The 72,089-nt window shown below is 41.1% G+C and overlaps 2 protein-coding genes and 1 pseudogene across 3 annotated transcripts in view; all 3 read right to left on the minus strand.

The window, feature by feature from the left end:
* Positions 1-1,821: 1,821 nt before the first annotated feature.
* On the minus strand, positions 1,822-2,690 carry LOC106577979 (fucolectin-1-like; annotated as a pseudogene).
* An 11,441-nt stretch (positions 2,691-14,131) lies between these two features.
* LOC106577945 (sterile alpha motif domain-containing protein 9-like) lies at positions 14,132-47,731 on the minus strand. 2 transcript variants are annotated; one of them, XM_014156422.2, is made up of 5 exons: positions 47,514-47,731; positions 47,314-47,364; positions 17,939-20,930; positions 17,499-17,534; positions 14,132-14,985 (listed from the first exon to the last, which is right to left on the minus strand). In XM_014156422.2, exons 3-4 carry the CDS (start codon positions 20,856-20,858, stop codon positions 17,518-17,520), a joined length of 2,937 nt encoding a protein of 978 aa, XP_014011897.1. In that variant the 5' UTR covers positions 20,859-20,930; positions 47,314-47,364; positions 47,514-47,731; the 3' UTR covers positions 14,132-14,985; positions 17,499-17,517. The 2 variants fall into 2 exon arrangements, with proteins under 2 accessions (XP_014011897.1, XP_045557443.1); XM_045701487.1 differs by having other exon boundaries at positions 17,871-20,930.
* Positions 47,732-66,907: 19,176 nt separating this feature from the next.
* The window catches only part of LOC106577978 (uncharacterized), an 8,829-nt gene continuing 3,647 nt past the window's right edge, over positions 66,908-72,089 (minus strand). The window contains exons 5-10 of the mRNA XM_014156482.2: positions 69,903-70,048; positions 69,173-69,452; positions 68,522-68,670; positions 68,038-68,129; positions 67,613-67,733; positions 66,908-67,275 (exon numbers count right to left, since the gene is read on the minus strand). Coding sequence (XP_014011957.1) covers positions 67,250-67,275; positions 67,613-67,733; positions 68,038-68,129; positions 68,522-68,670; positions 69,173-69,452; positions 69,903-70,048 — 814 coding nt within the window. The 3' untranslated portion in view covers positions 66,908-67,249. The remainder of the gene's footprint in view (positions 67,276-67,612; positions 67,734-68,037; positions 68,130-68,521; positions 68,671-69,172; positions 69,453-69,902; positions 70,049-72,089) is intronic.

A 72,089-nucleotide genomic window follows, 5' to 3' on the forward strand; every position in this document is an offset into this window, starting at 1 on the left:
ATTTATGGTAACATCATAAACAATTAATTTGGGAGAGGGACGGACCAGAAGTGCAGTCCTATGAGCACTTCACCCAACTCTTCCGTGCCGTCTTCGACCGCCCTATAGAGGTCCGACAGGGAGGTGAGCGTCTCCTCCGTCTATGTCAGGGGTCCAGGACAGCATTGGAGTACGCTCTGGATATCCAGACGGTGGCTGTATCCACTGGCTGGAACGACCAGGCCCCGTTGACGGTTTTCCCCAATAGGGCTACAGGTGGATGTCCAGATCGAGCTGGCCTGTCGCAATGAGGACCTCACGCTGGACCAGCTCACCTCCATGGCCATCTGCCTGGATAATCTCCTGCGTGCCTGTCGTCGCACATCCCGGGCGTTCGGGTCTCTCCCAGGAACCTCCATCGAGACTGAGCCCAAGGAGGTGGGCACAACTCACCTTCCCCCTGAGGAATGTCAACACCGCCGTCAGCAGGGTCTCTGCTCCTACTGTGGGGAGTCGGACCACACCTGGAACACCTGTCCCAGAAGGAGAACCAGGCGAGGAAGCGACAGGCAGAGGAGCGCTCCTGCACCTTCCCATTTAGGCGTCGACGTGCCTTGCTCCTCTCTGTCCACCAAGCCCATCCTCCTCCCTGTCACCTTCCCTGACTATCCTGGCCCCCAACTGAGGCCTGCCCTAGTGGACTCAGGTGCTGCAGGCAATTTCCTAGACCGGTCAGTGGCCTTATCATTACGCATTCCTCTAGTCCCTATCCCAGTCCTTGCCCTAGACAACCATCCCCTAGGAACAGGACTGGTGCGCCAGACCACGATTCCCATTTCCCTGACTGTTACTCACAACCACCATGAACGCATCACTTTCCTCATCTTCGACTCTCCTGCACACCCTGTAGTTTTAGGTTTCCCCTGGCTACAGTTGCATAACCCCAGTATATCGTGGACAGAGAAGATGTTGTTAGGAGTGTCAGGGGAGGTGTCGCTCTGTGTCACTCTGTGCCACCTCCGTGGAAAGTCCAGACCAGGCCACCCACGTCCCTATCCCGGAGGACTACCGGGACCTACAGGTGGCCTTTTCGAAGACTCAGAGACCGAAGCCATGGAGGCCTACGTCCAGGAGGCGCTGGCCCAAGGAATCATCCATCCGTCCACCTCTCCGGCCGCCTTCAGCTTCTTTTCCGTGAAGAAGGAGGGAGGTCTCTGCCCCTGTATCGATTACCGGACACTGAAAAAGGCTGCTGTTAAATTCAGTTATCCCCTGCCTCTCATACCCACTGTGATCGAACAGATGCACGGTGCTAAGTACTTTAATAAATTGGATTGACGCAGTGCCTACATCCTGGTGCACATCAGAGAGGGGGATGAATGGAAGACCGCCTTCAGCACCGGGCACTACAACTACAGGGTGATGCCCTACGGTCAACTATTTCAGGCGCTACAATAGGGGTTTCAGCACAGTGGTGGCCACTCTCACCTGAAGGGAGGTCATCGACAGCTGCGATGGACTGGGGAAGCCAACGAAAGCCTTCTGTGTGTTCAAGGAATGTTTTACTAACCTGTTCTGGTTCATCCTGACCCATCCCTGCCCTTCATCGTGGAGGTGGATGCCTCCGAGGTGTTTTTTGAGCACAACAGTGTTTGGGTTTTGTCCCGCTTTGATCTATGGTGCTTAAATACATTCAGTAGTTCTAAACCTGTGACTGCCTCCTGCATACTCCTCTCTACACCAGTGACAATCTAGCGTGATCTTGTTGTCAGCATGCACATTAATTATACTTCCAGAACATTGATGTTCTGCTATATAAAAGTAATGTAAACTTGACTTGGTGATGAATGTGAACAGTGATGACAGTTACAGATGATTACCTGCAGTAGTGCCATATACTTCCAACTCACACAGAGTGAGAGTCTTGTTCTGTCCAGGGATGACCACAACAACATAGCGACCCTCCATCTCATTACATTGGAAGGTGTGGGTCTCTCCTGCTGGGATGTGGGAGATGACAACACATCTGAAAGAGAGTCAGAGAGAGAGTGTGTGTGTGTGTGTGTGTGTGTGTGTGAGAGAGAGCACATTAGAGGGAATGAGGACGCTCTACAATGCACCATAGAGAATACAATCATTCTGTTAAACATATAGCCACAGAAGCATGGATGAAGACCAATGTATCGAAACACCTTCAAGACAGGACATAAAAATGTACAAAGTTGTTGATGCCATTGTAATATAGCCACAGAATAGCTCCAGAAGCATGAAGACCATATCTGAACACCTACAAGAGAATAAATATGTACAAATGTCTACAGTATGTGTCACCTGGGGTTGTTGATGCCGTTGTTCTCCAGTGAGTTACCGATGCGGATCTCAGCACCATCAAGTCTCTCAGGAACAACATCTCCTCTGTTGGTGATGGTGACAGCTGTCACTCTACACATCCAGCAGGTCCACTCTCCACCAGAGGTTGGTGTTAAACACAGTGCTGCTGCAGGATCCACCACTGTTAAAGTTAGAGTTGCGGTTTCCATCGATGACTTTGCTTGGACTACACCATAAATCCCAAAGGGAAGACTGAGAGGCCACTCCTCTCAAAGCCACGTTGTCTGTTTGAGTGACAGATACAGATTTAATAGACATGTTTATTTATTAGTGAACACCGTAGCAATATGTTTTGCAACTGAAAATGTTTTGCAGGTTAGTTCAGATGAGTCTCTCCCTATTTGGTCCATTTTGTTCCGTTTGGTTCCTAGTGAATATACCTCAGATAAACCCATCCCCATCCCCCTGTACACACACCTGCACCAACTTGTATTAAATGTAAGTAGTTACCGTTAATTGGGCACTTTAAATCAATGAAAGTTATTACTAGGCCTAGCTTCTGTCACAGCGGCCAATGCTTGTACTTCATGCAGTGAATCATTGATTTATTAATTTATTTGTTTACTTATTCATTAATATTTAAAAAAAAAAACGTAATGCATTTACCTATTTGCACGGTAACCCTCAGAAAGTAGGTTAGTCATAATTAATAATATGTGAATGATTAGTCATAATTAATCATATGAATGTGAATGATTAGTCATAATTAATCATATTAATGTGAATGATTAGTCATAATTAATCATATTAATGTGAATGATTAGTCATAATTAATCATATTAATGTGAATGCACTATATGACAAGTTGTGTAATGTGCTGGAGGGTAATGCTGATCATCAGAGATCTCTGACTTAGAGATGGAAGGGTTGGGGTCAATTCAATTTCAATACATTCAGGAAGTTCACTGAAATTCCAATTTCTCCGTTAAACTCTGAGTGGTGGTTTTGGTCCCTGCCCGGTGAGTTAATCAGAAAATAGAAAGTGACACATCATTTGAAAGCTACAGGCCTTGTCATTTTGGAAATGGAACTAAAATCTTACTGCTGACAATGTCATAATAATCTCTCAGAGTTTAACAGGTTAATTGGATTTTGGTTTACTTTCTAAATTGACAGGAATTGAAATAGAATTGACCCTAACCCTTGTAGGTATTTAGTTCTCACCAGAGACAGGGATAGCTCTCCTACTCCACTCCATGGATCTGGGGTGTAGCAACATATTCATCAGTCAATATGAATTAATAACATAAAACATTTCCCCCTTTTAATTATCAGTTAATATGATCTATTTCTGGATATCCAACACCTGCCATGTATAGGATGTGGATGTACTATTCTTGTCCTTTTCAGCATTAAACATTACCACACATACCACAACAACAATAACCTTTCACTAATGTGATAATAACCCATTTTCTTTACTTATATATTATCATCATTCTTTATTATAGTATTAGCCAAGGTTTTGAATAATAAAACAGTATATCCAAACATAAAATTAACATACCTGTATTGACAGGGCTATCTTGTCCTCCTCTGAATCCCTCGCTCCTCTCCTCTGTCTCAGTGTGCGTGATGGATTCTTCTTACTCTCTTTTCTCTCTGTCTGGACAACATGCAAACCTGAGTCATGTCGTGTCAAATCAGCATCACTACTCTGGACGGCTCTGACTTAGAATACGTGACCAACTACAAATACCTAGGTGTCTGGTTAGACTGTAAACTCTCCTTCCAGACTCACATTAAGCATCTCCAATTCAAAATTAAATCTAGAATCGGCTTCCTATATCGCAACAAAGCATCCTTCACTCATGCTGCCAAACATACCCTCGTAAAACTGACCATCCTACCGATCCTCGACTTCGGCGATGTCATCTATAAAATAGCCTCCAACACTCTACTCAACAAATTGGATGCAGTTTATCACAGTGCCATCCGTTTTGTCACCAAAGCCTCATACACTACCCACCACTGCGACCTGTACGCTCTCGTTGGTTGGCCTTCGCTTCATACTCATCACAAAACCCACTGGCTACAGGTTATATAGAAGTCTCTGCTAGGTAAAGCCCCGCCTTATCTCCGCTCACTGGTCACCATGGCAGCACCCACTCGTAGCACGCGCTCCAACAGGTATATCACACGGGTCACCCCCAAAGCCAATTCCTCCTTTGGTCGTCTTTCCTTCCAGTTCTCTGCTGCCAATGACTGGAACGAACTGCAAAAATCACTGAAGCTGGAGACTCATATCTCCCTCACTAGCTTTAAGCACCAGCTGTCAGAGCAGCTCGTAGATCACTGCACCTGTACATAGCCCATCTGTAAACAGTCCATCTATCTACCTCATCCCCATAGTGTATTTATTTATTTGCACACCAGTATCTCTACTTGCACATTCATCTTCTGCATATCTACCATTCCAATGTTTAATTGCTATATTGTAATTACTTCGCCACCATGGCCTATTTATTGCCTTAACTCCCTTATCTTACCTCATTTGCACTCACTGTATATAGACTTTTTGTTTTCTTTTTTGTACTTTATTATTGACTCTGTTTTGTTTATTCGATTTGTAACGCTGTGTTGTTGTATGTGTCGAATTGCTATGCTTTATCTTGGCCAGGTCGCAGTTGCAAATGAGAACTTGTTCTCAAGCAGTCTACCTGGTTAAATAAAGTTGAAATAAAAATAAATAAATAAATGTTCATTAGGGCACACAAACAGAAATAAATTGGAAACTTTTTACAGCGGAAAACAAACGTTTGTGTTTGTAAATTGGATAAGATAAGGTAGTCCCTCACTCCTGTTTTCAATCTGTTTTCTTCCGATTGGTGCCTTATAAACACAACCCTCTATTAGCCAAACATGGGGAAGGTAAGGTGAAGTGTATTTGGTTGGCAGTGAGCTGTAGCTCAGCACCGTGTGTGTGTGTGTGTGTGTGTGTGTGTGTGTGTGTGTGTGTGTGTGTGTGTGTGTGTGTGTGTGTGTGTGTGTGTGTGTGTGTGTGTGTGTGTGTGCATGTGTGTTTGTGTGCATGTGTGTTTGTGTATGTGTTTGCATGTGTGTTTGCATGTGTGTGTGTGTGTATGTGTCTGTGTGGTGTTGTTTGTCGGGAAACTTATTGGAGGAGGGGTCTATACTCAAGACAATTATTAGCTAATTATGCTCTTTTAGTATTTCATAAATTTGAGGATTCCATTGATCATTTTTTGTGTCTAAATCCAGTGTAATTTGTTGTTACTGTAACTAATTGAAGGGAAATAACATTGTGAGCATAATTATTCATAATTTCACTTTAGTAAATAATAGTTTTATGATTGATTTCAGAAAAACCTTCTTTACCTGAAATGTCTCATTGGTGTTACTACTCCTACTGGTGGCACAATGTTATAATGGTAAGAAATATTTAATGTCATTAAGCTATGATTTAGAATGGGGGGAAAAGTAAAATGTTTCGCAAGAATATTACATTTTTTTTTATTTAACTTGGCAAGCCAGTTAACCCCTTTGGAAACTGTGAATCTGATGGAAACTTTGTGAAGCTGTTGGAAATTCAATATTTCATTGTAAATATTCAAAAAACCATGAGGAAGGCCAATAGCCAAAACAAGTTGGTTCCACTTTTAACAATAATTAAGCTTTTTTATTTGTTTCCGTTCTCCTCCAAGTTGCTGAATCTGCTCTCTTCTTCAGTTTCCTCCTTACCTCCTAACCAATTGTCTTTACTTATACTGTATCTTATCAACATTATTATTTATAATATTAGCCAAGGTTATGAACAATCAAATAGTATATCCAGACATAAAATAAACATACCTGTATTGAGAGTCACTCAGTCCCTGTTTCAATCTGTTTGAAGTGTTGCTACCTGGGTGTATTTCATTTAGTGATGGGTCATTCGCGAACAAAAGCCGGCTCTTGTAGGTAAACGTTGGGAGATGGCTCGCATGTCAGAAGAGCCGAATCTATTTATAAAAATATAAAAAATGAAGATATGAATAATCAAAAGATTTAAATAATAGAATTAACTAATTCAAAGAATGAAAAAATAAATAAAATAATATAGGCCTAAATGCTCAAGCGCACACACATTCATTCTGACTGTCTGCTCAGACTAACAGCCTCACTTGTTGTTCCTGTCAATCAGACACGCAGTGTCAACCAATGAACCAAAGATGTGTGAGGGAGGTCCGAGCCAACTCACTCACAGTCACACACTTAGCAGCGAGGAGAGAGAGGAAGGACAGCTGTGAAAACAACAGCTGGAAAATGAGTCGGGAGCACAGGAGCATTTGGATGCATTTTAATAATGTAGACAATGTTAGAGCAGTGTAGTGTAGAATTTGCCAAAACAAAATCTCATATAAAGCTGGTTCTACGCGCAACCTACACCGGCATATGCGAACTGAGCACCCAACTGTGAAGCTAGCTGTAGCGGAGGTTCGAGAAACTAGCGGGCCTGCTAGTGATAGTGGTGGAGCCAGCACCTCCACACATGGAGATGTTTCCACTCAGTCAAGTAGACCTACTCCGCAACCCACAGCAACGCAGTCTTCTATGGACCAGTTTATGCCAAAGTCTATGTCGGTAGCAAAACAAGGCCAAATTGATATTGCATTGGCTAAAATGATTGCCACAGATTTCCAGCCATTTTTGATCGTAGAGGACAGAGGTTTTAGAAATTATAGCAATAGTCTAAATCCAATGTACACAATTCGAAGCAGGAAAACTCATTTAAAATCGCTTATTCCACAACTGTATGAGAGCGCACAGGCTATAGTGCGGGAAAGAGTCCAAAAAGCTACTGCAGTTTGCCTTACCTCTGACTGCTGGACATCAAGGGTAACCACTTCTTACATGTCGGTTACATGTCACTTCATCGAAGATTTTTTTTGTCTTCTGGACTGCTTTGAGTTCAGTGACAGACACACCTCAGAGAACTTGGCAGAGGAACTGTTGAGAGCAGCCAGAGATTGGCAAGTAGATGGAAAAGTGGTCTGTTGTGTTAGCGACAATGCAGCTAACATAACCAAAGCCATGAAAATGTTAAAATGGACCCATCATCCATGTCTTGCCCACACAATCAACCTGATTGTAAGAGATGCTCTGAAGGTGATGAAGCCCACTGTGGACAAAGTGAAAGCAGCTGTGGAATACTTCCACAGGAGCACAGTAGGTGCTGAAAAACTAAAGTCTACACAACGCCAGATGGGGATGCCTGAGCTAAGGCCTAAACAAGACTGCACAACAAGGTGGAATTCAACATTTTATATGTTGAAGCGGTTTCTTGAGTCAAAGGATGCCATCATATCTACCCTGGCCATTGTCAACGCACCTGTTGATTCTCTGACCCAAGAGGAATGGGAGGTGGAGGAGGAGGTGTGTAGAGTCCTGGAACCCTTTCAGCAGGTCACTGTAGAGATCAGTGGAGAGAGGTACAGTATGCAGTTATTACTACATCCTATTTAAGCCAGCAGCATACCACCCTGCATCCCATTGCTGGCTTGCTTCTTAAGCTAAGCAGTGTTGGTCTGAGTCAGTCCCTCGATGGGAGACCAGATGCTGCTGGAAATGGTGTTGGAGGGCCAGTAGGAGGCACTCTTTCCTCTGGTCTAAAAAGAAATATCCCAATTCCCCAGGGCAGTCCACTGTGTAGGGTGCTGTCTTTTGGATGGGATGTTAAACGCGTGTCCTTACTCTCTGAGGTCATTAAAGATCCCATTGCACTTATCGTAAAAGTAGGGGTGTTAACTCTGGTGTCCTGGCTAAATTCCCAATCTGGCCCTAATACCATCATGGCCAACTAATCATCCCCAGCTTACAATTGGCTCATTCATCCCCCTCCTCTCCCCTGTAACTATTCCCCAGGTTGTTGCTGTAAATGAGAATGTGTTCTCAGTCAACTTACCTGGTAAAATAATGGTAAAAAATGTAATCCAGTATTATATATGTATATGAGAATGTAGTATCAATAGTCAAAACCTGAATTAATATGTTACTGTTCTCTCTTTTCAGCTATGTGACAGCCTCACAAATGACACTCCTGTGTAAGGGTCTGCAGTGAATCACAGCCAGCCGCCAGAGAGAAGCAAATGTAACCACAGGACATGTGACAGAGTTGATGGACGCCCTATGTTCATCAATGGACAGAAAGTTCCACAGAATGGAATATAATCATGTGCTATCAGAAACCGCTGCACTTGACCCCAGGTTTAAGAAGTTAGCCTTCAGTGATGCCAGAGCGATTGATGAGGCTCTTCAAAGAATAACCCTGTTCCCTCTGAGAGGGTCTTCTCGAAAATGGGACAAATAATTAATGAGAGAAGAAACCGCATCAGCCCCTTGAAAGTGAGGCAGTTTGCATTTCTGAAAGCAAATCTCTAATGAAAGCAAAATATGGTCAGCATTGCTGTGTGCTGCTGGTTATAACATGGTAATAAAGAGAGAGAAAAGAGGGACCAGTTTAATGTTTTAAGTGGGATGCTGCAGTTTTGCACATTGTTATTTATTTTTCTTTGATATGGTGCAATATTCTATTATGCTGTTCAGATTGTATTACTTTTGAATTGTTAGATTTATATGCACTTTGTTTATATACATTAAAAAGTTATACTTTAAATGCAAATGTTTAATAGCATTCTTTTTCATAACAAACCAATGTATTTTTAAATACATTGTGGTTAAGGTAGAGTAAGATTTCATTTAATAATTTAATTAGAATTGTTTTAACACCAATCATAGTCAAACTATCGCAAACTGTTTGACTTGAAAAAATACACAACATATTTTTTTTTAAAGAGCCGTTTGGGAGCCAAAAGATTTTATATAGGAGAGGTCGCAATTTACGCGATAAATTGGTTCATACCAACTGCCGGCCACAAAAGAAAATCAGCCAGGCTCTTTTACGCCCTCTTCCAAATGGTAGCTATAAATGCAGAGGATGCGCAAAGTGCAACAATATGATGAAGTGTGAATATTTCTGCCACCCACATACAGGAAAACGGTTCCAAATAAATGACATTATTACGTGCTCCACCACCCATGTTATCGACATTAATAAATGTCCACGTGGGCTGTGTTAAGTAGGTAAAACCTCTCGTTCTCTCAAACAGAATTAGTGAACATAAAAGTTCAATCAGGAGAAACGACAGGGATTATCCAGTCACAGTACATTTTAATGATTTAAAGCATGACATGTCTACCTTTAGATTTTGTGGCATAGAGAAAGTTAAGATATCAGACAGGGGAGGTGATAATAATAATACTCTGAGTAAAAGAGAATGTTTTGGGATTTTCACCCTCCAGACATTGTTTCCTAAAGGTCTTAATGATGAAATGCCTATGTATGTTATGTTGTGATTTTGAACATGAGTTATGCCCCTATTTCAGATTACTCTTCTTACACTGTAGCCAATGATTTATGAAAACTTGCTCAGTAGCTCGATGTCCTCATTGTGGTTTTACAGACGTGTTTAATACGTCTTTACACACTTTATTCGAATAATAATGAAATGCATATTGTTATATTTGGTAGCACTTATTTGTTTTTCATTCGCCTCCAACCCCTTTCGATGTGTGGAACGGATGTGGGTGGGGCTTGGTCTACATAAGGGTGCTAATTTTGAAAAACTCACAAAAGCTCTGACGAAGGCCTTGAGGCCGATACGTAAGCTTATTAAAGATCAGTGATACTATCAAGAGCAGTGTGCGGTTTCCTTTTTCCCTCATCTTGTAACTCTTATTTAATAAGAAAACATATATAAGTCCTTTATACTGCAAAACATATATTTTTATGCGCTGTAGAAACAACAGGGGACTAGCAAATCAGCTTGATCCACTGGTGATGTGTAGAGGTGTAGTGACATTCTTCTGGGATATAGAGATATTTATCTATTATTTTGAATGATTGAAAGTGAACAAAAGTATTTATTATATTGTTTAGATCAATAAAAACATAGGAAGATATTAAAATGCATGTTGTATTTGTTACATTTCTGAATCGTATTCCACACTGCCCTTTCCCACCTGGACAAAAGGAACACCTATGTGAGAAAGCTGTTCATTGACTACAGCTCAGCGTTCAACACCATAGTGCCCACGAAGCTCATCACTAAGCTAAGGACCCTGGGACTAAACACCTCCCTCTGCAACTGGATCCAGGACTTCCTGACGGGAGAACCCCAGGTGGTAAGGATAGGCAACAACGTCTGCCACGCTGATACTCAACACTGGGGCCCCTCAGGGGTGTGTACTTAGTCCCCTCCTGTACTCGCTGTTCACCCACGACTGCGTGGCCAAACATGACACCAACACCATCATTAAGTTTGATGATGACACATCAGTGGTAGGCCTGATCACTGACAATGAGGAGACGGCCTATATGGAGGAGGTCAGAGACCTTGCAGTGTGGTGCCAGGACAACAACCTCTCCCTCAATGTGAGCAAGACAAAGGAGCTGATCGGGGACTACAGGAAAAGGAGGGCCGAACAGGCCCCCATTAACATTGACGGGGCTCTAGTGGAGCGGGTTTCAAGTTCCTTGGTGTCCACATTACCAACAAATTATCATGGTCCAAACACACCAAGACAGTCGTGAAGAGGGCACGACAACACCTTTTCCCCCTCAGGAGACTGAAAAGATTTGGCATGGGTCCCCAGATCCTCAAAATGTTCTACAGTTGCATCATTGAAAGCATGCCATCACCGCCTGGTATGGCAACTGCTCGGCATCTGACCGTAAGGCTCTACAGAGGGTAGTGCGAACGGCCCAGTACATCACTGGAGCCAAGATTCCTGCCATCCAGTACCTATATAATAGGCGGTGTCAGAGGAAAGCCCAAAAAATTGTCAGAGACTCCAGTCACCCAAGTCATAGACTGTTTTCTCTGCTACCGCACGGCAAGCGGTACCGGAGCGCCAAGTCTAGGACCAAAAGGCTCCTTAACAGTTTCTACACCCAAGCCATAAGACTGCTGAATAATTTATAAAATGGCCACCGGACTCTTTACATTGACCCCCCCCCCCTCCATTTATTTTGTACACTGCTGCTACTCGCTGTTATTATCTATGCATCGTCACTTCACCACTACCTACATGTACCTTGACTAACCTGTACCCAAGCACATTGACTCGGTACCAGTACCCCCTGTATATAACCTCGTTATTGTTATTTTGTTGTGTTACTTTTTATTACTTTTGACTTTGGTTTAGTTGGTAAATATTTTTTAACTCTTCTTGAACTGAACTGTTGGTTAAGGGCTTGTAAGTAAGCATTTCGCGTTAAGGTCTACACTTGGTGTATTCGGCGCATGTGACAAATAAAGTTTGGTTTTATTTTAAATCTCTCAAGAGCACCTTGAGACTCTGGGTGATAGGCACTAGTGGGGCAATGGGTTACACCCAAGTGTTGTCGTAGCACTTGCTGGAAGACCTTTGACATGAATTTTGAACCTTGGTCCGACTGCACTACCCGCGGAAGTCCAAATGTTGAAGATCATTTCACCAGGGCCTTAACAATAATGAGAGCCGTGATTTTCCTCAGTGGAATGGCCTCAGGGAAACGAGAGTCAGCACAAATTATGGTTAAGAGAAACTGGTTACCACTCTTGGCTTTGGGCAAAGGACCAAAACAATTCACCAGAACCCTATTGAAAGGTTCATCAAAAGCATGAATAGGCTGCAAAGGTGCCATCAGTACAGCTTGGTTCGGTTTACCCATCCGCTGGCAAATGTGACAAGATTTACAGTAAGCCACAACATCCTGTTTCAGACCAGGCCAGAAGAAGTTACGCAAAATACGGACATACGTCTTGTTGACCCCAAGATGGCCTGCCATGGTAACATCATTAGCCAACCTCAGTATCTCTTGTCGAAGTGTAACTGGAACGACAACGAGCTGTCGACTCATGGGCATTGTAGAATTTGGCTTGTCATTTTTCTTTACTGTCCAAATACATACTGAGGGGAGTGTATTTGTTTTTTATATATATTTCTATTATATATTTTGTTGTCTGTAAATCCAGGGCATCTAGGTGACATGGTTGAGCATTTATCTTTTCAGAGGACTTCCTTGCTGGAAATTCCAAGCCAACTCCTACATTCTTACATATCCTATATTTGAGATTCTTCAAACTAACCACCCTTTGCCTTGATGACAGCTTTGCACACTCTTGGCATTCTCTCAACCAGCTTCATGAGGTAGTCACCTGGAATGCATTTCAATTAACAGGTGTCCCTTGTTAAAAGTTATTTTGTGGAATTTCTTTCCTTTTTAATGCGTTTGAGCCAATCAGTTGTGTTTTGACAAGGTAGGGATGGTATACAGAAGATAGCCCTATTTGGTAAAAGTTCATATTACATATGGCAAGAACAGCTCAAATAAGCGAAGAGAAACGGCAGTCCATCATTACTTTAAGACATGAAGGTCAGTCAATCTGGAAAATGTCAAGAACTTTAAACTTTTCTTCAAGTGCAGTCGCAAAAACCATAAAGCACTATGATGAAACTGGCTCTCATGAGGACCTGCCACAGGAAAGGAAGACCCAGAGTTACCTCTGCTGCATAGGATAAGTTCATTAGAGTTAACTGCACCTCAGATTGCAGCCCAAATAAATGCTTCACAGAGTTCAACAGACACATCTCAACATCAACTTTTCAGAGGAGACTGTGTGAATCAGGCCTTCATGGTCGAAGTGCTGCAAAGAAAGTACTACTAAAGGATACCAATAATAAGAAGAGACTTGCTGGGGCCAAGAAACACGAACAATGGACATTAGACCTGTGGAAATCTGTCTTTGTGAGATCCAGAGTAGGTGAACGGATGATCTCTGCATGTGTGTTTCCCACTGTGAAGCATGGAGGAGGTGTGATGGTGTGGGGGTGCTTTGCTGGTGACACTGTCAGTGATTTATTTAGAATTCCAGGCACACTTCACCAGCCTGGCTACCACAGTATTCTGCAGCAATACGCCATCCCATCTGGTTTGCGCTTAGTGGGACTATCATTTGTTTTTCAACAGGACAATGACAAACACACCTCCAGTCTGTGTAAGGGATTTTTGACCAAGAAGGAGAGTGATGGAGTGCTGCATCAGATGACCTGGCCTCCACAATCAGCCGACCTCAACCCAATCAATTGAGATGGTTTGGGATGAGTTGGACTGCAGAGTGAAGAAAAAGCAGCCAACTAGTGCTCAGCATATCTGAGAACTCCTTCAAGACTTTTGGAAAAGCATTCATTAAGCTGGTTGAGAGAATGCCAAGAGTGTGCAAAGCTGTCATCATGGCAAAGGGTGACCACTTTGAAGAATCTAAAATCTAAAATATATTTTGATTTGTTGAAAACATTTTGGTTACTACAATGTAGAAAATAGTAAAAATATAGAAAGCCCTTGAATGAGTAGGAGTATCCAAACTTTTGACTGGTACTATATATTTACTTTTGAGTTTGTCAGTATTGGGTATTGAATAAGGCTGTAACGTAACAAAATGTGGAAAAAGTGAAGGGGTCTGAATACTTTCCAAAAGCACTGTATGTATACATTTCAGTCATTTAGCAGACCCTTATCCAGAGCAATTTACAGTAAGTGAGTGCATACATTTTTTTGTATTTGTCCACCATGGGAATTGAACCCAAAACCTTGGTGGTGCAAGTGATATGCTCTGCCAGCTGAGCCACAAGGGCTCAAATGTATATTCATTTTAGCACACTAACAAAATTGCATCATTTCAGTTTAGTCTCATTTAAATCAGGACAAAGCCACATCTGTAGGTAGATATTTATTTCAATACATATTCTAAAACCTGTGTTGTGAAAATGTCACAAAAATTCTCACATATCATTACTGTTTAAAAAGTTGTATTAGGCTTGTACATAAAGCTTTACAAAGTCATATCATCATATATGTATTTAGATCGCTGGTATTCCTTACCCTCACTGACTTGTCAATCACTTAGTAGCCAAAATAAAATAATTGAATTGTTCTTTTATCATCAATTCTTTACACAGTATACTTTTGTATTTTCATAATATATTTGCTTTATATATTTTCTTGTCTGTAAATTATCCAGAGTATCTAGGTGAGATGATTGAGCATTTATCTTCCAACCGAACTTTTACCAGACCCCCAAGCTCCCCCAAAATGTTATATCTTTGGCAAAGCCTCTAGGCTAAAACACTGGGTTGCAGTTCTGCTGGCTACTAATATTTACATGTGGAAAAATAAGAATGATAAAATAATCATGCTATACTCCTCTTAGGTTGTGTTTTACTGTAAGCACAAAGTAATAAAACAAAGCGTAACTGCCATAATTTATGCCCTTTTCCCCTAAAACAAACTTTAAATGTCCCCAATTCACCATTCCAGCTCCTCATTCACCCTTCAGGTCTTAGCAGTGGCCCCAACTCCTTCAGGATTTCATAGAAAATATATTTTGCTCTAATGCCGCTTGCCCTCAGTGGTCCCGTGGAGAGCTCCCTCATCTTGTCCTGTGTGGTGCGTTCAGCCAGTACTGAACTTTAGCCCTTGTCAGTGATGAGTTTATCCAAGATGGGCTTCACTTGGTTCACTCTCTGGATCAGGTATGGCCGGTGGAAGTCCTCAAAGTGCTGGCCTGAGGTCTGAGGTAAAGATTGGTTGCAGAACAACTGCATTTAAACACGATGACATCCACAAATGTAATACACTAAAAACGAAATTAAAAACATGATAAATGGTGCTGAAGCTTGGATGCTACTGAAGATTGCTAGGCCCAAGTGAAGATAAAAAAAATTATGAACGGCAATAGGTGGTGGTACTTGGATTATTATATATTTTTTAAATGATATAAAACATTTAAAAAATCGAAATAGTCTAAATTCAATTTTGTGAATAAAGTCGCAATATTTCGACTGTAAAGAGGAAATATTTCGAGAACAAAGTGTCAATATTTAGAGAATAAAGTGGCAATACTTTGAGATCAGTCTAAATTAAATTCTGTGAATAAAGTGGCAGTATTTCAAGAAAAAGGTATCAATATTTCAAGAATAAGGCGGCAGTAGTTCGAGAATAAAGTGCCAATATTTCGAGAATAGACTCTAAATGTAATTTTGAGAATGAAGTCAACGTTTTGAGTATAAATTAAGTTATATTTCAAGACAAAGTATGGGATTTGGTTAAGTGCATGTCTCCCTGGCTCCCTGTTGCTGTGCGCGCCACCGTTGAAATTCCTGCAGTTTGATGACCTGGTGAAGCTATACTTTAGAATTGACTTTAGTAACAAGGAAATCCTTTCACTTTTAGCACATACTAACCATATTATTATAAGTAGACCTTTTAGGACCTGCAAGAGGTTGTGCCATAGATTATTTTCAGAAGAAGGAACCACACGGAATTGCGTGCTCAGCCCCCTCCTGTACTCCCTGTTCACCTATGACTGCATGGCCATGCACGCCTCCAACAAACGGAAATTGTCCACCCACACAGACAGCGTGGTGAAGAAGGCGCAACAGCGTCTCTTCAACCTCAGGAGGCTGAAGAAATGTGGCTTGTCACCTAAAACCCTCACAAAGCTTTACAGATGCACAATTGAGAGCATCCTGTCGGGCTGTATCATTGCCTGGTACAGCAACTGCACCTCCCACAACCGCAGGGCTCTCAAGTGGATGGTGCGGTCTGCACAACGCATCACCGGGGGCAAACTACCTGCCCTCCAGGACACCTACAGCACCAGATGTCCCTGGTAGGCCAAAAAGGTCATCAAGGACAACAACCACCCGAGCCACTGCCTGTTCACCCCGCTACCATCCAGAAGTCGAGGTCAGTACAGGTGCATCAAAGCTGGGACCGAGAGACTGAAAAACTGCTTCTATCTCAAGGCCATCAGACTGTTAAACAGCCATTGCTGCTGCCTACACACAGACTCAAATCACTGGCCACTTTAATAAATGGATCACAAGTCACTTTAAATAATGCCATTTTAATAATGTTTACATATCCTACATTACTCTTTTCATATATATATCTACTGTATTTTATACCATCTATTGCATCTTGCCATCGCTCATCCATATATTTATATGTACATATTCTTATTCCATCCCTTTACATTTGTATATATAAGGTAGTTGTTGTGGAATTGTTAGATTACTTGTTAGATATTAATGCACTGTTGGAACTAGAAGCACAAGCATTTCGCTACATTTGCATTAACATCTGCTAACCATGTGTATGTGACCAATAACCTTTTATTTTATTTGAAAACAAGAAAGAGTTGGCTTTAAGCACGAGCGCATCGGCCATCGCAGGTGAATGAGCTGAGCATCATTGGGTGATTCAGTACAACTAGAAAGCTTTACTTTCCTCCTTATATTGTACAGTATGTTTCTCCACACACCAATGGCGACCCATCATTCAGGGCAGGTGGGGCAGAGATCTATTTAGCAACAAAAATTATAATTTTTTTTATTGTGTAGTGACTTTGCTGGAAAGCATCTAAACATTTTTGGGGGAGTTTGCCCCACCAAGATTTACATGCTAAAATCGTCACCGCCTAAGCTATTGATGGATACAAGACATGGTTGTTTTTATTGATCTCAGATTCTCAGTTTGTCGGTGTCAAAGTAGCCTGACATTTCGATAATTTGTGAGGTATTATAGTCTGCTAAGGTCTCCAGTCATCTAAAATTATGTAGAATTGCATGAAATGCATGCAAAAAACTTTCCTGAACCCTAGGCTTACATTTTTTCCCCAACGTGTGCAACTTCTGCAAGAAGCTCTGCTCTACTGCTGTATGCTAGCACGCAAAAGCGATGATAACGCATGCAATGCTTGATTATAAACGTTTTTTTTTCATGTGTTCTGGCACCTGAGAGGCCCCCAGGTAACACCCCTTTCGCGCTCACTTTTTGTTCCATCACCTCCCAATTTGACAAATTATGCACTCAAATTACGAATTCTAAGAGTGCAGCTGCCAGCTGCGAAACTGTAGCAAAATGTAGGATTTCCCCATCCCATTTGTTATTTTCATGAAAACTATTTAATATTCATGAATACAGAGCTCAGTCAACATAGGTAATGGTAAAGTTGCATTAGTCAAACATTTATCTATTACTATTATACGCTCTATGAATACTGTAACAAACATTAACTCACCATCACATTGGCACGTTGTTCAACTTCTCACAGGCCCTGGGGACAGACACATCAATCAGAAAATCAGACACACCAAGCACTAACCTCAGTGATAATACAGTGGTCTTAATTTCCTGGTACACAAAGCATTTTAAAATCAATGATATCACAAATATCATAACAATGATGTTTAGTGCTAACAATGATCTCCTTTGAGAGGAGTAAAAAATACTCCCAGCGTCACTGTTTCCCCTGTGTAGATTTTGGACGTCTCATGTTTATATTATTATTATATTATACTATCTTATATTATTAGCACATTAAAATATAAAGAACTTGAAAGAGTAAGAGAATATAGAGATGAAAATTAGAACATTAGAATTAGAACTGTACCGGTCTTTGATCAATTTGATGTCTGGTACTTCCAACATTTTTGTGAGGCTCCTCCTCTTTAATCCTACCTGAATGGGATGGGTAGTGGATATCGTAGGCCACAGGACCTCTAATGGTGAAGCCAAGGTAGAAGCAGACGTCTCCGGACTTCCAGACTTTGCTTTGTTGGTCGGCACAAACTTTAATCTCCTTGCCATTAATGCACGCAAACACCCTGTGCTGTCTAACAACTCCATTGACTGGAAGTAGAAGATCCTGGACACTGGGTTCTCTCCACACCTCACCACTGCTCCACTTTTGAGAGGTAAAGTCTTGCCTAGCCTGTGGCCTTGCCATTGGTTTCTCCTCTACCAATAGGTTGTCTATTTTTGATCTATGAACCAATCTGCTCAAACCCTCACCCTTTCCCAGGAAAATAAGGGGGCGAAGGTACCTTGAGCGAAGATGCTTCTTGTATGTGTTTTTGTAGGACTCTTGCATCTCCAGAACACATTTGTTGAGGTCAATATTGAAATCCATTTTCTTATGCTCCTCAGGCCAAAACAGCAGAAGGACTAAGAAGTAAAACTCTGGGGTTTGGTTACTGAGATTAGCCAATAGATTTCTCTCCAGAATTCTTTTTAGGATTGGCAACGAGGTAAGCATTGGAGATGCTGCTTCCACTTCGCTTAAGATGATGTTGGCAAGGATGAAGTTTTGGGAAGCGTTATTCTCACCATCACCATCTTTCTTTTTTTCCCACTCTTTTTTTATTACCTCCCTCCCCTCATCATAGCCCTTATCAAGACAGCAAAGCAGTCCAGGGAAGGCAATGGCCATTTCTTCTTTGAGCTTCTGGAGGGGTACATCTATTGCAGACTCTGAGTGTATAGGTTTGCATGTCCCCACGTATTTGTGGTAGCAGTTCTTGACATCAGTCTGAAAGTAATGCGGTTCATTTTCTTTTTTGCTGGGCTTGGAGTAAGTCAGGTAACCATCAAAAAACTCACATTTCCTCTCCACCTCATCCCTGAGGCTGATGATGAGTGGCTTGTACTTGAAGAGCTTTTTCTGTCCGATTGATATGAAAAAGGAGTCAGCGGATATTTCCATGGTAAGGACCTTTTGCCAGTTTTTATCAAGAGAGACAAGCGAGTCAAAAACAATGTTGGCAACCTGTAGATAACCAAATAGTCCCCTGTTGTTATAGATGTGTGAGACGTTGTTAATACCATCGTATTGCGTGTCTGCTCCCTGCTCATTTTCAGCAGCCTTTTCCTCATCTTTGAAAGCCTCAAAGGCCATTGTTGATAGTTGCAAGATTTCTTGTGCAGAGATGGAACCCAGCTCTTCAGGAACCTTAAAGGAACCCTGCGGTTTAGTAACCCTGTCCCAGCCTTGTTCTTTAGGGACCCTGATGGAACCCTGCTCTTTAGAAATCCTGAAGGAACTCTGCTCTACTTTCACCCTGCTCATCAAATGGTTCTTGTATACTTGCCCCAGTGTGTCAGCAACAAATGAATTGTTGGGATCTCTGTCTTTTGCTATTTTTGCCCACTTCTCCGCTTTGGAATAGGCTCTCTTCACAATGTAAAAGAAACGAGCAAGAGCTTGAGGAAAGAATGGGTTTTGCTTGAATTTATTTGAAGCTAGTTGTAAAACAGATACACAGTTGCTTTTGGATTCTTTGCCTTCAGTATCTTGAATATCTTGAATCAACCTGGAAAACTTGCCTTTTCTCTCTTCTCCCATTTCCCCTTTCGTTAACATGTCTTGTTTCCATTCTGCATTCTGCTGATCATCCACAGTGATTTCCCTTTTAGTTAGCATATCTTTGATGACAGACATCAAATGTTGCTGCACCTCTTCTACACAAAAGTCTGTCAGAAAGTGCCTTGCTGTATCACTCCTGGTCACACCTGCTGAAGCCAGTAACTCAAAACACTGCTGTGCAATCAGTGGGTGAGCCATGCGGACATGTTTGTCTTGTCCTTGTTTTGAAGGGAATGTCACTATCAGATGAGTGAAAGGCTCCATTCGCTGCTCAAAGGAACGATATCCGTCTTGATGTCCAAGAAATGCCTGACATTGAGACTGCAGAAGGTGGGATCCAGGGACGTAGGCATTCACCAGTGATAAGAATGCAAGAAGCTGGGAATTTTTAGGTCTTCTTTTTTTCCTGACATTTAAAAAGGCACACGTTTCTTTAACATAATCTCCACAGAATTTTTCTTGCATTATGTTAAAGCCATGAAACTGTTTGTGTTCATTGCCGTAGCTTCGACTGATCTCAATCTGTTTCTCCTCAAACTGTTGTCTCTCTGCTTCAGAAAGTTCCATCCTGAGAATAACATGTCTTGAGTTGTTACGGTCCTCTTGTTTGATAACTGCCTTACGCAAACAGTTTAAAATGATGACCACTGGCATGTGGGTTGTAATGTTTCGGTCTGTAATCTCTTTCATGATGGCATCCTGCAGATTCTTCTGAATACACACATCATTCAGCAGTAAGAGCACAGTGTTCTGCTGGCCTTGATCCCCTGCAGTGAAAAGGTGAATCACCTGCTTGGCGATAGCGGAGATGTCTGACGTAGGGCCTGTTAGAACAGCACATCTGAGCGTTTTACGCATATCCCAGAGCACCTGCTTGGCCAGAGTGGTTCCTCCGCTGCCTGGCTGATGCAGCAGCTTGATGGTAGAAGTCAGATCGCCCTTACGCCGTTTCTGAATATTTTGTATCAGCTCAGTGTACCCGTCTCTTTTGATAAAGGGGGTAGTTTTATCAGCTGACATTGGCCTTTCAGCCCAGCAGAAGTTAAGCCATTGAGGTGGGGCTCCTCTGTAAAAATCGGCCTCTGCCTTTTTCGCTACTGCTGAGTCTATGTCCTCTTCTTCAAATGCATTTGCGTACAAAACATCCAGAAGTGAAATGGAATCCCTGATTTCACTTCCAACATAAATATTACTACCACGGGAATTGGACAGGGATGGCCCCTTGCTGTGTGCCATCTTTGTTGTCTCCCGTCCCAAGCTGAACCAGTGTTCTGAATATTAGTTGTTCTTCATGTGGTGGCATGGACTCTGGGGAAGGAGACAATAGTGTTTAAGTAAGAATGTTGAAGGTCATTCATGGTTATAAACAAAAGGCTGATTACAGTACATCTTTGACTTTGTTGGACTTTCATTTATATAGCTGATAAGTTGGACATCGGTTGGATTTATCTACTGACACTGCATGGAGCTGACCAATACAGACTGTGTTTTGCTTCTTGTTGCTACCCTCTCTAATAAATAGGCATCTATTGGATCAACCCAACACCTAGCGACCTTGTGAAGAGGTTCGGATCTCTTCATGTAATGGCTAAGGTGTTGGGTTGAAAGTCGTGGGACCCAGGGTCATGTCCCGGGGCAGGGCTACACCCCGAATTCGGTGCATTGGTGTCAGAAGTTGGATGGCACCTGAGGCCATCGGAGGGGCGTGTACACATGAGGGGCGTGGTATAGCGAAGCATGGGGACACACTCTTCCAAGGAACGGGGAAGCGTTATGAACTTAAACCAACATCTAGCGATGGCTGGGTTGACAGTCATGGGACTGTCCGGAAATCCAGACATGTTTTGTGCTAAAGTTACACTCCTTAAGCTCCGTGTCATACAGTGGCTAGAAAATGTATGTGAACCCTTTGGAATTACCTGCATTTCTGCATAAATTGGTCGTACAATTTGATCTGACCTTCATCTAAGTCACAACAATAGACCCACACAGTCTGCTTAAGCTAATAGCACAAACATTTATACGTTTTCATGTCTTTATTGAACACACCGTGTAAACATTCACAGTGCAGGGTAGAAAAAGTATGTGAACCCTTAGATTTAATAACTGGTTGACCCTCCTTTGGAAGCAATAACCTCAACCAAACATTTTCTGTAGTTGCGGATCAGACCTGCACAACGATCAGGAAGAATTTTGGACCATTCCTCTTTACAAAACTGTTTCAGCTCAGCAATATTCTTGTGATGACAGGTGTGAACCGCTCTCTTGAGGTCATGTCACTGCATCTCAAATCGGGTTGAGGTCAGGACTCTGACCTGGGCCACTCCAGAAGGCGTATTTTCTTTTGTTGAAGACATTCTGTTAAGGGATTTATATGTTTGAATGTAATGATTAAATAATTCTACCCTGAAACTTAACTATTATGGATATGGTCTATGTAGCATGTAGAATGAGTAAATAAAGGGTTAAGCATAAATCTAACGAGGTTGGACTGGGAAAGAGAAGAATGTGTCTCTGTGTGTTTAAGTAAACACCAAGAACTGTTAAACTGTGGTTGACCTGCCCTAGCTTGAACTCTGAGGGTTTAAGATATGAGAGGGAGTACCCCTCAAGATTTCCCTAATCTCAGAGGAATGAAACTGTCAGCTGGGTAATGATCTACAGTGTTAAGAGATCTGGGGCCTTAATGTTTTTGGGTATGTGTGTGCGTAAGGAAGGAGTGAACTATAAAAATGATGTCTCTGTACAATGGACTTCAGAACGTTCTCGTGAATAAACATTCTGCCTCTTGTAAGTTGGGACTCTGTCTGTGTTATTCAACCAGAATCTTACCAATTCCGGGTTGCAGATTGAGTATTTTAATTGAAGTTAATATTGAGAACATAATTCTCCTAACACATTCCGTTGTTGATTTACTTCTGTGTTTTGGGTTGTTGTCCTGTTGCATTACCCAATTTCTGTTGACCTTCAGTTGGTGGACAGATAGCCTTACATTCTCCTGCAAAAAGTCTTTATAAACTTGGGAATTTATTTTTCCGTCTGTGATAGCAAGCTGTCCTGGCCCTGTTGCAGCAAAGCAGACCCAAACCATGATGCTCCCTCCACCATACTTTACAGTTGGGATGAGGTTTTGATGTTGGTGTGCTGTGCCTTTTTTTCTCCACACATAGTGTTGTGGGTTCCTTCCAAACAACTCAACTTTAGTTTAATCTGTCCACAGAATATTTTGTCAGTAGCGCTGTGGAACATCCAGGTGCTCTTTTGCGAACTTCAGATGTGCAGCAATGTTTTTTTCTTCTTCCGTGGTGTCCTCCCATGAACACCATTCTTGTTTTGTGTTTTACGTATCGTAGACTCATCAACAGAGATGTTAGCATGTTCCAGAGATTTCTGTAAGTCTTTAGCTGACACTCTAGGATTCTTCTTAACCTCATTGAGCATTCTGCGCTGTGCTCTTGCAGTCATCTTTGCAGGACGGCCAGTCCTAGGGAGAGTAGCAACAGTGCTGAACTCTCTCCATTTATAGACAATTTGTTTTACAGTGGACTGATGAACATCAAGGCTTTTAGAGATACTTGTATAACCCTTTCCAGCTTTATGCAAGTAAACAATTCTTAATCTTAGGTCTCTTGATATCTATTTTGTTCGAGGCATGGTTCACATCAGGCAATGCTTCTTGTGAATAGTAAACTCAAATGTTGTGAGTGTTTTGTATAGGGCAGGGCAACTAACCAACATCTCCAATCTCATCTCATTGATTGGACTCCAGGTTAGCTGACTCCTGACTCCAATTAGCTTTTGGAGAAGTCATTAGCCTTGGGGTTCACATACTTTTTCCAACCTACACTGTGAATTTTTAAATTATGTATTCAAAATAGACAAGAGGAGTACAATAATTTGTGTCTTATTAGTTTTAGCACACTGTGTGTGTCTATTGTTGTGACTTAGATGAAGGTCAGATCAAATTTTATGACCAATTTATGCAGAAATCCAGGTAATTCCAAAGGGTTCACATACTTTTTCTCGCCACTGTATGTCAAACATTTGTTAAGACAAGTAGTGGAATGTTGGCACAAACAGACTGGTCCCTTAGCCTCATCTGAATGAATAAAACAAAGAAATCTTGTTTATCAGGTCTTAACCCTCTCTATGAACGGTTACGCTTCATAGGTAGGGCCTTCCCACTTTGCACAAACTGGTTCAATCAATCTTGTTTAAATGTAATTTGTCAATGTATTGTGACGTGGAATGCATGTTTAAAATACATTGGATTTGCAAGTCATCAACATTGTTTTGAGCATGACATTTTCATCACAGGATTATATCATTATGGTAACCAATTTTCAACATAGATAAACCTTGTATAAAATATGTTGACTTTGTACCTTTGAAAAAACATCATATCTTCAAAGTCATATCCACTATCAGAAAAAAACAACAGGCTGTGCAACACTTCCTACTGGAGTATTGATCGATCTACAGCTATCCCTTTTGTCTCCCATCCAGGATTTTAACCAAGCCCAGCCATGCTTAGCTTTAATATTTGTCACTAACTACCCACTGGGCACACACTGGTTGAATCAAAGTTGTTTCCACATCATTTTAACAAAATTTTGTTGAACCAACGTGCAACAGAGGTTGAATTGACATCTGTGCCCAGTGGGTATTACCAATGTGCTATCGTTAGAAAAATTGTTGTGATATCTCCACTTAAAAATGTAATAGATTCAATTTTGCTATCAAAGTCATTCCAAAGGGTACAGAGCAAATTAAATGTAACCACACTTTATCAATCATATCTCATCAATTATGGTATTTAAACCTATAGCATTTTCGAAGTCATGAACAGCTATTGTTTCAAATCAACCCAGGATTCACCTAAAAATAGACAATGCATATAAGCCTATAGAGTTTCAAGCTTTGGTTGGTTTAAAATGTAATCTACAAGTTAATAATTTATTTGTTGGATTCACGTCTCCATCTGAACCAAAAATCTAAGTTAAAGAATAGGACTAAATCCAATCCAAAAAAATTGAAAGTGTATATAAAGTTTGATTTGATTTAATTATATTATTTCACTTAGATTTTTGTTTGAGATGGCGACGTGAATCCAACATATAAATTATTAAATTATAGACAAACTGGAATTAAAGCCAGATTAAGTCAGTGGAACAGATGGAACTATCCAAGCAGAAGATACAGTACATGTCTTTGAAATGTTGATATTTGGTTGTGTTGACAACCAAACATAATTCAGTATCACTTTTGCAATAAAGTAAATAGCATATTAACTTGTCGACAAGTTAACAAATTATATGTTGGATTCACATCTCCAACTGAACCAAAAATACAATTAAAAACTATACAAGCAGACGATACATCTCCTTCAAATGTTGATATTTGGTTCCGTCAAGGACATTTTTATTTGTACATTTTTTTAGGGGGTAGATCAGCTTTAATATTGCAGATAGATTGTAGCTTCCATCAATGTAATTGTCTGCATCATTTCCAATCCCCCATAACTTTTTGGGGGTAAATATAAATACACACACATACCCACATACATATATACATACATACATATATATATATATATATATATATATATATATATATATATATATATATATATATATATATATATATGTACTTTTAAAATATATTTTCCTTTATTATTTCGCACAAATCAGTCTGAATGTCAACAGTGAAGAGGCAACTCCGGGATGCTGGCCTTCTAGGCAGAGTTGCTAAGAAAAAGCCATATCTCAGACTGGCCAATAAAAAGAAAAGAGTAAGACGGGCAAAAGAACACACACACTGGACAGAGGAACTCTGCCTAGAAGGCCAGCATCCCAGAGTTGCCTCTTCACTGTTGACGTTGAGACTGATGTTTTGCGGGTACTATTTAATGAAGCTCCCAGTTGAGGACTTGTGAGGCGTCTGTTTCTCAAACTAGACCCTGTAATGTACTTGTCCTCCTGCTCAGTTATGCACTGGGGCCTCCCACTCCTCTTTCTATTCTGGTTAGAGACAGTTTGCGCTGTTCTGTGAAGGGAGTAGTACACAGCGTTGTACCAGATCTTCAGTGTCTTGGCTATTTCTCGCATGGAATAGCCTTCATTTCACAGAACAAGAATAGACTGACGAGTTTCAGAAGTAAGTCCTTTCTTTCTGGCCATTTTGAGCCTGTAATCAAACCCACAAATGCTGATGCTCCAGATACTCAACTAGTCTAAAGAAGGCCAGTTGTACCACTTCTTTAATGAGAAGAACAGTTTTCAGCTGTGCTAACATAATTGCAAAAGGGTTTTCTAATGATCAATTAGCATTTTAAAATGATAAACTTGGATTAGCTAACACAATGTGCCATTGGAACACAGGAGTGATGCTTGCGGGTAATGGGCCTCTGTACACCTATGTAGATAGTCTGTGCTTTTTCACAAAAGTTCTGAACCTATATACATTTTACAGACACAGTATATTTTACATTTGTTATCTTGTTGTTATTAGTCCGACCCTTCAGCTCAATTCAACCCCTCCCATCTATCTCTTAACACCATCCACATTGGATTTCTATTTGCAATATATTTTTCTACTGTGCTGTGATACTTCACAAAAGTTCTAAACCTTTCTATTCTCATGGTTCCTACAGATTGTAAATTAATAAAGATACACTTTTTTGCTAAAAGTATTATTATATTATTGATCGAATGACTATGGCTTTTCAAATCAGCCAGTATTGCTATCTGCAAACCACGCGGAGTTCCAGGTCTCCGGCAGCCTCTGGAACTGCCGGTCTGCGGCCAACAAGGCTGAGTTCATCTCAGCCTATGCTACCCTCCAGTCCCTAGACTTCCTGGCGCTGACGGAAACATGGATTACCACAGAAAACACTGCTACTCCTACTGCTCTCTCCTCGTCTGCCCACGTGTTCTCGCATACCCCTAGAGCATCGAGCCAGCGGGGTGGTGGCACTGGAATCCTCATCTCTCCCAAGTGGACATTCTCTCTTTCTCCCCTGACCTATCTGTCTATCTCCTCATTTGAATTCCATGCTGTCACAGTTACCAGCCCTTTCAAGCTTAACATCCTTATCATTTATCGCCCTCCAGGTTCCCTTGGAGAGTTCATCAATGAGCTTGACGCCTCGATAAGTTCCTTTCCTGAGGATGGCTCACCTCTCACAGTTCTGGGTGACTTTAACCTCCCCACGTCTACCTTTGACTCATTCCTCTCTGCCTCCTTCTTTCCACTCCTCTCCTCTTTTGACCTCACCCTCTCACCTTCCCCCCCTACTCACAAGGCAGGCAATACGCTTGACCTCATCTTTACTAGATGCTGTTCTTCCACTAATCTCATTGCAACTCCCCTCCAAGTCTCCGACCACTACCTTGTATCCTTTTCCCTCTCGCTCTCATCCAACACTTCTCACTCTGCCCCTACTCGGATGGTATTGCCCCGTCCCAACCTTCGCTCTCTCTCTCCCGCTACTCTCTCCTCTTCCATCCTATCATCTCTTCCCTCTGCTCAAACCTTCTCCAACCTATCTCCTGATTCTGCCTCCTCAACCCTCCTCTCCTGCCTCTCTGCATCCTTTGATTTCCTCTGTCCCCTATCCTCCAGGCCGGCTCGGTCCTCCCCTCCTGCTCCGTGGCTCGACGACTCACTGCGAGCTCACAGAACAGGGCTCCGGGCAGCCGAGCGGAAATGGAGGAAAACTTGCCTCCCTGCGGACCTGGCATCCTTTCACTCCCTCCTCTCTACATTTTCCTCTTCTGTCTCTGCTGCTAAAGCCACTTTCTACCACTCTAAACTCCAAGCATCTGCCTCTAACCCTAGGAAGCTCTTTGCTACCTTCTCCTCCCTCCTGAATCCTCCTCCCCCTCCCCCCCCTCCTCCCTCTCTGCGGATGACTTCGTCAACCATTTTGAAAAGAAGGTTGACGACATCCGATCCTCGTTTGCTAAGTCAAACGACACCGCTGGTCCTGCTCACACTGCCCTACCCTGTGCTTTGACCTCTTTCTCCCCTCTCTCTCCAGATGAAATCTTGCGTCTTGTGACGGCCGGCCGCCCAACAACCTGCCCACTTGACCCTATCCCCTCCTCTCTTCTCCAGACCATTTCCGGAGACCTTCTCCCCTACCTCACCTCGCTCATCAACTCATCCTTGACCGCTGGCTACGTCCCTTCCGTCTTCAAGAGAGCGAGAGTTGCACCCCTTCTGAAAAAACCTACACTCGATCCCTCCGATGTCAACAACTACAGACCAGTATCCCTTCTTTCTTTTCTCTCCAAAACTCTTGAACGTGCCGTCCTTGGCCAGCTCTCTTGCTATCTCTCTCAGAATGACCTTCTTGATCCTAATCTGTCAGGTTTCAAGACTGGGCATTCAACTGAGACTGCTCTTCTCTGTGTCACGGAGGCTCTCCGCACTGCTAAAGCTAACTCTCTCTCCTCTGCTCTCATCCTTCTAGACCTATCTGCTGCCTTTGATACTGTGAACCATCAGATCCTCCTCTTCACCCTCTCCGAGCTGGGCATCTCCGGCGCGGCCCACGCTTGGATTGCGTCCTACCTGACAGGTCGCTCCTACCAGGTGGCGTGGCGAGAATCTGTCTCCGCACCACGTGCTCTCACCACTGGTGTCCCTCAGTGCTCTGTTCTAGGCCCTCTCCTATTCTCGCTATACACCAAGTCACTTGGCTCTGTCATATCCTCACATGGTCTCTCATATCATTGCTATGCAGATGACACACAATTAATCTTCTCCTTTTCCCCTTCTGACAACCAGGTGGCGAATCGCATCTCTGCATGTCTGGCAGACATATCAGTGTGGATGACGGATCACCACCTCAAGCTGAACCTCGGCAAGACGGAGCTGCTCTTCCTCCCGGGGAAGGACTGCCCGTTCCATGATCTCGCCATCACGGTTGACAACTCCATTGCGTCCTCCTCCCAGAGTGCTAAGAACCTTGGCGTGACACTGGACAACACCCTGTCATTCTCCACTAACATCAAGGCGGTGACCCGATCCTGTAGGTTCATGCTCTACAACATTCGCAGAGTACGACCCTACCTCACACAGGAAGCGGCGCAGGTCCTAATCCAGGCACTTGTCATCTCCCGTCTGGATTACTGCAACTCGCTGTTGGCTGGGCTCCCTGCCTGTGCCATTAAACCCCTACAACTCATCCAGAACGCCGCAGCCCGTCTGGTGTTCAACCTTCCCAAGTTCTCTCACGTCACCCCGCTCCTCCGCTCTCTCCACTGGCTTCCAGTTGAAGCTCGCATCCGCTACAAGACCATGGTGCTTGCCTACGGAGCTGTGAGGGGAACGGCACCTCCGTACCTTCAGGCTCTGATCAGGCCCTACACCGAAACAAGGGCACTGCGTTCATCCACCTCTGGCCTGCTCGCCTCCCTACCTCTGAAGAAGCACAGTTCCCGCTCAGCCCAGTCAAAACTGTTCGCTGCTCTGGCACCCCAATGGTGGAACAAGCTCCCTCACGACGCCAGGACAGCGGAGTCAATCACCACCTTCCGGAGACACCTGAAACCCCACCTCTTTAAGGAATACCTGGGATAGGATAAAGTAATCCTTCTAACCCCCCACCCCCTTAAAAGATTTAGATGCACTATTGTAAAGTGGTTGTTCCACTGGATATTATAAGGTGAATGCACCAATTTGTAAGTCGCTCTGGATAAGAGCGTCTGCTAAATGACTTAAATGTAAATGTAAGGTTAGCTCCAGGTAAATGTTGCAATTCTTCAGACATTCCTGGACCTGTGACCAAAAACGAGCTACATATGGACAGTACCAAAATAAATTATCTGGGAAGGTTGTATCCCCCACATATATAACAATGTCTTGGTTGCAAGAATTTTGTATAATAATTTCAATTGAAAAATTCTACGTTTTGAATCCGGCGTCGTTTTTCGTGTCAGTTCATAAACCATCGAAAATATCTTCCCAAATATTTTGCTATCTATATGGCACAGCTGTCAATTTTTTGGTTCTTAAATGAAACTTGTATATTTATCACAACCAATTTCGGTCTTTAATGCAGGGCCGACAGAAAAGTTCCTTACTTTTCCCCCTTCCACTTGCCTCTTCCATTTTTGCGGTAATGCTGCAATTAGTTGGTTGTAATTTTGGGTAGAGCAGACATTTCCATATATGTGTGTTAGCTGCATGTGTGACATAACTCCACCAGTTTTATTTATGATATCATTTTCAAAGATTATACTTAAAAAACAAAAAATATAAAAAAATAACGTTTTTTTAATCAATTAGTTTGAGTTTAACCACAATATTTGCTGTATTATTTGTTCTGTCTTTTCTGGTGAATTAAACTGAAATTGAAACAACTTTCTATGGCGTGTTTAAAAAATAAAGACATTTTGGAGATTATTTCGTTTTCAAATAACTGAAAGTGAGCAGTTGTAATCTGAAATCAGGGAAAAGGGCCATTTTTGAACATGGGGTGAGACATTGTGTCACGTCCTGGTCTGTTTTACCTGTTCCTGTGATTGTCTCCACCCCCTCCCAGTTTCCCTTATTTTCCCCAGTGTATATATCCCTGTGTTTCCTGTCTCTCTGTGCCAGTTCATCTTGTATGTTTAGTCCACTAGCATGTTTTTCCCGTACTCATTTTACATTTACATTTTAGTCATTTAGCAGACGCTCTTATCCAGAGCGACTTACAATAGTGAATGCATACATTTCATACATTTAAAAAAATAAATAAAGTCCGTACTGTTCCCCCGTGGGAATCGAACCCACAACCCTGGCGTTGCAAACACCACACTCTACCAACTGAGCCACACGTACTCCTTTTGCTATTCTCCTTTTTCAAGTCCTCCTGGTTTTGACCCTTGCCTGTTTTCTGGACTCTGTACCCACCTGCCTGACCATTCTGCCTGCCTTGACCACTCTGTATCTCCTGGACTCTAATCTGGTTTTGACCTTTTGCCTGTCCACGACCATTCTCTTGCCTACCCAGTTGGATTATTAAACATTGTAAGACTCCAACCATCTGCCTCCTGTGTCTGCATCTAGTTCTCGCCTTGTGTCTTGATACATTGTTACTAATTTGCTAGAGAACCAGTTCGGATTTAAGTATAACTTTTGTATGACTGACGCCTTAAGTGAGCGGTCTAATGCTTTAATAATTTCTGCCCCCCGAATTCATATTCATTATATAAATAGGCCCTTTTAATTTTGTCTGGCTTGCCATTCCAAAAAAAATGTATTCTATTTTGCTCATTCATTTAAAAAAACAGGACAGGCAGAGGTTCGTAAACGGGTCAGAGTCAGGCAGGTACAGTACGGCAGGCAGGCTCGGGGTTAGGGCAGGCAGAATGGTCAGAACTGGGGAAACTAAGAAACAGAACTTGAGAAAGCAGGGAGACAGGAAAACACGCTGGTAAGTCCTGACAAGACGAACTGGCAACAGACTAACAGAGAACACAGGTATAAATACACTGGGAATAATAGGGAAGATGGGCGACACCTGGAGGGGGTGGAGACAAGCACAAAGACAGTTGAAACAGATCAGGGTGCGACAGTAATACAGTTTTGTATCGCTTGTAGGGTCGATAAATTATTATATATATTTTCAAAGAAGCGTTGATCATCATTATTTGGACCGTATAGGTTATTGAGCCATATCTGTTTATGGTCCAATATCATATTTAAAATCATCCATCTACTTTGAGGATCTGTTTGGACAATTTGCACATTTGGATCAAAATTACTGTTATTATCATCACCCCTTTTGAATTTATTTTCCCATGGGAGAAATATATTAAGCCCCCCCAGTCCTTTTTCCACACAACTTCATCTATAATGGTTGAATGAGTTTCCTGTAAACAATAGATATCATATTCCTTCTCTTTTAGCTAGGTAAATACTGACCATCTTTTCTTATTATATGCTAAGCCATTACAGTTATTACTGGCTATACTTATTTCAACATTTACCATAATGAAACACAAGTTTCAAATCTATGCATCATAATATATGTACGTAAACTCACCATTAAAAAGTACCATAGTGTTTGAGTGTCCATATAGCTGTACCATAATATTTGCATTGCTACTAAGTAAACCTTCAATTGGTCCCCACTATTTGACCTGTTAAAACCCCTCCTCATCCTAAGTTGGGTTGCCATCCCAGTGACCGGCAGACCACCCCGTCCCCCTGGATCCCAGGGCCCCCGAGAGATTGGGACCCATCCTTCGAAAAGAGCACAGAGTGCCACCCACAGAACAGAAGCAGATCAGCCGCCAAAAGCATTTCCATAGCTCTCACCTCGATTTGCATCATAAATAGTAACAACAAATATATATATATATATAAACATCCTGCTTATCTTCATTTCCCTAATTAACAAATAACATTTGTAATAATGTAAGCAGTTCATGCAAAGGATTGGTACTTCTTACAAGGATTGTCTTTACAAAAATTACATTTTTGCCAAGCATTATTATTTTAGCAAACAATTATTGTGATTAATCCTATATTGTCCCTAACATCTTTACTCCCTAGCAACATTTGTGGGATACGCACATACACAAACACTCCTACACACTCCCCCACAAACAACCATAAACTCAGATGCTCAACAGTTGTTCATCCCAGAGCCCAACTCAAGAAAGGACTTGATTTACAAATGCATATACAGTTGCAGCTGTATGAGAAAGCATGCAAAATTTAGCACAAATGGGCAAAAAATGGGAAATTTGATTAACCATTGTCAAGTCCTAGGTGATGGAGGTCAGATACAGCCCTTCCCCTGAAACACACAGACGCTGGTCCCCCTCATATTCCCAAGCATCTCTGTGCAGTCAAACCTTTGATAATTTTATGCCACCAGGGCCACAACAATATGCCCCCTCTCTGAATGTCAGAGTGTGACCCCCTCCCCATGGGTTACTGCAGCTAGTGTTGCCAGCACTGCCACTGCCTGGGTGGGGGCACCCCACCGGAATCCCTACCGGCTAGGTATAAGGTCATCAAGGTTCTCATTAGGAGCTTTGAGAATTTCCTTGTATATTATGCTCTCCCATCAGGGGGCTTTGGCTTTGTAGGACCAACCCTGCCATGGAGGCTCAGAATCTTGAAGGGGCGGTGCTGCTTTAGTGGGTCTCTGACCACATTAATCTTTCTGATTTTTCTGCGTATAGACTATTTACAGTAGGCCCATAAAACAGATAAGGACTTCTCCTGAGTATGTGGTTCGCTGAGGTGGGTGTCTAGGGTATATGGTTGGGGACCATTCCATCATGATAGGACAATAAATAAATAAACTGTATTTATAATTGATTTTAAAATGTATATCCCATATCTGCACATGTCCTCTGTGTTTTATCTCTACCATGTTGATTGAATAGTTTTGTGTTCCAGGTCCTTATATTTGAAGATGTTTTATTTCGCTAATTATCTTTTCTTCTAATGCTGTCTTATCAATTTATGAAATACTATCAAATGGAAAGTCTAAAACTAATTATTTCCCAACATTCCCTATCTAGAATGGTACAATGTAGTTGTAGTTTATTTCTTTAACAATTGTTGTATCGCTTTTCTATATATTTTTTTATTACAATCCCTAACATAACTAGTATTGGGTGTTCCTTTATTCGACTCCTCTATGGGAACTTTGTCATTTTTAGAATAGCCATGGATTAGTCTGTGTGTCTCGGAACATTTGGTTATCAATATACAGTTTATCGACTACGAGAGCTACACTTTTCCCTTTTTATCTATTCTCCTTGAAGATTGGGTACAGAACTTTGAGCCGTTCTGCAATTTCCTTCGGGAACTGACCATGCCTATTTTCGTGCCAGCAAGTATTATTCCCAGGCTTTTAATCATTCTTTTACCTTTAAAGAAAGCAACTTTGGCAACGATTAGACACTTATATCTCTGTACACATTTGAGTTGGATTTTGTTGACAGCTTCGCGTGGGATCTGAAACAATGTAAGGAGGAACTCCCTCACTAAACCCACTAAACTCCCTCACTAAACCCTCAGGAACTTCTCCTTCTTTCTCTTGGATACCATCAAGTACCAGATTGTCTCTCATGGATCTAGTCTGTCTGTCAAGTAAGGCTTTTCTCAGAAAGATGTTCAACCTTTTTAAGTTCATTAATGTCCGTTTCAATCTTATTGACTGTCCTTTTTAGCTTGTTTCTTTCTCCATTGTCGCAGCTTTTTCGTCACTTATCTCGAGACTCGCCATCAACTCTTTGATATCTTTACTAATTAAAGTATGCCTAGTTTGTAATTTATCGGTTTCCACCCGTACTATACCCAGGGGTGAAAATATTAAATTGTCTGTGTCCGTGGAAGGGTTGCGTTTTCTTTTGGGGATTGGTTCTCCTTTTCTTATCTCCCTCATGTTTGGGTGTTGCTTGTTTTTGTAATATTTGTTGATACATTTCTCTAGCACAGGGTTCCCCAACTGGCGGCACACGGGCAAATCTTACCCACCAGCAATATTGTTTAGCCCCCCAAAGCCCCCCAAGTTAATTCTGAACAAAATATTATAAAAGAAATCTCAATATTCAAAAATGTCCAAATGCAATGTGCAAAGAAGGAAGTAACCCTACCTAAATAACACAAAAGTTACATTTACATTTTCACTTCATTCATGAGGAGAGTGAATGCAGGAGACAGTCAACTAACAAAGCAGGTGGCGAACAATTTTGTGCTGCTGAAATGTAAAGCTGCAACTTCAGCGCAATCAAAAGGATGTGAACAGTGCCTGGTTCTGAAAATATATTTAACTTGTCATGCAAGTGTTGCACACCAACAGATGGAGAAAACCTATACCAGTCGAGCGATTCATTTCATCAATAATCCTCATTTTAATTTGACTTTGCAAACAAGAGGGCTTAATTGGAGTCTATTTCTTCCGAGCCTAGGCCTATATCAAATAACTTAACTGTCTGAGGTAGGGTATGAGGCTTAACAGCCTTAACAGCCAAATAGAAGTGGCATTTTTTTATTAGACATAATTACAATTGCAACTGGTCAAAAATGTAGCATCCTACATAAAACAATAATTTCAAGAAAAAAAGGTGATGTCTGTGTCTGAATGTATGTATCGGGATAGCCTGCTCCTGTAACGGCTGAACAAACAGAACATACTGTCAGCTTAAGACCTAAATATCCCAGGATAAGTACTCACAATAATGTTAGTATTTACTAAATACAGTCATATAGGCCACTAAGTTACTTATTCAATTGGAAAAGTTGCATTTCCCCTTGGACACAATCTTGTGGATGTCGGGTTTGTTTTTGATGTGCAGGCATTCCTCGATTGACTTATGTGAAAGCCGGTTCCTTCGTTCATAGAGGAAAATGAGTACTCGCAGGTGTAAGTCGATCCAAACATTGTTAGCACATAACATGCAAGTATCTTTATTGTGCTGTATTCCTCGGAGCATGCCACCCAAAACGCACACAAGGACTCAGAACTCCTGTGCGCATTCCTGATTTAGCTCGATGTCTGGAATTTAATCAGCTCAGTTTGAATTGCACCCTCATCTGGCGAGGGTATCATTTTCTTAGCAAGGGAGGAGTATTCTCCACCAGGGTGGACTGTGAGAGGATCACAAACAATCACAATGATATCCTTGGGCATGCTGTAGTCTTCAAATCTGGTGGAGAAGTTGTCCCTCAGCTGCTTGATGATATCTTCCATCACCTCTGTAACAATGCTGTTGCCTGTGTACCCCTGTGGCTCAGTTGGTAGAGCATGGTGTTTGCAACGCCAGCATGTTGTGTGCAATGCCAGGGTTGTGGGTTTGATTCCCATGGGGGGGCCAGTACAAAAAAATAAAAAATAAAAAAATATGCATGAAATGTATGCATTCACTACTGTAAGTTGCTCTGGATAAGAGCGTCTGCTAAATTACTGCTAAAATGTAAAAATGCTTGTCGTTTCTTCAGTGTGCTGAAGTGCAGTAGACTTACAAATGACAAGTCCGAATTGAACAACTCAAGCTTCCTAGTAAAGGCCTCAAATTTCGCCAACATGACTGTTTTCCCTCTTCCTTGTAACTGCAGATTTAAGTTACAGAATATATCCACAAAAAACAGCTGTGCCTGCAGTTAACGCTTCAATGTTTCTGCGTCGGGTCTGGGGCTGGAAGGCCACTTTGAAAGTTCTATGCTTAGATTCATAATGACGTCTGAGATTGAATTATTTGCAAACAGTGATATTTTAATTGCAAATAAGACACACTGGCTTGGCATTGGGAAAAGATGGAAAGATGAACATATCTCTCTGTACATTCTTCCCTGAAACTTCAATTTTCAATATCCACTTTTCTTCTTGATACTTTTTGAGAGCGACATTTTAAATGTTCTGAACAAATGTTGACCTTAAAAAAAGTAGTGTAGCCTACAGTAGGCTACGTAGACCTGTTTCCCCCCCCCCTCAATCAACGCACAGAGAAATATACAAAAATAATGATTGAATCAAGATATGGTGATTTTAAGAGCCTAATCAGATAAAAATTATCTTACTGTCACTGAATTTATTACGTACTAATCAGATTTGTTAAACATGTTCAATTTGTAGTGTAGGCCATTTTATTTTGCTAATATTATATACTTATGTTCTGGCCTGCCAACTATTGGCTCAGAATTGTTTTTGTCCCGAGGCCATACCTAGTTGACGAACCTTGCTCTAGCCTTATGATTTGTTGTGTGTTGTAATTCAAATGGAAGATTATTACAAACCAGTTTGTGAAGTGCTAATATTTAGTCTAACTTACAGATATTGAGGTATTGTACACTGCTGTGTTCAGTCCGCCATTTAGCCTCTGCTTCCCCCTGAAGCCTTTGCTTACCAAGGCTATCTTACAAACTTATGTAACATTCAACCTTAGATTGAGTAACACATTCATGACCAAATTGTGGTTACTGTAACTATACATTTCTATAAAACGTGCATGTTAAATATAGCATTTATAGGTCGCCACTGGTCTGTAGAGATCTAGGTGTAAGCTAAACAGGTATAAAAACACCCTCATTTTCCATCAAATACCTAAACAGCAATCAGTAAAGCTAAGCTGTGTTAGTACGCCACTGACAGAATAAGCAAATGTCTAAAGTATTGTGTATGTGTCTATATGAGACGTGTACAATGTGTATGATAAGGGTAATGTGCAGTGTATGTATTATGTTGAGTTTGGAACTGCGTTGGAGCTGTCAGATCGGTGAGCAGCTGCTCTTGTGATCATTGTCACGAAGCCATACCCATTCCACTCCAGGTAGAAGTTCAGAATGAGAAAGTGTAGGCTATATAGAAATAATGACGCTCAAAGTGAAAATCAATAAACGAAATAAAGAGGTCAACTTTAGGCACGAAAAAAGGTCCAACTCTGCCTGTCTCAAATAAAAGTCCCTCATTAAAAATGAGGCTCATGGATGCAAATACTGGATTGAATCATGCCATATTTGTACTAGATAATTCTAAACAAAGTAGGGATGTTGTTAAAAATCCGTTGAAATAGCACTGTGGATGTATTAGACTTTCAGAATAGCATTGAGGGCATACTCATAAAACCTCACCTATGGATAATGGATCAATGAAATGGGGTATCAGACCACTCAGTGACACCCACAGAACACAACTGTGAAGAGTTTCAACAAATACTAGTGCAATAGCTGGTATTAAGGCTGTACAGTGCAATATCAGTGTCCAATACACATATTAGGTTGACTGGTAATTTAATGTAGCACATTTCACAGTGGCTTCAGAGTCCCGCAATATGAGCTATGAAGCTAATATTTGTGTTATCTCTTCACCGTTTTGTTCTGTGTGTGACACTGAGTAGATTGATACCCATTTCATTGATCCACAATCCAGAGGTAAGGCTGTACAGTGAAATATATATGTATGCCCCCAATGCATTTTTTAAGTCTAATAAATCCACAATGCGATTTCAACTGACAACTAGTCGAAATATGGCATGAGTCCATTTGTAAACATTTGCATCACTTTCAATGAGTGACTTTTATTTAGAAGGCGAACCACAAATTCCACAATTGTGGCTAATCCTTATTGTGTCTTGCTTCACATAGGTCTAAAGTGGTTCCACCTCCAACACCGTCAAAACATCAGCTATGTGGATGCCGGCTAAAGCGGATTTGATTGAATCTGGCCCTTTGTTGTTGTATAAATAAACAAAATATCTGACAATGGCTGTGTCCCAATCAACATTGTAATCCCATTTGAACTTTGTTGCACCTTTTAATGGTATAAAGTGCAGTGATAACACATTTTGGTAGCACAAATCTGACATTGCTTTTTTTCTGTGTGTTTATAGACGGTTGATGGCATAGTGGTAACACATTGGGTTTTCAACAAACTGTTGGTTGTCTTTTTGAGTGGGTGAATATAGGTTGTAATCTCATTCAAAGTTGAGGGGGGGGCTTATATTTTATTTTTCATATTTATTTTCATTTTTTCCTTCTATTATTTGTTATGTTAAATGTTTCTGACTCTTTCCTCAATGTTTATTCCATCTGCCCAGAGTCTACAGATGAATACTAGCCAGTTGGCTAAATCATAATAAAAAAGTATGTTTAAAGGGGCTATCAGCAGTTGCTACATACATTTTTGGAATTATAAATTAATGATCTATACCCATTGATTCTTGAAGAATATGACTTATGTTCAGTTCAACTGTCGTACTCCTTCAGAACCCTGAATATAAGCTTGTTTTACTCCAAAGTTTGTCAGCTAAGTAAATGTAAACAAACAAATAGCCTAATAACATGGTTAAAACTAAACTACATGACCAAGCATACAGTACAAGTCAAAAGTTTGGACACACCTACTCATTCATGTGTTTTTCTTTATTTTTACTATTTTCTACATTGTAGAATAATAGTGAAGACATGAAAACTATGAAATAACACATATGGAATCATTTAGTTACCAAAAAAAGTGTTAAACAAATCTAAATATATTTTTTATTTGAGATTCTTCAAAGTAGCCACCCTTTGCGTTGATGATAGCTTTGCACACTCTTGGCATTCTCTCAACCAGAATTCTCATTTACAACTGCGACCTGGCCGAGACAAAGCAAAGCAGTGCGACACAAACAACACAGAGTTACACATGGGATAAACAAACGTACAGTCAATAACACAATAGAAAAATCTATATACAGTGTGTGCAAATGTAGTAAGATTAGGGAGGTAAGGCAATAAATAGGCCATAGTGGCAAAATAATTACAATTTAGCAATTAAACACTGGAGTGACAGATGTGCAGAAGATGAATGTGCAAGGAGAGATACTGGGGTGCAAACGAGCAAAAAAATAATAATATGGGAATGAGGTAGTTGGGTGGGTTATTTACAGATGGGCTGTGTACAGGTGCAGTGATCGGTAAGCTGCTCTGACAGCTGATGCTTAAAGCTAGTGAGGGAGATATAAGACTCCAGCTTCAATGATTTTTGCAATTCGTTCCAGTCATTGGCAGCAGAGCACTGGAAGGAAAGGCGGCCAAAAGAGGAGTTGGCTTTGGGGAAGACCAGTGAAATATACCTGCTGGAGCGTGTGCTACGGGTGGGTACTGCTATGGTGACCAGGGAGCTGAGATAAGGTGGGTCTTTACCTAGCAAAGACTTATAGATGACCTGGAGCCAGTGAGTTTGGCGATGAATAATGAAGCGAGGGCCAGCCAAAGAGAGCATACAGGTCACAGTGGTCGGTGGTATATGGGGCTTTGGTGACAAAATGGATGACATTGTCATAGACTACATCCAATTTGCTGAGTAGATTGTTGGAGGCTATTTTGTAAATGACATCGCTGAAGTCAAGGATCGGTAGGATAGTCAGTTTTACGAGGGTATGTTTGGCAGCATGAGTGAAGGATGCTTTGTTGCGAAATAGGAAGCCGATTCTAGATTTAATTTTGGATTGGAGATGATTAATGTGAGTCTGGAAGGAGAGTTTACAGTCTAACCAGACACCTAGGTATTTGTAGTTATCCACATATTCTAAGTCAGAACAGTCCAGAGTAGTGATGCTGGACGGGTGGGCGGGTGCGGGCAGTGATCGGTTAAAGAGCATGCGTTTAGTTCTACTTGTATTTAAGAGCAGTTGGAAGGAGTGTTGTATGGCATTGAAGCTTGTCAGGAGGTTTGTTATCACAGTGTCCAAAGAAGGGCCATATATATACAGAATGGTGTTGTCTGCATAGAGGTGGATCAGGGAATCACCAGCAGTAAGAGCAACATCATTGATGTATACAGAGAAAAGAGTCGGCCCTAGAATTGAACCCTGTGGCACCCCCATAGAGACTGCCAGAGGTCCGGACAGCAGGTCCTCCGATTTGACACACTGAACTCTGTCTGAGAAGTAGTTGGTGAACCAGGCGAGGCTGTCATTTGAGAAACCAAGGCTGTTGAGTCTGCCGATGAGAATACGGTGATTGACAGAGTCGAAAGCCTTGGCCAGGTCGATGAAGATGGCTGCACAGTATTGTCCTTTATCGATGGAGGTTATGATATCGTTTAGGACCTTGAGCGTGGCTGAGGTGCACCCATGATTTCATAGCGGAGAAGGTACGGTGGGATTCGAAATGGTCGGTGATCTGTTTGTTATCTTGGCTTTCGATTTGATTTAGACAACCCCTTTGAAGGTGCAAAATATTTTTTTATTGTGAAATAAACAAGAAATAAGACAAAAAAACGGAAAACTTGAGCGTGCATAACTATTCACACCCCCAAAGTCAATACTTTGTAGAGCCAGCTTTTGCAGCAATTACAGCTGCAAGTCTCTTGGGGTATGTCTCTATAAGCTTGGCACATCTAGCTACTTGGATTTTTGCCCATTCTTCAAGGCAAAACTGCTCCAGCTCCTTCAAGTTGGATGGGTTCCGCTGGTGTACAGCAATCTTTAAGTCATACCACAGATTCTCAATTGGATTGAGGTTTGGGCTTTGACTAGGCCATTCCAAGACATTTATATGTTTCCCCTTAAACCACCCGAGTGTTGCTTTAGCAGTATACTTAGGGTCATTGTCCTGCTGGAAGGTGAACCTCTGTCCCAGTCTCAAATCTCTGGAAGACTGAAACAGGCTTCTCTCAAGAATTTCTCTTTATTTAGCACCATCATTCCTTCAATTCTGACCAGTTTCCCAGTCCCTGCCGATGAAAAATATCCCCACAGCAGGGGATGGTGTTCTCGGGGTGATGAGAGGTGTTGGGTTTGTGTCAGACATGGTGTTTTCCTTGATGGCCAAAAAGCACCATATTAATCTCATCTGACCAGAGTGCCTTCTTCCATATGTTTGGGAGTCTCCCACATGCCTATTGGCGAACACCAAACATATTTACTTATTTTTTTATTTAATTAAGCAATGGCTTTCTTCTGTAAAGCCCAGCTCTGTGGAGTGTATGGCTTAAAGTGGTCCTATGGACAGATACTCCAATCTCCACTGTGGAGCTTTGCAGCTCTTTCAGGGTTATCTTTGGTCTCTTTGTTGCCTCTCTGATTAATACCCTCCTTGCCTGGTCCTTGAGTTTTGGTGGGCGGCCCGCTCTTGGCAGGTTTGTTGTGGTGCCATATTCTTTCCATTTTTTAATAATGGATTTAATGGTGCTCTGTGGGATGTTCAAAGTTTCTGACATTTTTTAATAACCCAACCCTGATCTATACTTCTCCACAAGTTTGTCCCTGACCTGTTTGGAGAGCTCCTTGGTCTTCATGGTGTCGCTTGTTTGGTGGTTCCCCTTGCTAAGTGGTGTTGCAGAATCTGGAGGCTTTCAGAACAGGTGTATATATAGTGAGATCATGTGACAGATCATGTGACACTTAGAATGCACACAGGTGGACTTTATGTAACTAATTATGTGACTCCTGAAGGTAATTACTTGCACCTGATGTTATTTAGGGGCTTCATAGCAAGGGGGGTGAATACATATGCACTCACCATTTTTCCATTTTTGACATTTTTTGCAACAAGTTATTTATTTCATTTCACTTCACCAATTTGGACTATTTTGTGTATGTCCATTACATTAAATCCAAATAAAAATCAATTTAAATTACAGATTGTAATGCAACAAAATAGGAGAAATGCCAAGGGGGGAATACTTTTGCAAGGCACTGTATGTGGGAACTCCTTCAAGACTGTTACAAAAGCATTCCAGATGAAACTGGTTGAGAGAATGCCAAGAGTGTGCCATATTTTCATCAAGTCAAAGTATGGCTACTTTGAAAATTCTCAAATACTAAATATATTTTGATTTGTTTAACACTTTCTTGTTTACTACCTGATTCCATATTTGTTATTTCGCAGTTTTGATGTCTTCACTATTATTCTACAATGTAAAAAATGGTTAAAATAAAGAAAAACCATTGAATGAGTAGGTGTGTCCAAACTTTTGACTGGTACTCTGTGTGGACACCCCTTCAAATTAGTGGATTCGGCTATTTCAGCCACACCCGTTGCTGACAGGTGTATAAAATCGACCACAGAGCCATGACATCTCCATTGACAAACATTGGCAGTAGAATGGCTCCGTCATAGGATGCAACCTTTCCAACAAGTCAGTTCATAACATTTCTGCCCTGCCCCTGGTGAACTGTAAGTGCTGTTATTGTGAAGTGGAATTGTCTAGGAGCAACAGCAGCTCAGCTGGGAAGTGGTAGGCCATACAAGCTCACAGAACGGGACCGCCGAGTGCCGAAGCACGTAAAAATCGACTCGGTCCTCCGTTGCAACAGTCACTACCTCCTTTGGAAGCAATGTCTGCACAACAAACTGCTTGTTGGGAGCTTTATGAAATGGGATTTCATGGGCAAGCCTAAGATCACCATGCACAATACCAAGCATCGGCTGGAGTGGTGTAAAGCTCGCCGACATTGGACTCTGGAGCCTTATCTGGAGTGATGAATCACGTTTCACCATCGGGCAGTCCGACGAACGAAGCAGGGTTTGACGGATGCAAGGAGAACGCTACCTGCCCGAATGCATTGTGCCAACTGTAAAGTTTGGTGGAGGTTCTAGGGCTGTTTTTCATAGTTCGGGCTAGGCCCCTTAGTTCTAGTGAAGGGAAATCTTAACACTACAGCATACAATGACATTCTAGACGATTCTGTGCTTCCAGCTTTTGTGGCAACAGCTTGGGGAAGGCCCTTTCCTGTTTCAGCATGACAATGCCCCCGTGCTCAGAGCGAGGTCCATACAGAAATGATTTATCGCGATCAGTTTGGAAGATCTTGACAGGCCTGCACAGAGCCCTGACCTTAACCCCAATGAACACCTTTGGGATAAATTGGAATGCCGACTACAGGCCAGGCCTAATCCCCTAACATCAATGCCCAACCTCACTATTGCTCTTGTGGCTGAATGGAAGCAAGTCCCCGCAGCAATGTTCCAAACTCCAGTGGAAAGCCTTCCCAGAAGAGTTGAGGCTGTTATAGAAGCAAAGGGGGGACCAACTCCATATTAATGCTCATGATTTTGGAATGAGATATTCGACAAGCAGGTGTCAACGTACTTTTGCCCATGTAGTGTATCATTTTGATATCATGCATGGTCAGTCCATAACTCTGTTCATGAATTTGAGAGTGGTTTAATTTATCCAGCCCCATCCCTCAGCTCAGGGGTGGGGAGTACACTTTGTTATCGGAGACCTTCTCCCCTTCCTCACCTCGCTCATCAACTCATCCTTGACCGCTGGCTACGTCCCTTCCGTCTTCAAGAGAGCGAGAGTTGCACCCCTTCTGAAAAAACCTACACTTGATCCCTCCGATGTCAACAACTACAGACCAGTATCCCTTCTTTCTTTTCTCTCCAAAACTCTTGAACGTGCCGTCCTTGGCCAGCTCTCCTGCTATCTCTCTCAGAATGACCTTCTTGATCCTAATCAGTCAGGTTTCAAGACTGGGCATTCAACTGAGACTGCTCTTCTCTGTGTCACGGAGGCTCTCCGCACTGCTAAAGCTAACTCTCTCTCCTCTGCTCTCATCCTTCTAGACCTATCTGCTGCCTTTGATACTGTGAACCATCAGATCCTCCTCTCCAACCTCTCCGAGTTGGGCATCTCCGGCGCGGCCCACGCTTGGATTGCGTCCTACCTGACAGGTCGCTCCTACCAGGTGGTGTGGCGAGAATCTGTCTCCGCACCACGCGCTCTCACCACTGGTGTCCCCCAGGGCTCTGTTCTAGGCCCTCTCCTATTCTCGCTATACACCAAGTCACTTGGCTCTGTCATATCCTCACATGGTCTCTCCTATCATTGCTATGCAGACGACACACAATTAATCTTCTCCTTTCCCCCTTCTGATAACCAGGCGGCGAATCGCATCTCTGCATGTCTGTCAGACATATCAGTGTGGATGACGGATCACCACCTCAAGCTGAACCTCGGCAAGACGGAGCTGCTCTTCCTCCCGGGGAAGGACTGCCCATTCCATGATCTCGCCATCACGGTTGACAACTCCCTTGTGTCCTCCTCCCAGAGTGCTAAGAACCTTGGCGTGATCCTGGACAACACCCTGTCGTTCTCCACTAACATCAAGGCGGTGACCCGATCCTGTAGGTTCATGCTCTACAACATTCGCAGAGTACGACCCTGCCTCACACAGGAAGCGGCGCAGGTCCTAATCCAGGCACTTGTCATCTCCCGTCTGGATTACTGCAACTCGCTGTTGGCTGGGCTCCCTGCCTGTGCCATTAAACCCCTACAACTCATCCAGAACGTCGCAGCCCGTCTGGTGTTCAACCTTCCCAAGTTCTCTCACGTCACCCCGCTCCTCCGCTCTCTCCACTGGCTTCCAGTTGAAGCTTGCATCCGCTACAAGACCATGGTGCTTGCCTACGGAGCTGTGAAGGGAACGGCACCTCCATACCTTCAGGCTCTGATCAGGCCCTACACCCAAACAAGGGCACTGCGTTCATCCACCTCTGGCCTGCTGGCCCCCCTACCTCTGAGGAAGCACAGTTCCCGCTCAGCCCAGTCAAAACTGTTCGCTGCTCTGGCACCCCAATGGTGGAACAAGCTCCCTCACGACGCCAGGACAGCGGAGTCAATCACCACCTTCCGGAGACACCTGAAACCCCACCTCTTTAAGGAATACCTAGGATAGGATAAAGTAATCCTTCTAACCCCCCCCCTTAAAAGATTTAGATGCACTATTGTAAAGTGGTTGTTCCACTGGATATCATAAGGTGAATGCACCAATTTGTAAGTCGCTCTGGATAAGAGCGTCTGCTAAATGACTTAAATGTAAATGTAAATGTTATTTTTCCTACTGCTGATTGCCCCATTAAGCAAGAGATGTCAGATGACAGAGCTACAGCAGTGTTTGTCAGACCAGGAGACGTCTGAAAATCGGTCTTCGAAATCATCTGTAGTGTCCAAATAGTTTGATAATAATATGACCCCACCATCGAAAGGTGAGACTCTCACGAACACGTATGTTTGTTGTTTTGCTCTAGAATGCCATAGAGCCTCATAAGACTCGTCTGAAAGTAGCCCGGTACCAGTTAAAAAAATGAATGGAAGTACATTGCATTCGGAAAGTATTCAGACCCCTTGACTTTTTCCACATTTTGCTACATTACAGCCTTATTCTAAAATGGATAAAATAAGTAAACTTCCTCATCAATCGACAGACAATACCCCATAATGACAAAGTGAAAACAGTTTTAAGAAATGTTTGCAAATGGATTAAAAATAAAACCGAAATACCTTATTCACATAAGGTTTGCTATGAGACTCGAAAATGAGCTCAGGTACATCCTGTTTCCATTGATCATCCTTGAGATGTTTGTACAACTTGATTTCACTCCTCAGTCCAAAAAAACTGTTTTTGCTTTGCTATTATGGGGTATTGTGTGTAGATTGATGAGGGGGGAAAAACAATTGAATCCATTTTATAATAAGGCTGTAACCTAACAAAATGTGGAAAAAGTCAAGGGGTCTGAATACTTTCCAAATACACAGTATATATGGAAGTAGTTTAGTTCCAAAAAAGGGGTTAAATATGGATCACTAAATGTTTTATATAATTTTCTGATCTTTCGTATATCGCTCAGACACTTCAAAACAAACTTCCTGTTTGTTTTTTGACTATCTGGTCACGTCTCCAATGGACGGGCCTCTGCACACACGCCTACAGTAAATCATTCAGGCCAGCGCCATAGACAAAGAATACAGGGAAGAAACCACGATTTAGGCTCCGTACCAATAGGCTGCTATAGCCTACATATTTATTACGTTTGTCATTCTATTGTTTTCATGAAATTTTAGTGGAAATTAGGCCCAAAAACACTGAACAAATATATAAACACAACATGTAACGTGTTTGTCCCATGTTTCATGAGATTAAATACAAAATCCCCGAAAATGTTCCATATGCAGAAAAAGTGTATTGCTCTCAAATTTTGTGAACAAATCCGTTTAAACCCTTGTTAGTGAGCATTTCTTCTTTGCCAAGATATTCCATCCACCTGACAGGTGTGGCATATCAAGAAGCTGATTAAACAGTATGATCATTACAGAGGTGCACCTTGTGCTGGGGACACTAAAAGACCACTCTAAATGTGCAGTTTTGTCACACAACAGAATGCCACAGATGTCTGAAGTTTTGAGCGAGTGTGCAATTGGCATGCTGACTGCAGGAAAGTCCATCAGATCTGTTGCCAGAGAATTAATGTTTATTTATCTAACACAGACTGCCTCCAACATCAATTTAGAGAAATTGGCAGTACGTCCAACCGGCCTCACAACCACAGAGCATGTGTAACCATGCCAGCCTAGGACCTCCACATCCGGCTTCTTCACCTGCAGGACCGCCTGACAACTGATGAAACTGAGGAGTATTTCTGTCTGTAATTTAGCCCTTTTGTGGGGGAAAACTCATTCTGAATGTCTGGGCCTGGCTCCCCAGTGGGTGGGCCTTGCTCCCAGGTGGTTGGGCCTATGCCCTTCCAGGCCCACCCATGGCTGCGCCCCTGCCTAGTCATGTGAAATCCATAGATTAGGGCCTAATGAATTTATTTAAATTGACTGATTTTGTTATACGAACTGTAACTCAGTAAAATCGTGTTGCATAGTGCGTTTCTATTTTTGTTTGGTGTAGTTTGCCATCTATGAACATGTTATTCAATGCGTTTCTATGGACTAAGGTCAAATTCAATGTTTAATCAAATAATTGTTGTATATATATTGTTTTTTCCCCTTCCCTACAGGGGTCTTAAAATTCAATATCAAATTGCAAAATTATCCATGGTATGAGCATCTTAAAACAATTCCATATGTTAGCTTAGCAGAACCCCCCCTTAGACTTGTATGGGTCAATTGATGTGCATTGTCCATGTAAAATAAATACATTGATTCTGTTAGAAATTTGGCCATGTCCATATATGACAATTCCCCGAGTGTAAAGTTAATCAATCATCTTATATTTCTGAATGTTGTTGACTAATGGCTCAATTCAATCCGTAATGCTGAAGTTCTGCGTTACAGCATGATTTGAATTTAAAGGCAATGTTCCCATGTTCGTGGAGACTACATTCACGGTAAATGCTGCATGAGTCGGCTCAACCACAAATTACCTTTACATTTCAAGTGCGCTATAGCAAGGAACTTCGGCAATACAAATGTATACCAATACAAAATGGAAAATATTGGCATTGTCGTTACCTTTGTCTGTTTGAAGACGGTTCTATCTTTCTGTGGGAATCAGAGCCGAATCTGCAAAGGAACGCATGATATCACAGTTACATTATCTGTAAAACTTCAGAGAATCAATTACTTTTATCTGAAATAAGGTTAATCTAAAGGTACAACCTTTTTATTGCATGCATTTTCTGGTTAATAATCGTAGGTTGCTACTTTATTACCTGTCTTGGTTCGTGTAATGCAGTGGCTGGCCCTGGATGATGTGTCCTTTTATAGTCAAATTTGAGTTGAGTCACCCACATTCAAACCGGTTCAGGTTGATGTTTTTCCCCTGTGTAGTTAGTCTCTATGCATCAGTCTGTGCCAAGTTTCCAAGGTAAACTGGATGACATTGACAGATTAGATGCCAGTGATGATTAAAATGTCATTGTTAACTTCAGTTACATTTCACAGTAAATGAAACCGAGTTGGATGGTTGTGAATGGTGCTTTGTTTCGTTTTCCTGCAAAATGTGCAGCAGTATCACAGGAAATGCATTAACCTGTTTGGGATAGGGGGCAGTATTTGCACGGCCGGATAAAAAAGCGTATTCATTTTAAACTGGTTACTACTCTTGCCCAGAAACGAGAATATGCATATAATTAGTCGATTTGGATAGAAAACACTCTGAAGTTTCTAAAACAGTTTGAATGGTGTCTGTGAGTATAACAGAACTCATATGGCAGGCCAAAACCTGAGAAGATTCCATACAGGAAGTGCCCTGTCTGACGATTTCTGGTCCTTCTAGGTTATCTCTGCTGTAACGTGACAATTTCTAAGGCTTCCTATAGACTGTCTGAAGGCGCCAGAAAGTGGATTGGGATCTCTGCTGTCTCTGGGCAGGGTCCAGCAGCTCTGTTTGTGAATGGTCAGGCTAGTGGCTCAGAGCCTGGAGACACGCGCGCCTGAGAGGACTCCATGTTTTTTCTTCACCTGTTTGAATGAAAACAATATCGTCCGGTTGGAATATTATCGCTATTTTATGAGGAAATTCGCATAAAATTAGATTTTTTTTTTACATGCTTCTAAGTACGGTAAAGGAACATTTAGACATTTTTTGTCACGATACGCGCCTGCGCGTCACCCTTCGGATAGGAACCTGAATGCACGAACAAAACGGAGCTATTCGAATATAACGATGGATTATTTGGGATCAAAACAACATTTGTTGTTGAAGTAGAAGCCCTGGGAGTGCATTCTGACGAAGAACAGTAATCCAATTTTTCTAATAGTAATTCTGAGTTTACTGAGCCTCGACGTTGGCGAGTGTCTAAATAGCTAGCCGTGATTGCCGAGCTATGTACTCAGAATATTGCAAAATGTGCTTTTGCCGAATGTACATGGCAGATGTACATGTTAGTTTTCCAGGAAATGGTGTGACAGAAAGAACACTGCAGTACGTGCCAAGTTCGCATTCCCAACCCACCTCTCTTCATCATCACATCACTTCCACAATAGTGGAAACTTATAAATCATAGTCATTATGATGTAATAGGAATGTTAAGAGCACATTTTAACATTATGGGCAAGAATTGTAGTACTCATCATTGTATTCTCTACCAGAAAGTTTGTTGGCCGCCTTTGATGTCATATAGGTTTATACATTGCTATGTTTTCGTTTATAAAGCCTTTTTACAAAAAGTCCCACTGTAGGCTACTAACCTCTTTGCTAAACTTGAGACATAGGAGTTACCACAGGGATGTCTAACTCTGGAAATTCCTTTGGTCTCTAATGAGTTAGCTAGGTAAATCAGCTATTAGTTTTCTTGAACCATATTTGTGGAACAATCTTCTAAATGTTCTTACATTTGATGTTTTGGTGCCTCGAGGGATATTCAGAAAGCTGATTGAGGACCTTATTACTGATGATTTATTTGTATTTTTTATGACCCTGTTTTTCTTTCTGCTTACATTTTGTATTTACATTTTGATGTATTTTCTATACTTGATGTAATTCAGGGCTCATCTGTAAAAGAGACCTTGGTCTCAGTATGACTCACTGACAAAATAAAGGTTAAATAAAACATGTATATATATATTGAAAAAGCCCTAATGAATAACTAAATATCAGTTGAAATAGAGTAGTCTTGGTCTTCCCGGGCACTTATGAATGAGTGAATATCAGTTGAAATACAGTAATTAATGAGTGAATATCCATTGTAATACAGCAGGTGCATTCCAAGAGCAGACAATACACTGCGATATTTCTAAGGTTATTGCATTTATTCATATTAAATGGGGGGGGGTCTACTAAGCTAACATATGGGATTGTTTTTAAGACGGTGTCACGTCCTTACCATAGAAAGCTGTTATTTTCTATGGTAGAGTAGGTCAGGGCGTGACGGGGGGTTTTCTAGTTTAGTTTTTCTATGTTGTGATGTTCTAGTTTTGTATTTCTATGTTAGGCTTTGTTTGGGATGATTTCCAATTAGAGAAAGCGGGTCATCGTTGTCCCTAATTGGAGATCATACTTAAGTAGGTGTTTGTCCCACCTGGGTTTGTGGGAGATTAATTTTGAGTAGTGTATGTTGTAATTCTTCATCACGGTTTGTTGTTTTGTTCGTTCAGTTTATTTTGTATGTATCACATAGTTTCACAGTTTAATAAAATATGTGGAACGATAATCACGCTGCACTTTGGTCCGCTTCATCTTCAGACAACCGTGACAGACGGTCATACCAAGGATCATTTAGCTATTTGATTTTGATTTTAAGACGATTTTAAGGTATCAAAATATATATATATTTGATGACACATTGAATTTGTCATTAATGCTATTACCCAATAGAAACTAATTGAATAACAGATTACAGAAAATATAACGGGAGTTTGTATATAACGGGAAGTTTCTATCCTATATCTGAGAGATATAAGAAAGATCAGGAAACAATTTAAATTATACTTCCATTCATTTTTTTTTTTACTGATACCGGGGACCTTCAGACGAGTCTTGTGAGGCTTGTGCGCATCCTAGAGCAAACACCATGGTCTCAGCTTTCCACAGAGGGGTCATATTAGAGGGTGGCCCAAACCGTTACTATGCTACAGATGTTTTCGTGAGATGCAGAAGGGCGATATTGGTGGATATGGTGGAGTGAGACGTAGCCCATGCAAAAAAACAGATCTCTGATTTTGATGGGGATTTTTTTATTATGTTAACTACATTTCTGCAGGGCAACTTTGACTGTGCATTTTGGTCAATTATAACGTTTTCCGTGGGTCTGTACTCCCAAAGTTGTTGAAAAATAAAAAAGAATCCTTGACAGAAAGTTAATCTCCTCTTTGACTGTGCATTTAAGGCAGTTCCTACGTTCACCACTAGAGGGCGATCATACGCTTTCTGGGGGTCTGTACCCTCAAAGTTGTTGACTGCTTTTGTGCTTGCCAGTTAGGTAGCAGTTCTCAGCTGTTAGCAGCCCATGGCTAGAAGTTAAAACCTGTTGGGGCTAGGGGGCAGTATTTTCACGGCCGGATAAAAAAACGTACCCGATTTAATCTGGTTACTAATCCTACCCAGTAACTAGAATATGCATATACTTATTATCTATGGATAGAAAACACCCTAAAGTTTCTAAAACTGTTTGAATGGTGTCTGTGAGTATAACAGAACTCATTTGGCAGGCAAAACCCTGAGACATTTTCTGACAGGAAGTGGATACCTGATGTGTTGAATTACCTTTAAGCCTATGCCATTGAAACACACAGGGGCTGATTAATGTTTTGGCACTTCCTATTGCTTCCACTAGATGTCACCAGCCTTTACAAAGTGTTTTGAATCTTCTACTATGAGATCTGACCGAACAAGAGCCTTGGAACGGTGATGGCCGATTAGACTCTGGCGCGCGAGGTCATGTTGGGTACCCTCGTTCCAATACGTTTTAAAAGAGAATGCATTCGTCCACCTTGAATATTAGTCATGTTCTGGTTAAAAAAGGCACTAATGATTTATGCTATACAACGTTTGACATGTTTGAACGAACGTAAATATTTATTTTTCCCCTCGTTCATGAAGTGAAGTCCGGCGGGCTTAGATCATGTGCTAACAACACGGAGCTTTTTGGACATAAATGATGAGCTTTTTTGAACAAAACTACATTCGTTATGGACCTGGCATTCCTGGAAGTGACATCTGATGAAGAGAATCCAAGGTAATGGATTATTTACATAGTATTTTCGATTTTAGATCTCTCCAACATGGCCGTTTGTCTGTATCGCAAAGCGTATTTTTCTGGGCGCAGTGCTCAGATTATTGCAAAGTGTGATTTCCCAGTAAGGTTATTTTTAAATCTGGCAAGTCGATTGCGTTCAAGAGATGTAAATCTATAATTCTTTAAATGACAATATAATATTTTACCAATGTTTTCTAATTTTAATTATTTAATTTGTGGTGCTGACTTGACTGCCGGTTATTGAAGGGAAACGATTTCCTGAACATCAACGCCATAGTAAAACGCTGTTTTTGGATATAAATATGAACTTGATAGAACTAAAAATGCATGCATTGTCTAACATAAAGTCCTAGGAGTGTCATCTGATGGAGATTGTCAAAGGTTAGTGCATCATTTTAGCTGGTTTTATGGTTTTGGTGACGCCTGTCTTTGAATTGACAAAACATTACACACAGCTATTGTCAATGTACTCTCCTAACATAATCTAACTTTATGCTTTCGCCGTAAAACCTTTTTGAAATCGGACAACGTGGTTAGATTAAGGAGATGTTTATCTTTCAAAGGTTGTAAGATAGTTGTATGTTTGAAAAATTTGAATTTTGACATTTATTTGGTTTCAAATTTGCCGCTCTTGAAATGCACCTGCTGTTGATAGGGTGCACCACGGGTGGCACGCTAGCGTCCCACATAGCCCCAAGAGGTTTTAAGGTCGAAAAAAATATATTATTACTGAACTAAACAATTCGGAAACAATTCATGGTAAACAATTAATTTAGTTATTTTAATTTGAAACAGGTGTTTATTTGCTGAAATGTGTGCTGTTGCCTGGCTATTTAAAATGACAGGCGGATATTTGAGACTTTTAATTGAATGTTTTACAGTAGATAGATTGTCATCAATACAGTCCAATCTTAAAACTATTGTGTCTCCTTGGAGTCTCTCACCAGGCTAGCCCCCTTCAGTTCCACAGACACCTGGAAGAGAGATGACATACAGAAACTCTTTCATGTATTATTTTAGTTATCACTTGCTAACACTTTCTCTTCTTACAATAACAACTTGGCAATAATATAATAAGAACCAGAGTTAGGGTTGATTCAATGTCAATTCAGTCAATTCAGGAAGTAAACTGAAATTCCACTTCTACATTTTCATAATTGAGGAAAATTGGAATAAAAATGTCTGTTTATTTCCTGAAATGGAAGACCCCAACTCTGATAAAAGCACAATGTTTTAATTGCCTGTCTGTGCAATAAGGACAACAGTCTGTAATATGCTCCTTGTTGTTACCTGTCTATGTGGATCCACCCTCCTCTGCTTCCTCATGGTGGAAAATCTGTCCATCTGGCTGAGTCCTCCAGCGCAGTTGAACGTTAGACACACTGTTTCACGAGTTCTACATGCAGCTAGATGAAAGTACAAGAGGTTTGATTATTCTCTCTCTCTCTCTCTCTCTCTCTGTGTTGGCGCTCTGTGGGGTCTGTTGTTGTTCGTGAGCAGAGTCCCCGTACCAGCTGACAGAGGGCACTCTTCTCTAGGTTCATCTCTCCATATATGAGGGCTTTGTTATGAAAGGTTTGAGAATTACTTATTTTAGCTGGTTGTAGAATTGAATTGCTCTTCTCTGGATTTTGATAATTAATCACACACACAGCACTCGAACACAAATGTTCATAAACAAAGACACATTCTCTTTCTCTCTTTCTCTTTCCCTCCCCCCTTCCCTCTCCCTCTCTCTCACCTGCTGTAGGAGCTCTTCACCGACCGCCTGGTCCGTCAGATCAGCATCTGATTGGATCTTCATTCTCACCACTGTTCTCTTTGACTTGGGTGTTGAAATACAGTTGCTGATATTTTTTATGGTGCAAAATAGTTCAAATCTGTGCAAAATACCAGGAATACCACAAAACTCATTATGACTTGACAGTATGATTTTATTTGACATTATTTGACATATTTCTTTAACAATGTGCTGTCCAAAAAGGTGATTGTTTTACTAAGACTGAGACCATGGAGTTGGGCACGATGCACATTCCCCCTGAGGAACGTCAACGCCGCCGTCAACAGGGTCTCTGCTACTACTGCAGGGAGTCGGACCACCACTGGAACACCTGTCCCAGAAAAAGAACCAGGCAAGGAAGTGACAGGCCGAGGAGTGCTCCTGCACCTTCCCAGGTAGGCATGGACGTGCCTTGCTCCTCTCTGTCCACCCAGCCCATCCTCCCTGTCACCTTCCTTGACTATCCTGGTCCCCCACTGAGTCCTGCCCTAGTGGACTCAGGTGCTGCAGGCAATTTCCTAGACCGGCCAGTGGCCTTACCATTATGCATTTCTCTAGTCCCTTTACAACCCCTATCCCAGTCCTTGCTCTAGACAACCATCCCCTAGGTACAGGACTGGTGCGCCAGACCTCGTGTTTGGGTTTTGTCCCGCTTTGATCTATGGTGCTTAAATACATTCAGTAGTTCTAAACTTCCGACTGCCTCCTGCATACTCCTCTCTACACCAGTGACATTCTAGCATAATCTTATTGTCAGCAAGCACATTAATTATACTTCCAGAACATTGATGTTCTACTATATTAAAGTAATGTAAACTTGACTTGGTGATGAATGTGAAGAGTGAAGACAGTTACAGATGATTACCTGCAGGAGTGCCATATACTTCCAACTCACACAGAGTGAGATATTCCTTCCTGTCAGGGATGACCACAACAACATAGCGACCCTCCATCTCATTACACTGGAAGGTGTTGGTCTGTCCTGCTGGGATGTGGGAAGAGGGAAGAGGGAAGAGAGAGTTACCGAGTTAGCGAGTTACCGATGCGGATCTCAGCACCATCAAGTCTCTCAGGAACAACATCTCCTCTGTTGGTGATGGTGACAGCTGTCACTCTGTACACATCCAGCAGGTCCACTCTCCACCAGGGGTTGGTGTTAAACTCAGTGCTGCTGCAGGATCCACCACTGTTAAAGTCAGATTTGCAGTTTCAATCAATGACTTTGCTTGGACTACACCATAAATACTAAAGGGAAGACTGAGAGGCCACTCCTCTCAACGCCACGTTGTCTGTTTGAGTGACACATACAGATTTAATAGACAGGTTTATTCATTAGTTGACACCGTAGCAATATGTTTTGCAACTGAAAATGTTTTGCAGGTTAGTTCAGATGAGTCCCTCCCTATTTGGTCCATTTTGTTCCGTTTGGTTCCTAGTGAATATACCTCAGATAAACCCATCCCCATCCCCCTGTACACACACCTGCACCAACTTGTAGTGAATGTAATTAGTAACCGTTAATTGGGCACTTTAACTGAATTAAAGTTATTACTCGGCCTAGCTTCTGTCACAGCGGCCAATGCTTGTACTTCATGCATTGATTCACTGATTAATTAATTAATTAATTTACTTATTCATTAAAGTTTTTATTAATTATTTTTGTAAGAATTGCTTCTGTCACAGTGGCCAATACTGATCATTGATTAAATGATTTGGATTGTTTGTTTTATCTGTCTTTTTTGTGTGATTGTTTTTGTGTCTGTCTGCTTTATTAAAAATGCATTTACATATTTGCACGGTGACCCTCAGAAAGAGTAGGAAAGTCCCTGTAATGCCACAATAATAATATGAATGATTAGTCATAATTAATCATATGAATGTGAATGATTAGTCATAATTAATTATATGAATGTGAATGCACTATATGACAAAATGTCTAACATGCTAGAGGGTAATGCTGATCATTAGAGATCTCTGACTTTTAGATGGAAGGGTTGGGGTCAATTCAATTTCAATAAATTCAGGAAGTTCACTGAAATTCAAATGATTTGTTAAACTCTGACTGTGTTTTTTGGTCCCTGTACAGAGCCCGGTGAGTTCATCAGAAAATAGAAAGTGACACATCATTTGAAAGCTACAGGCCTCGTCTTTTTGCAAATGGAACTAAAATCTTACTGCTGACAATGTCATAAGAATCTCTCAGAGTATAACAGGTTAATTGGATTTTGGTTTACTTTCTAAATTGACAGCAATTGAAATAGAATTGACCCTAACCCTTGTAGGTATTTAGTTCTCACCAGAGACAGGGATAGCTCTCCTACTCCACTCCATGGATCTGGGGTGTAGCAACATATTCATCAGTCAATATGAATTAATAACATAAAACATTTCCCCCTTTTAATTATCAGTTAATATGATCTATTTCTGGATATCCAACACCTGCCATGTGCTTTAGCATGTAGATGTACTATTCTTGTCCTTTCCAACATAAGACATTACCACACATACCACAACAACAACCTTTAACAACCTGTGATAATAACCCATTTCTTTACTTATATCATCAGTCTTTTTATAGTGTTAGCCAAGGTTATGAACAATAAAACAGTATATCCAAACATAAAATAAACATACCTGTATTGAGAGGGCTATCTTGTCCTCTGCTGAATTCCTCGCTCCTCTCCTCTCTCTCAGTGTGTGTGATGGGATCTTCTTCTTCTCATCCTCTTATTATTATCTCTGTCTGGACAACATGCAAACCTGGGTCATGTTCATTAGGGCACACAGCAGAAAAAATGTAGCAACTTTTTGCAAGGGGATAAAAAAAAGAAATGTTTGTTATTGGGTAAGATCATGTAGTCATACTGTTTCAATCTGTTTTCTTTCAATTGGTGCCTTATGAATACAACCCTATATTAGCCAAACAATGGGAAGGTAAGGTGAGGTTTATTTGGTTAGCAGTGGTCCGTAGCACACCATCCCGTGTGTGTGCGTGCATGTGTGCGTCCAGGGGGGGATTTGGTTAGCAGTCATCCATAGAACCTCATCTACTACCTGAGTTGAAATATGTAAACTGTGGTTTATTTAACAACAGTGTTTTTTCTCAGAATACATCTCACTTGAAATGATTACAATCAATCAATATATTATTCAAATGTACAAATAATGCATATTATACTTTGAAGTTTATTTATTTTTATTAAACCTCTACTTTCAAGCATGCACTGTACCTTAGAGGTGATATACACTTAAAGACAGAACCATACAGAAAAACTGAATTATCCATAATAATTTATGAAGTCATATGCTTTCTCCCAGCAAGAAAGAAAGAAATGTATATCGATGGAAATTCAAAATAGATACAATGAACAATATTTATTATCAATTCAGTTTAATCTAAAACTATTTTGTCTCCCTGGAGTGTTTTTGTGCTGGTGTCTCACATGTCCATAACCCACCACCTCAAGAGTGTGTGTGTGAGAGTGTCCTTTTCCAGAGACATCAAACCTGATAACATTCTGCTGGTCGAACACGGTAAGACAGCTCAGCCAATCATATCTGATTTATGGTATGCTTAGCTAGCCAATGTAACATAAATCAATACAATTAGTGGGATGGTTAAACTGTGTATTGTTGTAGGTGGTACAGAATAGGATTCCACCAACATGCACGTCCAACCCCTAGCTCTGCACAAAGTGAAGGTAAATTGGCCAAAATATTTACAAGCTGACAGCTAAGATAGCTAAATTTACAGTAAGCATAGTATAAACATGAATAGGGTATGGTTTGTGTTATGAGGTTACAGGTGGTTAGAAGTAGCCTGAGGACCACAGAGTACCCTCCAGACCATGTTATCAAGTTAATCTACCACTATTCTCTTCTGACTTCTAAAACTCAGGTTATCTGGAGTCATTCCACTGTGCCCTGCTGAAAAATGCCCCAAAGCAGGGGCATTTTAGGTACACAAGCATGAGGAAGCGGACACTCCTTGCGGTTATGGAGGACAATAAGTTTGCGGGACAGAAACCAGCAAGGGGCTGGTTTCTGTCGAGCAAGGGGCAGCAGGTAGCCTAGTGGTTAGAGCATTGGAATAGTAACCGAAAGGTTGCAAGATTGAATCCCCAAGCTGACAAGGTAAAAATTAGTTGTTCTGCCCCTGAACAAGGTAGTTAACCCACTGTTCCTAGGCCGTCATTGAAAATAAGAATTTGTTCTTAACTGACTTGCCTAGTTAAAAAAAGATGTCAAGACAACAATAATGTCACAACCACCTCATTTTTCTCTCTGCAGATTCTCAAAACACAATACAAAATTCCCTTGCAAAGGGCTACTATTGACAAGAATGATCTGTTAAAGTCAATGAACTGGGGGAGGTTTAGACAGTACTTAGAGATGAGGGAGTTTTTTTTGGATGTGATATATTGTAGATCTATTGATTGTAGATCTATACAGTAGATCTATTGTTGTGTATGGAAATGATTGAGGTGCCATTTCTCCTCAATCTCCCATACACAACAATTCATACTGTGTAAGAACTGCCTTCACAAGACATTTCAAACCTTCTTTAGTACCCCAGCCCATTCACTTTGTTGACTGATCTTTCCTCGCAAAAGCAGCTCCCAATGTCCCCTCGTTGTCCCTAAACAACACGCTATCCGGTCCCATTCGGTTGACACCTTTACCAACAAGGGCGTGTTGCCCTACGTCCCTTCCACAAAAAGCGTAAAATGCTAAGACCACAACCATGTCTTTCCAGGAGACGTGCAGTACCAGCAAATCTCCTGCAAGAGGACCAAACATTTGGTGGTTAAGAAGCCCAACAACCCTTTCGGCAGAGTCTTATCCAGCTGGCCGTTCACCGCAGAAAGCACAAGACCATCGCCATAAGCACAGAGTCTCAGCTTCCCCAGCCCACGTTCGCCAGTGTACTGAAGCCGGACAAAGGACTATGGCTGCGTTTACACAGGCAGCCCAATTCTTGCTTTTTTTCATTAGTTCTTTTGACCAATCAGTTCAGAAAAAGATCTGATTTGATCAGAATTGGGATGCCTGTGTAATCACAGCCAGTGTGGCACAGCATAATACAGCGTTTTCCAAACTTGTTCCTGGGGACCCCAAGGGGTGCAGGTTTTGGTTTTTGCACTAGCACTACTCAGCTGATTCAAATAATCAAAGCTGGATGATTTAGATGTTTTTTTGGAATCAGCTGTGTAGTCCCCAGGATCGTGTTTGGGAATCCCTTGCATTAGACCACGTAGGACAGGGGTCTCCAACCCTGTTCCTAGAGAGCTACCCTCCTGTAGGTTTTAACTCCAACCCCAGTTGTAACTAACCTGTTTCAGCTTTTCAACCAGCTAATTATTAGAATCAGGTATGCTAGATTAGGGTTGAAGTGAAAATCTAGAAGACGGTAGTTCTCCAGAAACAGGGTTGGAGATCCCTGATGTAGAACAACCATAAAATACATTTGGATATTTTCTATCACTCTTTGAAATTAGTGACACTTATGGATTCAAAGAATATATGTATATTATCTGTACAGGGCTTTGTAGATTCAAAGAGATGCTCGACATTCAGATTGACAAATAAACAAACATTATTTGGATATCTAAATACAGGAGAATGTACACTATTTAATGTTAACTCAACAGAACTGGGTATTCAACAACAATGTTACATGCTAAAAGTAACATACAAAAAACAGTAGTACATTTCAGTGTGTCCGAGTGTATCTCAGATGTAGAAACAGAGTGCAGAGAACTGTAGCTACAGATTGTTACACCAGATAATGTGATTTACCCAAAGGTTTTTGCCGACATCTTGTCAAATTCAAGACTTCTCTCATTGATGTACCCCCCAAAGTGCTGAATGTCATGATGACAGAGACCTGTCTCCATCAATGAGTGAGAAGACTTGAAAGAGACACGATGACAGCGCACATATTTTTGGATTACCTCATGGAGCAAAAAAAGTATTCATTTTCATAATGGAACATTTTCTAAATTCAAACTAACCCCCGCAACTGGACACAGACCTTTTATGAGACTCCTGTTTCTCCGAATCGAGGACGAAGACCGCATCGTTAAGATTGGTAGAAAATTCTGTGCTACACCTAACAGTACCTCTCCAGTAACTCCCAGTGGACATCTGGTGTAACATTCTGTAGCTAAGAGAAGTAGTGATCAGGAGATGATGGGAGAGCAGTGGTGACCCACCATTCAGGGCACCTGTTTTGTGCCGTGAATGTTTTTTTTTTTTATTTGGGGGCTTGCCTGTTTTGCATTTTATTTTGGCATTAATACATGTCACTTATCAGTTTGCAAACAATGTAAAAAAATATATATATATAATTGAGTTAATAAAGCCGCATATGAACAGGCAGCTCCAAAGTGCACTGTGATTGGCTCAGTGTTCTGCCTTTAGTAAGGGTTCCTGCCATAGACTTAGATTAGAAGTGCCCTTCCAAGAAGACTCAAGGTCATTGGCCATAGATAAAATTACGTTAAATCACATTATATCTACAGTAGCTTTGATTGGACTGATGTCAACATCTTACTTTCAAAATCTTAGCTAGCAGTCATCATCATGAATCAAGTAGACAATCTACTGGCAAATCCTTTTCAATCCTTGTCATATGAAGAGAAATAATGACGATAAATTATAGATAAAACGTATCAGACTCGTCGCCCATTGGACATAAACATTACAACAAGTTGGAAATTGCAAATTCAACAATGAGTTGTTTGGAAGGAATCGGTGATAGTGGCTTACCGCAAGCATTGCAACTGGGAAGTCGGGAATAAACGCACTCAGACTGGGAAAATACGCATTGAACGGTCATCCAACTTGGAATTGTAAATCTTTCTCTATCTTTGATGACAAAATATGCCCACGAAGAACCGCCGCGCCATCTTGCTGTTCAAGTGAGCACATCACAACAAGGTGAGTCCAAAAATGTCTTATATGCTGCTGCATAAATAATATGCCAGGGAGATATGCGTGCTGTAGCTAAGAAAGTAGTAAGCTGTTAGTAAGCTGTTAGTAGCCCATGTGCCTTACCCTAATAATGTGGTCCCTTTTCCCCTCATAATTTTGCCTACTGTTCTGACTTGGTGGTGCACATGTAGCCACTAGCCTATTTCAGAGAAATGTCAACATCGAATATTGTAAGAGCTTTTATTGTCTGCTTATATTTCCCCTTTATTTATCCTACTGTTCTAACTTGGTATGCAGGGAGAATACTGTATGAACAACCCATGTTCTGAATTCTGTCGCTGTAAATTTCAAAAAAGTTCTCAACAAAAACACCAGTCTCAACGTCAGAATTGAAGAAGCGACTCCGGGATAATGGCCTTCTAGGCAGAGATGAAAAGAAACAGCCACATCTCAGACTGGACAATAAAAATAAAAGATTAAGATGTTCAAAAAAACACAGACACTGGACAGAGGAACTCGGCCTAGAAGGCCAGCATCCCGGAGTTGCCTCTTCACTGTTGATGTTGAGACTGGTGTTTTGCGGGTACTATATAATGAAGCTGCCAGTTGAGGACTTGTGAGGCGTCTGTTTCTCAAACTAGACACTCTAATGTACTTGTCCTCTTGCTCAGTTGTACACCGGGGCCTCCCACTCCTCTTTCTATTCTAGTTAGAGCCAGTTTGCGCTGGTCTGTGAAGGGAGTAGTACACAGCGTTATACCAGATTTTCAGTTTCTTCGCAATTTCTCGCATGGAATAGCCTTCATTTCTCAGAACATTAGAGTGTCTGACGAGTTTCAAAAGAAAGTTCTTTGTTTCTGGCCATTTTGAGCCTGTAATCGAACCCACAACTGCTGATGCTCCAGATACTCAACAAGTCTTAAGAAGGCCATTTTTATTGCTTCTTTAATCAGGACAACAGTTTTCAGCTGTGCTAACATAATTGCAAAAGGGTTTTCTAATGATCAATTAGCCTTTTAAAATTATAAACTTGGATTAGCTAACACAATGTGCCACTGGAACACAGGAGTGATGGTTGCTGTACGCCTATGTAGATATTCCATAAAAATCTGTTGTTTCCAGCTACAATAGTAATTTACAACATTAACAACTGTATTTCTGATCAATTTGATGTTATTTTAATGAACAAAAAAAAATGCTTTTCTTTCAAAAACAAGGACATTTCTAAGTGACCCCAAACTTTTGAACGGTAGTGTATGTCTAACGAAAAGATGATAGTTCCTGATTGTATAGCCTCCCCGTCCTCCCCAGCCATATCAAGGGGACAAAAGATGGTCCCCTGATCAATTTCTTATAATACTATATTTTCTGTCATGGACTCTTGGAAGATTATTCCCCATTGGGGACTTAAAGAGATTCAACTATACAAACAAACAAACAAACTCCTCTGCAATGTTGACATTAATAGTCAGAGTTGGATGACTTAAATATATTTTAAATAACTGTATTTATTTTTAGAGAGCTTAGCTTGCAATAGGCATGGTGTAATTAACTCACGAAAAATGTTTCGCCTCAATGTTTGCCTAAAATGACATAGCCAAATCTAACTGCCTGTAGCTCAGGATCTGAAGCAATGATATGTATATTCTTGATACCATTTGAAAAGAAACACTTTGAAGTTTGTGGAAATGTGAAATTAATGTAGGAGAATATAACACATTAGATCTGGTAAAAGATAATACTAAGTAAAAACCATGTGTTTTTTTTGTACCATCTTTTAAATGCAAGAGAAAGTCCATAATGTATTATTCCAGCCCAGACACAATTTAGATTTTGGCCACTAGATGGCAGCAGTGTATGTGCAAAGTTTGAGACTGATCCAATGAACCCTAGAATTATTGTTCGAAATTTTGTATCAAGACTGTCCAAATGTGCCTAATTGTTTTATTAATAACTTTAAGTTCATAACTGTGCACTCTCCTCAAACAATAATGTGGTATTCCTTCACTGTAATAGCTACTCTAAATTGGACAGTGCAGTTAGATTAACAAGAATTTAAGCTTTCTGCCAATATCAGATATGTCCATGTCCTGGGAAATTTTGTTGTTACTTACAACCTCATGCTAATCGCATTAGCCTATGTTAGCTCAACCATTCCGCGGGGGACCCACCGGTAATGTAGAGGTTTTAATGAAGCAGAAAACCAATAGTTATTTCTGGAGTTTTATCAAAGTTAGCTGGCTAACTCAAACAATAGTATGGTATTCTTTCACTGTAATACATACTGTAAACTGGACAGTGCAATTAGATTAACAATGATTTAAGCTTTCTGCCATTATCAGATATGTCTATGTCCTGGGAAATGTTCTTGTTACTTACAACCTCATGCTAATCGCATTAGCCTACATTAGCTCAACCGTCCCGTGGGGGACCCAACGGTAATGTAGAGTTAATGATGCAGAAAATCAATAGTTATTTCTGGTGTTTAATCAAAGTTAGCTGGCTAACTGATTGCGTCAGGATTAAAACACTAGGGGTGAGATTATTTAGTTACACTCATTATTTAGTGGCAGATGTACATTTTAGTTTTCCAGGAAATGGTGTGACAGAAAGAACACTGCAGTATTACAGTTATGGTTATGGCCTAACAGTTATGGCCTAACCTGTCCCTTATCAATGAGTGAATATCCATCGTAAAGCAGTATGTCTCCCCTGGCCCTTATGAATGAGTGAATATCAGTTGTAATACAGTAGTTATGGTCTACCCTGGCCCTTATGAATGAGTGAATATCAGTTGTAATACAGTAGTTATGGTCTACCCTGGCCCTTATGAATGAGTGAATATCAGTTGTAATACATTAGTTATGGTCTACCCTGGACCTTATGAATGAGTGAATATCACTTGTAAAACAGTAGTTATGGTCTACCCTGGACCTTATGAATGAGTTAATATCAATTGTAGTAGGAGCTGCATTCAAAAAGCAGTCAAAACACTGATGTTTCTAAGATTATTGCGTTTATTCATATTCTATAAACTGTTAATACATTCACTTACGTTCTTTGCCAACTCTTTCTCAATGTTTTAACAGGGGAGTACATCCATTTCTAGAGATTTTTTTACACTCATTTGTATGGTTTCTGCACAATGAAATGAAAACACTTAAAGCTAAGCTTATATTTAGAGAAGACCAGATGGGGCATACTGTCAAGCAGAGTTAGCCACTACCATGCCGAAATATTCAGAAATCACTTTTTATTTTTTGAAAGATAAGCTTGGAATGGGCATGGTCTAATTGACTAAACAACCCAAAACATATATTGATGTTTATCTTTCTTAGTGTACCTGAAAATCAGTCTTTATTTAGTTTTTTTTAATCAAAGTTGGCAGGCTAACTCATTGGTGATGCAATGTAGTATACCCCTTAGGTGCCTTTTGATAAGTCAAAAGATTGCAGGCTTGCAATAATATACTTTACAAAAACATGTTCATTACTTTAAACAAATAGGAACCAAACTGCATATTAACTCAAACATGTTGAAAGGAATAATGTTGTTTATACAGACATTTAAATTAGAGCTGGGCGATATGGCCAAAATATTATATCACAGTATTATATCACAATTATATACTGACAGTATTATATCACAATATTATATCACAGTATGACGGTATTTTTAGTTTTTGAATAATAAATGTTCTACATTTGCTTTATGAGTAGTGAGTGATCCCAGGATGCTTTATGAGTAGTGAGTGATCCCAGGATGCTTTATGAGTAGTGAGTGATCCCAGGGTGGCAACACATACATTCCAAGTGATTTCAATTAGTCTTTCTCCACTCTGATTGTTTTATACTGTTCAATTCAACTTCAACCAAAACAAATTTCAGCACTTTTATGATGTCTGCATTTCCTGCACTCAATTGCAGTGGTGGAAAAAGTACCCAATTGTCATACTTCAGTAAAAGTAAAGATAGGTTAATAGAAAATTACTCAAGTAAAAGTGAAAGACCACCAGTAAAATACTACTTGAGTAAAAGTCTAAAGATATTTGGTTTTAATTATACTTAAGTATTAAAAGTAAATGTAATTGATAAAATGTACTTCAGTATCAAAAGTAAAAGTATAAATCATTTCAAATTCCTTATATTAAGCAAACCAGTTTTTCTTTTTTTTTTAAATTTACGGATAGCCAGGGGCACACTCCAACACTCAGACATAATTTACAAAGAAAGCATTTGTGTTTAGTGAGACCTCCAGATCAGAGGCAGTAGATGACCAGGGATGTTCTCTTGATAAGTGTGTGAATTGGACCATTTTCCTGTCCTGCTAAGCATTCAAAATGTAACGAGTACTTTTAGGTGTCAGGGAAAATGTATTGAGTAAAAAGTACAGTATTTTCTTTAGGAATGTAGTGAAGTAAAAGTTAAATTTGACAAAAATAAAAATAGTCAAGTAAAGTACAGATACCAAAATAAAATGACTTAAGTAGTACTTGAAAGTATTTTTACTTAAGTACTTTACACCACTGCTCAATTGAGATAATTTCCACACTGCCACGTAGGGCTGCACAATATGGGCAAATAATCGAGGATTTATTTTTAACCAAATGTTGCAATTGCGATTTGACTTGCGAATTAGAGCAAAACGTTTGGAATCATGGAAATATAATGACTATTCTAATTCTATAGTTAGAATATAATAAGTGGGCACTTTGAATACAGTGTTGTTTGAGTTTACAACGAACTAAAATGCCAGGGAGGAGTTATTGTGACAGTGTTGATAAGTGTTTCCTAGGGGACCCTATAAACTTTGGCTACATTGCATGTTTTTTTCTTAGCTACTTGATATAGCTAACATATTCTTGCTATGCATATTCCTCTTTGATTTAGAAGATACTGTTGCACAAACAGCATGTTGATTTAGGTCTACACCATCACTGGTATTATCAGGCTGTATTAGCTAGCTACGTTTGCTCTTAGTCAGTACATTTATTAGCTAGCTAGCTAGCCATTATCGTTAGCGGCTAACAATTAGCGTCTCACAAGATTTAGGGCAACTTGCTAAGAAAAGACAAACTAGCTGTTTGCTGATGTAAGAAACACAAACTAATAGTGTCATTATAGAACGCTAGTGGATTTATATTAAGAAGCAAAGTGAAAACAGCATTGTTGTCATCAACATTGTTGCATGTGCTGCATTGACCATGCAGACTGAATGCAAGTGTCTCGTGGTTGAGGAACATCAAATGCGCGCCTTGAGTGACAGGTGGTTTGGCTAGGTCTTTGTGGAAAGTGGCACGGAGAGAAAGTGCGAGAGAGAGATGACTCAAGTAACGAAGTAAACTATACAAATTGGCATTACACATGGCGTATCACAATTAATAAACCAAACATTCAAATATTGGTATAGAAGGGAAAGAAAAAACCCAAACCGGTGGCTACATCAATACCGGTATATCATAAAATACGGTATACTGCCCAGCCCTAATTTAAATACAGTAAAACTTCAATTAATAGCCCCAGCGTTCATGTGCTTAAAACACTGAACAGAACAGTTGCATATTAGATACAGGCTTCTATTTGAGCCAGGCATCTATTTCTTTAATGCACACAGCTTTTACTAATTAGCATAGTTAGTTGTTTAATTCCAGCATTCACTTCCAGCATTTAACCTTTTTACCTGCACTAATGTTGTATCATTTACACACTGTGTTACGTGTCTTTTGTCTTAGAATGCCCCCATAAAAGAAAATCCTTAACAGAATAATGAAATCAAATTTTATTTCCCACATGTGCCGAATACAACAAGTGTAGACTTTACCGTGAAATGCTAACTTACAAGCCCTTAACCAACAGTGCAGTTCAAGAAGAAGAAAATATTTACCAAGTTGACTTAAAGAAAAAGTAATAATAAAAAGTAACACAATAAGAATAACAATAACGAGGGTATATACAGGGGGCACCGGTACCGAGTCAGTGTGCAGGGGTACAGGCTAGTTGAGGTAATCTGTACATGTAGGTGGGGCTGCTGGGTATAAACTGGCAAGCCCAAGTGACTATGCATAGGTAACAAACAAACAGCGAGTACATGTGTTCGTCAGTTCTTGCCCATTTCTTGGGGTTTGTACTCCCGAAGTTGTTTAGGGTTTTTGGGCTTGCCAGTTTATACATAGCAGTTCTCAACTGTTAGCAGCCAATGGCTAGCAGTTTCTTACTGGCAATAAAAACAGAAGATTGACCATTTTTCATTACTGAATGATTTAATGTAACAAATCAAACATTAAACCTGGTAAACAATTCATGGTAACCTGGTAAACAATTAATTAATCACTAGTCACTTTATACAATGCACTCTAAATAATGCCACTTTAATAATGTTTACATATCTTACATTACTCATATTATGCGGCAGGTAGCCTAATGGTTAGAGCGTTGGACAAGTAACTGAAAGGTTGCAAGATCGAATCCCCGAGCTAACAAGGTAAAAATCTGTCATTCTGCCCCTGAACAAGGCAGTTAAGCCACTGTTCTTAGGCCGTCATTGAAAATAAGAATTTGTTCTTAACTGACTTGCCTAGTAAAATAAAAAAATATCACATTTATATACTGTATTTTATACCATGTATTTCACCTTGCCTATGCCGCTTGGCCATTGCTCATCCATATGCTCACATGTACATATTCTCATTCACCCCTTTAGATTTGTGTGTATTAGGTAGTTGTTGGGGAATTGTTAGATTACTTGTTAGAAATTACTGCACTGTCGGAACTAGAAGCACAAACATTTCGCCCTACTGGCATTAACATCCGCTAACCATGTGTATGTGACAAATAACATTAGATCTGATTTGATTTAGACCCTGAGTTTATTTGAAACAGCTGTTTAGTTGCTGAAATGTGTTGTTGCCTAGCTATTAAAAAGGACAGGCAGCTATTTGAGACTGGGTTTAAAATTAAAGTTTTACGGTAGATTGATTGTCATCAATACGGTCCAATCTTAAAACTATTGTGTCTCCTTAGAGTCTCTCACCAGGCTAGCCCCCTTCAGTTCCAGAGACACCTGGAAGAGAAATGACATACAGAAACTCTTTCAGGTATTAATTGAGTTATGACTCGCTAACACGTTCTCTGCTTACAATAACAACTTGACAATACGATAATAAGACCCAGAGTTAGGGTCGATTTACATTTCAATTCAGTCAATTCAGGAAGTAAACTGAAAATCCACTTCCACATGTTCATAATTGAAACTCATTAAGGAAAACTGAAATTAGAATAAATAAATACAAGTTTATTTCCTGAAATGAAATAGACCCCAACTCTGATAAAAGCACAATGTCTTCATTGCCTGTCTGTGCAATAAGGACAACAGTCTGTAATATGCTCCTTGTTGTTACCTGTCTGTGTGGTTCCACACTCCTTCTCTTCTTCCTCACGGTGGAAAATCTGTCCATCTGGCTGAGTCCTCCAGCGCAGTTGAAAGTCAGACACCCCCTGCTTCACAAGCTCTACATGCAGCTAGATTAAAGCACAAGCTTTTAGGTTAAATTGTTAGATTATTTTCTCTCTCGCTCACTCTCTCTGGCTCTCTCTTTCTGTCTCTCTTTCTGTCTCTCTTTCTGTCTCTCTCTCTGTCTCTCTCTGTCTCTCTCTCTCTGTCTCTCTCTGTGTGTGTCTGTCTCTCTGTGTCCCTGTGTCTGTCTCTCTGTGTCTCTATGCCTGTGTCTGTCTCGCTCTCTCTCTCTCTCTTTCTGTCTCTCTGTCTTTCTCTCTCCCTCCCCCTTTCCTTCTTCCTCCCCCTTTCCCTCTCCCTCTCTCTCACCTGCTCAAGGAGCTGGTCACTGACCGCCTGGTCTGTCAGATCAGCATCTGATTGGATCTTCATCCTCACCACCGTTCTCTTTGACTTGGGGGCTGAAATACATTTGCTGATATTTGTTATGGTGCAAAATAGTTCAAATCTGTGCAATATACGGGGAATACAACAAAACTCAATATGACATGACAGTATGATTTTATTTAACATATTTCTTTAGCAATGCGCTGTACAAAAAGGTGATTGTTTTACTAAAGTTTAGCAAGCTGAGCAATGCGTAAATTACACTGATTTGTACTAATTTGCATTGTGAAAATGTCTTCCACATAGTCACAAAATAACATTCAATATAACAAAACATGAATTGTGGGGGGAAAAAGTATAATCTCCACTAAACCGAAGTCCGATACGAAAATAAGTATGTTCATTAAAGTTACTATTTGGCATATCTTCACTGACAGGATAAATAAATGTACCAGGAAAGAAGTACCTTCTGTGGAAGACTCAAATACTTCCACCTCACAAAGAGTGAGCCATTCTGACCTGCCAGGGATGACCACAACAACATAGCGACCCTCCATCTCATTACACTGGAAGGTGTAGGTCTTTCCTGCTGGAATGTGGGAGATGACAACACATCTGAAAGAGAGAGAGAGAGATGGTGAGAGAAGGAGGTGGGGGGATAAAGAGAGATGGGGTGGGGGGAGAGTGCGAGATAAGGGTGGTGGGAGATGGGGGTGAGATGAAAGAGGGAATGGGGGAGAGAGAGAGAGTGGGGAGTTGTGGGAGAGAGCGCGAAGGGGGTGGAGGGAGAGAGAGGTGGGGGGACAGGGGTTGGGGTGTTGATGGAGAGAGAGCTGAGGAATGCGTTGAGAGAGAGTGAGGCGGAGTGGGGGGAGAGAGGGGGTCGGGGGAACGTGGGGGGTGGGGTAGAAAGAGAGAGAGAGAAAGGGGTTGGAGGGTTAGAGAGATAGAGGGAGATGATTATTATACAGTGTGTTGCAATAGTGAAAATACCTCTTCACTGCAGGAAGACTGAACATATTAACATATTTCATGAATAACAGGTTTTTATTGAATCACAAACTTTACAATCAATCAGATTACAGTATAATGTTATTTATTCTATTTCACTACTTACCTGGGGTTGTTGATGCCGTTGTTCTCCAGTGAGTTACCGATGCGAATCTCAGCACCATCAAGCCTCTCAGGAACATCATCTCCTCTGTTGGTGATACTGACAGCTGTCACTCTGTACACATCCAGCAGGTCCACTCTCCACCAGGGGTTGGTCTCCTGTGTAGTGTGGGTGCAGGATCTTTTATAATAGTCTGATTCTCTGTTCCCATCAATGGCATTATGAGCATTGCCATACCCATTCAGTGATGACTGGCTGGCCACTCCTTTCAATGCTACATTTACTACCGGGACATAGAGAATGTTTTAATATAAAAAATGACAAGTTATTCTTTATCATCTCACAGTGTATACATTTGACATGTTTAAAAGAGGGGGGATATTAGTGGTAGGAGGGGGAGTGTAGGGGAGAGGGGTGGATGTTGGAGAAGAGAAGAGAAAAGAGAGGTGACAGTGGTGGGAGGGGTGGAGGAAAGAGGGGTTTATGGGTATGAAGTAAGAGGTTAAGAGTTCAGTTATTATTACAATCTCTGTATAAGACATAAATACAACATTAAAAGTGTGAATGCAGAAGCAAGTCACACTAATAAGAATATGACAGAAATCTAGAGTGATGTTCCTGTCAGCAAGCACATTACTTATACTTCCAGAACATTGATGTTCTGCTATATAAAAGTAATGTAAACTTGACTTGGTGATGAATGTGAAGAGTGAAGACAGTGACAGATGATTACCTGCAGGAGTCCCATATACTTCCAACTCACACAGAGTGAGATATTCCTTCCTGTCAGGGATGACCACAACAACGTAGCGACCCTCCATCTTATTACACTGGAAGGTGTGAGTCTCTCCTGCTGGGATGTGGGAGATGACAACACATCTGAGAGAGAGAGAGAGAGAGAGAGGGTGGGGGAGAGAGAGAGATACATGATTATTGTACAGTGTGGTGCTGTAGTTCAAATGCTTCTTCACAAAAGTATTACTGAAAATATCAACACATTTAATGAATAACTGTTCTTTTTACTGAACTTTACAATCAATCAGAACTACCGGCTCTGATGTTCGTCAGATGTGGCGGTGCTTGCAAACTATTACGGACTACAAAGTGAAACCCAGCTGCAAGCTGCCCATTGACGTGAGCCTACCAGACGAGCTAAATGTCCAAGAATGTGAAGGTAACCTGCCTAAATGACTACCTCCCCGTAGCACTCACATTGGTAGCCATGAAGTGATTTTAAAGACTGGTCATGGCTCACATCAACACCATCATCCCGGAAACCCTAGACCCACTGCAATTTGCATACCGCCCCAACAGATCCACAGATGACGCAATCTCAATCGAACATCATACTGCCCTTTCCCACCTGGACAAAAGGAACCCCTATGTGAGAATGCTATTCATTGACTACAGCTCAGTGTTCAACACCATCGTTCCCACAAAGCTCATCACTAAGCTAAGGACCCTGGGACTAAACACCTCTCTCGACAACTGGATCCTGGACTTCCTGACAGGCCGCCCTCAGGTAGCAAATCAAATCAAAATCAAATCAAATTGTATTTGTCACATACACATGGTTAGCAGATGTTAATGCGAGTGTAGCAAAATGCTTGTGCTTCTAGTTCCGACCATGCAGGAATATCAAACAAGTAATCTAGCCTAACAATTTCACAACAACTACCTTATACACACACAAGTGTAAAGGGATGAATAAGAATATGTACATAAAAATATATGAATGAGTGATGACAAGATGCAGTAGATGGTATAGAGTACAGTATATACATAGGAGATGAGTAATGTAGGGTATGTAAACATTATATAAAGTGGCATTGTTTAAAGTGGCTAGTGATTCATTTTCCCATTATTAAAGTGGCTAGAGTTGGGTTGAGTCAGTATGTTGGCAGCAGCCATTCCATGTTAGTGATGGCTGTTTAACAGTCTGATGGCATTGAGATAGTAAGGGTAGGCAACAACACATCTGCCACGCTGATCCTCAACACCGGTTCCCCTCAGGGGTGCGTACTTAGTCCCCTCCTGTACTCCCTGTTCACCCACGACTGCGTGGCCAAGCACAACTTCAACACCATCATTAAGTTTGCTGATGACACACTAGTGGTAGGTCTGATCACCGAAAACGATGAGACGGCCTATAGGGAGGAGGTCAAAGACCTGTCAGTGTGGTGCCAGGCCAACAACCTCTCCCTCAATATAAGCAAGACAAAGGAGATGATCGTGGACCACAGGAGAAGTAGGGCCAAACAGGCCTCCATTTACATTGACGGGGCTGAATTGGAGCGGGTCAAGAGTTTCAAGTTCCTTGGTGTCCACATCACCAACAAACTACCATGGTCAAAACACGCCAAGACAGTTGTGAAGGGGCTACGACAACCCCTTTTCCCCCTCAGGAGACTGAAACTATTTAGATTGGGCCCCCAGATCGTCAAAAAGTTATACAGCTGCACCATCGAGAGCATCCTGACCGGTTGCATCAGCACCTGGTATGGCAACTGATCTGTATCTGACCCTAAGGCACTACAAAGGGTAATGCGTATGGCCCAATACATCACTGGAACCAAGCTTCCTGCCATCCAAGACCTATATACCAGGCGGTGTCAGGGGAAGGAAGGCCCCAAAAAATTGTCAGACTCCAGTCACCCAAGTCATACAAGGCAAGACAAACAAGTCCATACTCTTTCAATAAGAGCATCATCGAATTCCACGTCAAGAGACAGGTTTTTAAAGTGTTCTCTGTTCTCTCTGCTACCGCACGGCAAGCAGTACCAGAGCGCCAAGTCTAGGTCCAAAAGGCTCCTTAACAGCTTCTACCCCAAGCTATAAGACAGCTAAACAACTAATCAAATGGACACCCTGACTATTTACATTGACCCCCCGCTGCTACTCGCTGTTTATCATCTAATCA

Source organism: Salmo salar, chromosome ssa18 (genome assembly GCF_905237065.1).
Source record: "Salmo salar chromosome ssa18, Ssal_v3.1, whole genome shotgun sequence".
In the NCBI taxonomy this organism is placed as follows: domain Eukaryota; kingdom Metazoa; phylum Chordata; class Actinopteri; order Salmoniformes; family Salmonidae; genus Salmo; species Salmo salar.

Excerpts from the sequence above, each read along its gene's own strand:
- LOC106577945 (XM_045701487.1), bottom strand. The coding sequence starts at position 20,858 with ATGGCACACAGCAAGGGGCCATCCCTGTCCAATTCCCGTGGTAGTAAT.